General features: G+C 36.1%; 2 protein-coding genes and 2 non-coding genes across 4 annotated transcripts; 1 reads left to right on the forward strand and 3 right to left on the reverse strand.

The window, feature by feature from the left end:
- The first annotated feature begins 21,530 nt into the window (after positions 1-21,530).
- Positions 21,531-22,511, forward strand: LOC145590803 (uncharacterized). Its single transcript, XM_081647199.1, has one exon. It carries the CDS (start codon positions 21,617-21,619, stop codon positions 22,337-22,339), a length of 723 nt encoding a protein of 240 aa, XP_081503325.1. The 5' UTR covers positions 21,531-21,616; the 3' UTR covers positions 22,340-22,511.
- Positions 22,512-26,515: 4,004 nt separating this feature from the next.
- Positions 26,516-39,070, reverse strand: LOC145590804 (GPN-loop GTPase QQT1-like). Its single transcript, XM_081647201.1, has 11 exons — positions 38,833-39,070; positions 37,695-37,739; positions 37,507-37,586; positions 34,717-34,791; positions 34,540-34,603; positions 34,170-34,215; positions 33,919-34,075; positions 33,745-33,832; positions 28,434-28,506; positions 28,190-28,343; positions 26,516-26,862 (listed from the first exon to the last, which is right to left on the reverse strand). Exons 1-11 carry the CDS (start codon positions 38,922-38,924, stop codon positions 26,801-26,803), a joined length of 936 nt encoding a protein of 311 aa, XP_081503327.1. The 5' UTR covers positions 38,925-39,070; the 3' UTR covers positions 26,516-26,800.
- Positions 39,071-39,139: 69 nt separating this feature from the next.
- TRNAP-UGG (transfer RNA proline (anticodon UGG)) lies at positions 39,140-39,211 on the reverse strand. Its single transcript has one exon. It is a non-coding gene; the product is annotated as a tRNA-Pro (tRNA).
- A 23,189-nt stretch (positions 39,212-62,400) lies between these two features.
- Positions 62,401-62,506, reverse strand: LOC145593303 (small nucleolar RNA R71). Its single transcript, XR_014102654.1, has one exon. It is a non-coding gene; the product is annotated as a small nucleolar RNA R71 (small nucleolar RNA).
- Between the last annotated feature and the right edge of the window lie 9,583 nt (positions 62,507-72,089).

Raw genomic sequence — 72,089 nt, forward strand, 5'->3', positions numbered from 1 at the left:
ATGCAATTCCTGGGCCCCATAAATAGCTTATGTGGACTTTAATCAGCATTTTGGGTTCCTTGGTATGCCAGTTAGCCCCTATAAGCAGATTAACATGAGTAGTAGTCAGCTAGATTATAATTGCAATAAGTGATCGGCCTGATAACTGTCATCTCACCTTACATAAGCGCCTAAATATTGGCTCATCACAAGCACCGAAGTATTGTTCACAAGCAACGCAAGCGCCAAAGTACCGGCTCATTACGTCTACAAATGCGGCGAGGTACCGATACAGCAAAAGCATAAGTAGAGCAAAATCACAGCAAGCATTCAAGCAAAGCATTAGCAAATTGAGGATCATTACAAACAGTGGTCTTCGACGACTTTCACTTAGGTGTAAAAGTTGTCAATCAAAATGATCAAGTCAAGGTATAGACGAGATTTTGGAGACAGCTACAAGTAGTGGTCTTCTACAGCGGTGAGGCAATGCCGTGGCGAGGTAATGCCAAAAAATTGGAGATAGCTACAAGCAGCGACCTTCAGCGATATCCCGTGGTACAGATGAGATTGTCTACAGCGGTGAGGTACTGTTGTGGCAAGGTGTTGCCACAACAATTGAAGATAGCAACAAGCGGCAATCTTCGACGATGTTCCCTGGCTAGAGGAGGATTGTCACAAACAAACTAAAGATGGCTACAAGCAATCACCTTCGACGGTGTTCCCTAGCTTGAGGAAGATTGTCACAGCAAAAATTAAAGATGGCTACAAGCAGTCACCTTTGACGGCGATATTCCCTAGCTTGTGCAAGGTCGTCACTACAAAATGCAGCAAACAAAATTGGTTACTTCAGAAACATGTACTTGACAGTGCAAGATATACGTTTCTAACTTCTTTATTTATTTAAACTAATGCTAGTTTGCAGGTATCGGCGTTGCAAGAATGAATTAGGATCGCAGAATGATCTGAATCGTTCTCCGTCCCTATCGCTACTTAGACTTTTGTTTTCGAAACTTATGTTTCTCCAAACTCAGTCAAAGTGGGGGCTTCTGTAGACACCAAATTGTGTCTCCCCAAAACCAAACCCAGTGATAAGTACCTTTTCACGTCATTTGATTATCGAACGAAGTGAAATGTGAAAGAGTCTCGTGATTCCCTTATTTTTAATCAAAGTACTTCTTTCTGTTTTCGAAAATAAATAGTTATTTTCGTACCTTATTTTATGAAAAAATGTCCAATCCAATTTAATTTGGTCCATGATATGGGTCCGATAATAGTACAGATGGATAGGGCTTGAAAAGAGCTTTCCAACGATATATTATAAGCCCAATTCTGATGAATAACGAGGAAGTTATGGCCCAAATATTAAATTGGATATTAAAAGAGTATTATGGGCGACCCAATGATCAAGTGGAGGGTCCATTCATTATCATTCCTAAAGTCATTAGGAATTACTTTAATTTTCTAGAATAATCTAGAAGGTTATTTAAAGTTCTAAAGAGATTAGGATTAATAATTATATTTTTAGAAAAGATAAAGAATTTTAGTTGAAATAAAACAAGTGTTTTAAAGAGATTTTAATCTGATTTTTAATGATAAAGTACGGACTCTAATTATTCAATTATATTATAAAAAGGATTCCGTAGAGCAAACATTATCCAACAGCACCATCGCGCTGCGACGGATCCATCGCACCGCGATAGGCCTGTCGCGCCACAAAAGAGCCATCACGTCGCGATGGCCTTGTTGCGTCGCGATGGGAGCAGTTTTACTTCGATTGGAATTCGATCTTCTCTGATTGTTTCCGGATACTTTTCTCTATAAATAAGGTCGTATTTTCCCGTTTTCAAATCATAAACAATAATCTATTCTATTCTCTTCTCTCTCAAAGCTAGAAGCTTATTCTTTCCCCCTCTTTCTAAGCCTTCCCTTTTCAAAATAAAGCATTCTTCCATCACGAGACTTAGACACACATAGCCAAGCTTGAAGTTGCCTTAGACCTCGACGTGAAATTTTGATATTTAAGAGAGTTTTGTCCCAAATCTTATTTCAATTCCTTGATTAGATTTACTGTTTAATACTTTTATTGATGTTACTAATGTGTGTATTGTTTTGATAGAAAGAGATACGAGGCAACAAAGTAAGTAGTTTTATTGCTCTATTTCTTTAGGAATCATGCTTAGATTATTTTAATTCCTAGTATCATGTTAGTATGTCTTTATGATTCCTAATATCATGTTTAGGGTAACTAATATTTCTAATATCATGTATGTTTCTAGTATCATGCTTTGGTTGCTTCCTATTTTTTATATCATGTTAATGTCATGTTAGGGTTAAAGCGTTGATCTTTATTGTTTAGTGACATGCTAGGATTTGTTATTAATCATGTTAATATCATGCCTAGGATCTTGCTAATATTATGCTTTGAGATTGAGAATATCGTTATGATGATGATTTGTTGTATCAATATTTATATGTTGCTTGATGTATTATTGTTATTGCTTGATCACGCCCTCTCTTGCAGGTTTAAAGGGAATTTGTACCTGAATTACGCTTAATAAGATAATTAATAATTTTATTTAGGCTAATATGATTTTAATTCAAGTGATCATTAATAACATATTATTTCTATATTAATATTCAACCAACATAAGTCAAACAGGTTTAGGATTAATATATATTGATTGTATGTTAGTCAGAAAGCGCACATGAATATCATAATATGAGAAGAATAAATTAAAAGCCTATTTTTAGGGCAGGTTCAATCTCTTTTAGGTTGGATTTGTACCTTCATCCCCGAATATACAGTCATGGTTTAGGACCACTATGGAGTTAGCGATCTCATGGATCGTGAAGGGGTGTAACCTTCACCCTGTGAACGGTTTACAAGTTCCTAAAACTTGTAAGTGACTCTTTTGCTCTAGCTTCCTTCCCTTTGGACACCACCATGCTTAAGTGTATGATCACAGTGGGGCTCAAATATAAGATGCTTGAAATATTCCCTACAGCGGCCATATTAATTCACATTCATATTTACATTTATAAATGATCATATTAAGAGATCTCCAATGCTCATCCCTATCCATTTAGAGCTAGACTTGGGGGCTTGATCCCTACATCATTAGCTTACCCAGCCTAAGAGTCACCATCATTTGACTCTTCTCAAAATATTTTCCACAGCTTTAGCCATTGCAGCCTAACCGTAGTTTCACTTTCACACACGTCACAGATACATAGCTAAATAATCCTTCCCTTAGGAACCTTTTGTCATGAATTCTTAATACAACTTTGAAGTATGCTTTTTCCTCTTAGAGTCATTCATTACTCATAATTATCACTGCATCACAAAGTATAAAGTACTTATCCTCCGTGCCTAAGTTACCCAAATAATTTCATTATTGAGTCATCAACTGAGATAATCTAAGATGCTACAATCCTTGCACCATGAGGTACAACGCCAATGCATACACTTGATTAAGCTCATTCAACATGCGCCATCACTTGATTCATTCTTTTCATCTTTTCCTTTTTGAGGAAGTTCGAAAATTTCACTTTTCACCAACACTTTACTTCTTCATTTTCACGTCTTTCTTTTTCAGGAGAAAGTCGATACACTCCACAAAAATGACGGAAAATTTTTGTTTTTTCTGCATTTTCGAGTCGCACAAGCAAAATTACAATACAATGCACACACGAGTCATGTACGTTGAGTCATGTTATATCACATCGAGTGGAGTTTGCACCTTGAGTCATGTCGAGTCACACGTGTCAAAACACATTGAGTTGAGTTGGTAAGGTAACATAATAAGTTGAGTAACACCAAGCCTTGGGTTAACCTCAAGATAATTACAATTATGAGCAAAGTCCTATATTATGAGAATATAGATGCAAGTACACTAAGTCCTTAGCAGACAAGCAACTTTTACGAAGGATTAGAGGCAATTTCATTAAGCGCAAGTGAACGAAAAGACATAAAACAACAAAGATAAACGAGAAGAAAAAGTTTAAAAACCTCTGACTTGGATTCAAGCACAATGCGACATAACCAACGCAGCACGATGCGCCCTTACGCGGCGCGATACACTGTGACGCAGCGCGATAAACTTGTCGCTGCGCGATGGCTCTGATTTCGCCTGCGTCAGCCTTTGATGGTCTCATAACTTGGTTGGTTGGTCCGTGACTAATCCATTTGAGCCTCTTGCTAAGAATTTGATTCTTTTGAGCAATTAATAGATATTTGATTGGTAATTGGCCCGATTACAATTTTGATTAATGATCGGCCTGATGACGATCAAATTATCGATTGAAAATTGATTAAGCAGATTAGAAAATTGATTAAGAACATTTGAGTAGTGATTGACTATGATCACAAAGAATTCCTAGGATGGAAGATTTCTAAGAAAATCAATTTGAAGACTTTAAGAATCTTAGATATGGTTTTTAAGATGAATTTTCCAAAGCGTGAAGGTCAATTACTTCTATGAGTAAAGACAAGAAAATTTGAAGACTCGAGATGAAGAAGTCTTCGACAAGAGGCACTAAGATTAAAGGGTCTCTCGCTTTGATTTGAGAAGGGCGGTTCGAGATAAAGCGGTCTTCGGCAGCTTTCGGTATGATTGGGGAGGCCATCATTTGATTCGAGAAAATGGCACGACATGGGCGATCTTCGACGGCTTTTGCTATGATATGGAGGCTATCATTTGATTCGAGAAGATGGCACGATGGGCGATCTTCGACGGCTTTTGCTAAGATTGTGGGGGTTGTCATTTGATAAGATAGCACGAGATGGGCGATCTTTGACGGCTTTCGCTAAGATTGAGGGGTTGTCACTTGATTTGGGAAGATGGTATGAGATGGGCGGTCTTCGACGACATTCACTATGATTATGGAGGTTGTCGCCCAGATTTGAGAAGAGCGGTTCATGATGAGGTGGTCTTCGACGATGTTCTCTAAGATTGTGGAGGTTGTCACCCTAATTTGAGAAAATGACTCGTGATGTAGTAGTCTTCGACAATTTTCACTAGGGTGTGAAGGTTTTCAATCAATTAATTGAATCGAGGTAAAGACGAGATTGTGAAGATGGAGACATGTAGCGGTCTTCGACGATTTCTCGAGGTATAATAGAGATTGCCTATAGCGACGAGGTACTGTTGGGCGAGGTACAGCCACAAAACTGAAGATGACAAGGTACGGTCACCTTCGACGATGTTCCCTAGGATGTGGAAAATTGTCACAGTAAATGAAGATAGCGAGGCACTGTTACCTTTAGGAAGCATTCAAGAGGTACTGTGGAGGTTGTCACAACAAAATGTAGCAAAATTGGTTACTCCAGAGACGTGTGTTCGACGGTGCAAGATGCGCGTTCCTAACTCCTTTATTTGAAAAACTAACGCTAGTTTGCAAGTATTAATGTTACAAGAATGATTTAGGATTGCAGAACGTTCTGAATCATTCTCCGTCCCTATCTGCTACTCTGACTTTTGTTTTCGAAACTTATGTTTCTCCAAACTCAGTCAAAGTGGGGGCTTTTGTAGACACCTGATTGTGTCTCCCCAAAAACCAAACCTAGTGATGAGTATTCTTCACGTCATTGATTATCGAGTGAGGTGAAATGTGGAAGAGTCTCGTGAATTTTCCTTTTTCTAAAATGTTTTAAACCAAAATCAGTCATTTCGTGTCTTTGAAAATCATTCATTTCGTGTCCTATTTATGAAAACGTCCAATTCAATTTAGTGGTCCAATCATTGTGTAGTTGGATAGGGCTTGAAAAGAGATTTTCAACGATATATATACTATAAGTCCAATTCCGAGTTATAACGACGAAGTTATGGCCAAAACACTAAACTAGGCCTAAATCGGGTTTTATGTACGGATCTGTAGACATCTACTTTTGGCCTCCTATCTCGACTGGAAGTGCAATAACAATAAATAGAACCATGTTTGTGTTGGATCAACGTGAGGAATACTTATGGACTGCTGATTAAGTCACAAGAATACAAAACGACTAGCCTAACCCGAGACAAAATGAACTAAAGTCCAATTAACTAAGCCCGATCAATAATTAGGCCTAAACCCGGAGTTAAAACCTAATTTTGACGGATTTAGGGGCCCCTAGGTTAAAAACCAAAGCTGCGGCAGGAAAATCCGTGCAAGGTTGCGCGTGGCACCCAGTGCAGCCTCCAGTGATGCGCTCACGGGAGATTCAGAATTTTACGAAAATACTGAATCGAATCTTACCATAATACTGCACGGATGAAAGTTGCGCTGCCCCTGGCAGCGCATCAAATTTACTTGCGCGCGACCCTCTGAGATGCGCGAGCCACCTGCTGCGGTAAAATGCTGAAAACCCTAAACGCACCCATTCCCTATAAATATGGGCATAATAGGAAGCTTAAACACACAGAAATTAACCCAAAAATCTAGCAAGAACTTTGTGAACTTGTGTACTATCAACCCTCTTGTCCTAAACACTCACCCCTTTTATTACTTGTCCTTACGGTGGAGGTTCCCAAACAAGAAGGAGTCCATAAGTGTTCTAAACGAAGATCTAGCAAAGAAAAGTGATTAGTTTCTCGAGTACTTAGATAAATCACCTTTCTTTTTATTATTTAAATAACTTTAAATCAATTAATTAGTGTTTTTTATCACTTTAAATAAACTTTTAATGAATTGATTTTCACATAGTTTCTTGCGTGAATCAAAGATTAGAATTGGAATAATTAGTTGTTGTTTTATCACCTAGGCCAAGGCGAATCTTGTTTATTTATTATTCCTTTTCACGAATTTGAATTAAATAAATAATAACGACTTTGCAATGTAATTCCTACTTGATTAATGCTTGTAAATAAAATCAACTAACTTAGTTTTAGGTACCACGTTGCACATATTATTTGGTGATGAATTTGTGAGAAAGGAAGAGCTAGTAGAGGCCGCACTAGGGCTAGAATAGTGATTCCCCCTAAAAGGAACGTTATTTTAGTACACTAGTAGAAAAAAGCAAATTGGCATCGGTTCAAAATCCCCATAACCCACCGGTTTTAAACCGTTGAGTATTTGAGGGATGCCAATTCATCCCACAAATGCCACCGGTTTTGAACCGGTGGGAAAAAAGGCTATTGGCATCGGTTAACCGGTGGCATAAATACTTTTTGCCACCGGTTAACCAGTGGCCAAAATATTCCCGGGGTTTTTTTTTGGTATTATTACTTATTGGCACCGGTTAACCGGTGCCATTTCATGTAATTATTTTTTTTTCTTGTTTTTCCTGCAATAATAATAAAATAAAATAAAAAAATAAAAAAACCTGTTTTTCACTGCAATAATAACCTGCTTTTCACTGCCATTATAATTGATATTAACAAAAATAATTATAATTATTATTATTATTATTATTATTATTATAATTATCATTAATAATTATCAATAATAATTATTATTATTATTATTATTATAATTTTCAATAATAATATTATTATTATAATTAATAATAATTATAATAAGAATAATTTCTAAATTGAAATGAGAACAATAATACATATATAGATATAAATATTCCCAAATGCAATACAATAAAGAAAAAAGTGTCAGATATATATACAAAAAATACTAATCAATTAATGAATAATGTAGTTAAAAAGTTAACAAAACATAAATAGAAATAGAAGTGACATTTACAAGTTAAAGGTGATAAAAGACGCCAACATGTCTCGAACTTCATTAAATTCCTCGCTTGTCAACAGACCATCCTTTTGTACCTTGCAAAACTTGAAATACAGAAAAATTATATTAGAATTAATTAACTAGGTTAAACATTATGTATTTTCTATTTTTTTCTCATAACATGTCTATATTACCTAGTCTAAGGCTTGAAATTGCATCAAAAGAGCATTTTACTAATTTTTAAGACGCATTTTATCAAAAATGGCCCAAATATGGCCTATATGACTTCTACTTTGCCCGTTTTCTAAATTTCTTACCAAATGAAATATTTCTTTCTCATAAAATGTCAATATTACCTATTCTTAGGTGTCTAAGGATTGACATCACATCAAAATAGCATTTTACGAAGTTTTAAGACGCATTTTATCAAAAATGACCCAAATAAGGCCTGTATGACTTCTATTTAGCCCATTTTCTACATTTCTTATCAAATGATCTATTTGTTTCTCATAAAATGTCTATATTACCTAGTCTTAGGTTTCTAAGGCTTGAAATCACATCAAAAGAGCATTTTACTAAGTTTTAAGACGCATTTTATCAAAAATTGCCCAAATATGGCCTATATGACTTCTAATTTGCCCATTTTCTACATGTCTTACCAAATGAACTTTTTCTTTCTCATAACATGTCAATATTACCAATTATTAGGTGTATAAGGCTTGAAATCACATCAAAAGAGCATTTTACTAAGTTTTAAGACGCATTTTATCAAAAATGGCCCAAATATGGCCTATATGACTTCTATTTAGCCCATTTTCTAAATTTCTTATCAAATGATCTATTTCTTTCTCATAACATGGAAATATTACCTAGTCTTAGGTGTCTAAGGATTGAAATCACATCAAAAGAGCATTTTACTAAGTTTTAAGACGCATTTTAACAAAAATGGCCTAAATATGGCCTATATGACTTCTATTTAGCCCATTTTCTACATTTCTTATCAAATGATCTATTTCTTTCTCATAACATGTCAATATTACCTAATATTAGGTGTCTTAGGATTGAAATCACATCAAAAGGGCATTTTACTAAGTTTTAAGATGCATTTTATCAAAAATGGCCCAAATATGGCCTATGTGACTTCTATGTACCCCATTTTCTACAATTCTTATCAAATGAACTATTTCTTTCTCATAACATGTCAGTGTTACCTATTTTTAGGTGTCTAAGGCTTGAAATCACATTAAAAGAGCATTTCACTAAGTTTTAAGTCGCATTTTAAAAAAAATGGTCCAAATATGGCCTATATGACTTCTGCGTACCCCATTTTCTTCATTTCTTATCAAATGAACTATTTCTTTCTCGTAACATGTCAATGTTACCTAGTTTTAGGAGTCTAAGGCTTGAAATCACATCAAAAGAGCATTTCATTAAGTTTTAGGACTTACCTCATCAAGCTGTTGACTATCTATACAATGAGTCACTATGTCAAGCATGAATCTCATCACATACAAGCCACAATCAACTCCATTATCTTGTTGTGCGCACTAGTATATGACGACAAATCACATGAGTCAAACATGCATAACTAATTTTTCAATAATTTACACAATGTTTATTAAGATAATCCCAATATAGTGTAAATTACCATCGTTGATTTCCATGTAGGACCCTGAGGAGCACGACAATGTAGCTTCTTCATAACACTGTAGTAAAGTACATTCAAATTTGATTAGTCGTCTGACAACTAAATGAGTTAGGTAATGATAATCATCACTAGGTAGCTATATATATTTACTTTTACAATATAGCCTTCACGAGGAACTTCTTTGTTGATCGAGCTGAATCAAGGTGAAAGATTATGTTATTGGAAAAACAAATCACCGTGAGGGTCCAATACAACCTACATAAATTCACAATACACAAACAAATCAATAATTAGGAGTCAACATATAATGAGGGGAAACGATTGAATTTGACATGGTTAGACATACTCATCATAACATAGGGCAAATATGAACTTCGCACTGATTCCTTGATACTCTGTTCAACATAATACATCACGTCAAGGTGGTTGCTTAAGATTCTAGTAGTGGATATCTGCTTGGGGCATAACCACTGCACCCAATTTGACATGGTTCCACCTTCATTATCCTTTCCCTTGCAAGCTTTCTTCTTCTTTGGTTTCTTCTTCTTATAGATCCATCCATTAGTTAAGGTGGTCTTGAAGCCTCTGAATCTTTCCACTACTAAAGATTCAAACACCCTTCTATTGTCGGCATCATTAGGAATATTAAACAGCTTCTGCAAGCACAACTAATAGCGATTATTAGTTTCTATTTACAAACAACCGTAAGGTGAAGGTATTTATAATTGTGTAAATGCGCCAACAAAACACTTACTCTTGTATCATCCCAAAAGGTTTGAATCAAGTCTGGAGGTACTTGCCGCCATTTAAGTGTAATGGGGATTTTGGGCACACACATGCCATCTTGGTTGGCATATTGTCGATGCCATTTGCCCGCGAGTTGGCCTCTGTTGTCATACTCCAAGACCATGGGACCGGTAGATTTCTTAAAACTTGTCGTCGGACCCCTACTCTTTCTCTTAGCTGGTGCCTATACCCCCCCTCCACCACCTGTGTTCTTTTGACCTTGTCCTTGGCTTTGAGTTTCAGGAGTCGGGTTCTCACCTACAATCTCACAAACTGTAATTTCAATAGGAGACGCACCTTCAGCTGAAATTTTAAATTCTTCAAGCCTACACTCAAACTCACCTTGAGCCTGATCCTCTAGCTCAACCAAATCAACCTCCTTGTTCACATCATAAGGCTCGTCCTCGTCCTCATAGCCATTATCATCATCATCCTCCATATCCTCTACACAATGAAGGTCATAATCGTCCTCCATAAGATATAAACACCTATCATTACAAACATAAAACGTTATTAGTTTATAGTAAAGTAGAAGCTCATTTATGCCATTTTCGCCTACTTATGCTCCTATAACCTTGTATTTGCATGAAAATGAATACTCTTAGGCAATTTCAAACAACAAACATGTTAAATATAATGAATATGAGATGTTAGAATGATTAAATGTTAGTTTATACACAAAACAAAGGATTTGGGTAAAGTAGAAGCTCATTTATGTCATTTTCACCTACTTATGCTCCTATAACCTTGTATTTGCATGAAAAAACATGATAATTATACTAAATATACTCTTAAACCATTACTAACATTCAATTATAGTACCTCAATCAAAAATTCCTTCGTTGTGGTCTGATCGCATATAACCTGCTTGGTCGTCTATGTCATTTGGAACAACAAGTCTAGGAACAGTGAAAGGTGCAGAATCATCAAACGCATCATATTCTTCCTCATCCTCAACATCTCCAATGCCTAGTATTCTTCTTTTGCCGGCTAGCACAATAGACCATTTTGAATCAACTGGGTCAGTTACGTAGAACACTTGCTTAGCTTGAGATGCAAGGATGAATGGTGATTTATCCTTAGCACTTGCAAACTCCCTTGACGATGCCACGAGCGTTATGCCACTGTTTTGGGTGGAGGAAGATTTTAAATCCCGACCCTCAGCCTAAAAAGTTTACCCATTGATGTTATATCCCTCAAAACAGCGAACATCATCCCTAGGACCATAAGCAAGCCACCTTACTGTATCTGTGACATCACTATCATCCAATCGACCCATTACTCAATCACAAAACCAATTGACAAACCTCTTATTATCCAACTGCATCAGTGCCCTTTCACCTTTCGATGGAAATTCATCACGCAAACTAGCCATGTGCTCGTCTAAATATGGGTGAATATTTGCAACATGGTGCAACACATAAAGGTGTGCTTGTAAGAACTGATCTCGGTCAGGTGACATTCGTTTCGACCCAATTGTGCCATGACCATCAAGTCTCCCTTCATGTCGAGAAGTAGGAAGACCAATAGGTTCAGCAACGGCTATATTGTCGGCCACAAAGTTACCAATCTCCTCACCCACGGTCCCTTGCATTATACTTCCTTCCGGGTGAGCCCGGTTCCTTACTTTATTTTGCAATGTACCCATGTGTCTTTTAAAAGGATAGCACCACCTCATGAACACTGGACCGCACAACTTAATCTCACGCACCAAATGAAGAATCAGATGAACCATTATGTTAAAAAATGAGGGTGGGAAATACATCTCAAATTTGCACAAAGTCACAACCACATCCGCTTGCAAAGCATCAAGTGTACAAGGATCAAGCACTTTACTGCATATTGTATTGAAAAACGAACAAAGGCTTGTAATAGCTTCCCTCACGTGCTTTGGTAAAATAACACAAATTGCAATTGGTAGGAATACTTGCATCATAATGTGACAATCATGGGATTTCATACTTGTCAGCTTTAATTCTCCATTCATGGATACAAATCTTTTCATGATAGATGCGTACCCTGATGGAACCTTAATGTCGTACAGACATGCACAAAACATGCGTTTCTCTACCCTTGACAATGTATAGCAAGCCGGAGGTAAATAAGTCTTTTCATCCTTGCCTTTACCCTCAACTTTCTTCTTTGACGCATCTGTGGCCTTTCCCTTTCCCTTTCCCTTGCTCTTCTCCTTCCTTTTTTTCGAAACATTTTCATTTTTATTTCCCTGTTCCTTTCCCTTTCTAACCTTTTCCTGAGCCTACAATTCTGGACGAATTCCCATCTCTTGCAAATCTAACCGTGCACCCTTTCCATCCTTTGTTTTGCCTTGAATATTCATCAGCGTTCCCAAAAGAGCATAACACACATTCTTCTCTATATGCATCACATCAAGACAGTTCCTAACGTCATGTTCTATCCAGTACGGAAGCTTCCAAAAGATTGATTCTTTCTTAAACAGAGCAGTTGAGACTACAGCTTTTTCAGATTTTTCAAACACCGTTCGTATAACCTTTAACTCGAGCATAAACCTCATCACCAGTCAATGGTCTAGGCGCAGTCTCCTCTTCTACTGTCCCGTCAAAAGCCTTTTTCTACCTACGGGTGATCACGCAAGTACACATCTTTGCGAACATTCTTAAGGTATATGCTTGATGTGTCATCAATACATATGGGGCATGATTTTTTTTCCTTGACCTTGTACCCACACAAGTTGTCATATGCAGGGAAGTCATTCATGGTCCACATAAGGGCTGCACGCAATGTGAACATCTCGTTCTTATGAGCATCAAAAACAAAAACCCCTTCGTCCCACATCTTTCTTAAATCGTTAATAAGTGGTGAAAGGTAAACATCTATGTCGTTTTCAGGTTGCCTAGGCCCCGTTATTAGCAGTGAAAGCATTACATACTTACGTTTCATGTACAATCAAGGCAAATTATAGATCACTAAAAGTACCGGCCATGTGCTGTGTTGGGTACTAAGAGTGTCAAATGGATTCATCCCGTTCGTGCACAACCTAAGCCTTAAACTTCTGACTTCATCACCAAATTTCCCAAACTTCAAATCAATGTTCTTCCACTGCGGGAAGTCAGCTGGATGCTTCAGCATTCTGTTTTTCTTTCTTCCCTCCCTCTGCATGCCACCTCAAGTTTTTAGCGTCATTCGGTATTGAGAATAGACGCTTAAACCTTGGAATAATAGGAAGATACCACAACACCTTAGCAGGAGGTCCCTCCGTACCAGGATTGCAACTCATGCGCTTGTAGCGCGACTGCTTGCTTCGTGGACACTCCTCCAATTGTTCACACTCATTTCGATAAAGAACACAATCATTAGGATATGCATGTATCTTCTTATACTCCAAACCAAAGGGACACATGAGTTTCTTTGCATAATAGTAAGACTTAGGAATTTCATTCCCATCAGGCAACATCTCACTTAATGCGGTCAACAAAGAAGTAAAACTAATGTCCGTGCACCCATGCTTCGACTTAATGTTGAAAAGTGTTAACACGGCTGATAGTTTGGAGTATTTTTTGCACCTAGGATACAAAGGCTTTTTGGAAGCCTCCGATAATAATTCAAACACGCCACCTTCAACACCATGCAACATTTCATCCATGTCTTCATCCTCGACCTCATCCGCCTGATCATCCTTGGCTCCATCCTCACCATTATCAATAATATATTCATCATTCTTGTATTCCTTGTCCACATGAATCTCATTGCTTTTATCATGCACATCATTCGATCAAGATCCCCACCGTACTCTCCATCTTCACCGTGTCAAATCCACACATGGTATTTAAGCCTAAACCCACGACAAAATACATGATCTCTAATGATTTCAACACTGTTAACCACCTTCACATTATTACAATCAACACAAGAACAATAAAGGCCTTTTCACCCATTTTGCGTTGATAAGATAAATCCCTCTCACAAAACTCTTGAACCTCATTCCAAAATTCCAATGTATCACGTCTACCATACATCCAACCACGATCCTTCTCCATTTAGTAAATTGTCTCTAAACATATATAGCAACATATTATGAATAATGTGTAATTGCTACATATTTTATGTAAATCAAATTCAAGTACACATCATGAATATACCACTCATATAGTAAAAAAATGCATGTTTCCAAAGGGTCCTTATCACTCCAACCTAACCCATCCTTGAATGTCTACTCTCACTAGTGAATGTAAGTCAACTTTCCAATTTTAAGGAAAATCCGGCAGCATTTCCCCCTAGTTCTCCAAGTACACGATGTAGATAATTACTTACCCACATATGTACCCAAAGAACATGGTGAGGAAATGGTAAGCCAAGATGTTCCTTAAAATCAAAAAGAAGACATACATTCACCACCTAAGTGAGAGTACACATTCAAGAACAGTCCCAACCGAGGACTATTCAAGACTTTCTCCTTATGAGAAAGCCTTGAACAGGTATCTAGGCATATGATGATGCAAGAATTCTATATATTATTGTATTTATTTGTAATTAAACAATACTCAAGTTGTAATATCATGAAAAAACTTTTATTAAATAGATAAATAGAAAGAAATATAGCTTAGTAAAGTTTATAATTCATACCAATATAGCAAGTACAATGGATGTACACTTTTGAACTTCCCACTTGAGCAAAATATGTAGTCTTCAAGCTAAACTCGTGCTTCACATATGAATCTATAAAAAAAAAAACAAAAATTAGGTTAAATATTATGTATGTACTATTTCTTTCTCATAACATGTCAATATTACCTATTCTTAGGTGTCTAAGGATTGAAATCACATCAAAAAAAGCATTTTACTAAGTTTTAGGATGCATTTTATACAAAATGGCCCAAATATGGCCTATATGACTTCTACTTTGCCCATTTCCTACATTTCTTATCAAATGATCTATTTCTTTCTCATAACATGTCAATATAACCTAGTTATAGGTGTCTAACGCTTAACATGACATCAAAAGAGCATTTTACTAAGTTTTAAGACGCATTTTATCAAAAATGGCCTAAATATGGCCTATATGACTTCTACTTTGCCCATTTCCTACATTTCTTATCAAATGACCTATTTCTTTCTCATAACATGTCAATGTTACCTAATTTTAGATGTCTAAGGCTTGAAATCACATCAAAAGAGCATTTTATTAAGTTTTAAGACGCATTTTACTCAACATGACCCAAATATGGCCTATATGACTTCTACTTTGCCCATTTCCTACATTTCTTATCAAATGAACTATTTCATTCTCATAAAATGTCAATAATACCTAGTGTTAGGTGTCTAAGACTTGAAATCACATCAAAAGAGCATTTTATTAAGTTCGGAGTATATTTCATCCAAAAGGACCCAAATAAGGCCTATATGACTTCTACTTTACCCATTTTCTATATTTCTCATCAAATGAACTATTTGTTTTTCATAACATGTCAATGTTACCTAGTTTTATGTGTCTAAGGCTTGAAATCACATCAAAAGAGCATTTTACTAAGTTTTAAGATGCATTTTATCCAAAATGGCCCAAATATGGCCAATATGAATTCTACTTTGCCTATTTCCTACATTTCTTATCAAATGATTTATTTATAAGCTAAAACACATCATTCATCAAAGTAACAATTGCTAAACTATTTTTTCACTAATTTGTTCAAAATTACCCATTAAAACATACCAAAATTCAATTAAGTAACAAGGTCACTAATTCTCTAATTTATTCAAAATTACCCATTAAAACAACCTAAAATTACACATTAAAACATACCAAAATTCAACTAATTAAGTAACAAGGTTACTAATCTCTTAATTTATTCAAAATTACCCATTAAAACAACCTAAAATTACCCATTAAAACATACCAAAATTCAACTAAGTAACAAGATTACTAACTAATCTCTAATTTATTCAAAATTTCCCAATAAAACAACTAAAAATTCAGAAATATTAGGGTAAAATTATATTCAAACCTTAACTTTAATTTGCCTAAAAATTGATCAAAATGCAAGAGAAAATAATATAATTACATATTTCAAAATAATTGTTCAAATTACCACCAAAAAAATTAAAACTAACCCTAGGTGGAGGTGGAAGGGGAGGAGAGATTGAGGGCAGAGGACGGCTGTGCAGGTGGAGGAGTGGTGGAGGCGGATCGACGCGTCTTTTCAGGTGGCGGAGTGGTGGAGGCGGCTGTTCAGGCGGCTGTTGGTGTTTTCGAACACCAAATGAAGAGAAGGGATCCGAAAGTGAAAGAGAAGGCGGCTGTGGTGGAGGGTTTTTGAACCTCCGGCGATGCAGGTGGCCGGCGTTGCAGGTGGCGGCAGTGGTGGAGGGTTTTCGAAAGAGGAGAGAACGAGAAGGGGAAAGGGGAATGCAACAGTGAGAGTGCGTGAAATGAAAAAGCTAAGGAAAGGGGAAAAAGAAGGAAGAACAAAAGGGCGGGTTTTTTTTTTTTTTGAATTGCCACTGGTTCGAACCGGTGGCCTTTAATACCTATGGCACCGGTTTGGGTTGAATCAGTGCCAATTAGCTACACCCCAAACCCGCCCATTTTTATCCCTACCGATTTTTAAAAACCGGTGGCCATTACTCGGTGCCAATTTCACTTTTTCTACTAGTGGTACCCTCGCTCCCGAACTCATTTCTGGTACAAGTAGACCAATTTGGGCATGGATAAACTTATGATTCGTGCTAAATATCCCTTGAACACTACTTGGGAGAAGGCATGAACAAGGTTTATGAGTTTTCCTAAAACTCATTGGCGACTCCTTACTAGTTTCTTACAAAAAAAAGTGTAATGATATGATCAACTCTAATTCAAGGTCCGTCGAACAGTCAAGAATTCAAATCCTAATACACCCTAACAAGTGTAAAGTCCTAGGCTTTTGAAGGGCCATGGGCATAAAGGAGAAGGATCCCCTACGATGGGCACACCCTCCTTACAGGATCCAATGATCATGTGGAGGGTCCATTAATTATAATTGTATTCCTAAAGTCATTAGGATTTATCTCAATCATCTAGAATTCTCTAGAAGGTTATTTTGAATTCTAAAGGGATTAGGATTGATATATATAATTATTATTTATTTTGAAAAGAAAAAGAATTCTACATCGGATAATACAAGTGTTTTAAAAAGATTAAAATCGGTTTTAATAAAGATAACTACGGACTTTGGCTAACCCAATTTGATTGGAAGTCCAAATCCGTACATTATCATACGGTGTCTATCACGTCGCAATAGGCTTATTACTGTGCGATGGCGCTATCGCGTTGCGATGACCCTGTCGCGTGGCGATGGAACCAGTTTTACTCCAAGTCAAATTCCGACTCTTTCCTTATCTTTTTCGGTCATTTTTCTATACAAATAGTGACAATTTTCCCCATTTTCAATTCACTAAAAATCACCCACAATCATCTCTTCTTTCTCTAAGGTAAAGCTTATTCTTTCCCTCTCTCTTGATTTTCTAAGCCTTTTTTTACACCTTTTATAAATATATTCCATACGTTCTTCACGTGACTTAGACACACCTAACCAAGCTCGAAGTTGCTTTAAATCTCGACGTGAAAGGTTGATAGTTCTAAGGGTTTGGTCCCAAATCTCTGTTTCAATTCTTTGATTATATTTATTGTTTAATATTTTCCTTGAAGTTACTACACACGTATTGTTTTAATAGAAAGAGGTATGAGGCATCAAAGTAAGTAATTTGATTACTTAATTATTTCTTTTGATATAGAAATCATGTTTAGATTATTTTATTAATTCCTAGTATCATGTTAGGATGTCTTTATTGAATCCTATTATCATGTTAGGGATAAAGTTTTGATTTTTAATGTTTAGTGACATGTTAGGGTTTTTATTAATCATGTTAGTATCATGCCTAGGATCTTGCTAATAATATTATGCTTTGATGAGATTGTTATGATGATGATGACTTGTGGAGTTAATATTATTATGTTGCTTGATATTATTGTTATTGTTTGATCATGCCCTCTCTTGCAGGTTTAAAGGGAATTTGTACTTGAAATCACGCTTAATAAGATAATTAATAATTTGAATTAGGCTAATATGATTTTAATTCAAGTGATCGCCAATAATAGATTTATTTGTGCATTAATAATCAACCAACATAGATTAAACAGGTTTAGGAGTAATATGTTGATTGTATGTTGATCGAAAAGCGCACATGAATATGAGAAGAACAAAGTAAAGGCCTATTTTGGGCAAATACAATCTCTTTTAGGTTGGATTCGTACCATCATCCTCGAATATCCAGTCATTGTTCAGGACCACTATAGAATTAGCGATCTCTGTGATCGCGAAGGGACGCCTCCATACTTGAATGCATGATTACAGTGGGGCTCAAAGTTGGATGACTTGAAATATTCCCTACAGATTCAAAAGCGTTTTTCTCTTTGTGGTTTTAATAGGTTTTCTTGTGTTTACTCTTGACAAGTTATAAGGAAGATACCACTCTAGTTTCATTCTAGTGGATCTATTGTTGTTTGGGCTGGTGATGATGTTAAAAGTTGCAATTAATGCTAATCCCAACATTGAACAACAGAATTACTTTGTTTTGGGAATGAAATTGTATGTAATATTACAATAATTTTTAATTAAAATATTCAAGTTTATAATATATATGTGTTTCATTAACTTTTTTTGTTTTTGAAAAACATAAATCATTTTTTGCAACGACTTTTATTGTAGCTAAATCTATATCTTTTTTGCAGCAATAAGTATCATTGCAAAACAAAGCTTTGACAACGACAATGGACGTTGCAAATAATATATTCCATGTGAGGTATAACACAATTTATGGCAACGTACGACAAAGTTATAGCAACGACAAAAAGTCGTTGTTTTGATTTTTTGTGACACCAATACCCGCAACGACCTTGCAATGACAATTGTCGTTGAAAAGATATGTTTTGCAATGACAATCTTTATTTAGCAACGACTTTTGCCATCACCAAAAACCAGTTTTCTTGTAGTGAATATTTACTTGGATGCATCTGACCTTGACCACGTACTAGGGGAGGTTATTCACGTTCAACATGATCCCACAACTACTTGGTAACCGTCAAGCCCCACTATGCCATGCTCTTGGATTTTAGGGACATGCATCGGTGTGTTTATGTGGTGCTCAACCGCCTGATCAATGAAACCGCTCACACTCACTTAGGGTTCCTATGTATTGCATGTTTATTTTTAAAAAAATAAAATAAAAAAAAATGTGAAAACTCAAATGGAAAACAATTGCAGCCATTTAAAAATTTGTATTTTGCAAATTGCAACCATTTAAAAAATAAAAAAAAAATTGTAAATTGCAGTCCGATTTAACTTTTTCATTGGTTTACATGTCGAAAAAAATTCGGTTAAGGATTTAGGGGCCATTTTATTCCTTAAGTTTCCGAATTGAGCTCAGAATGAGCAAAAAAATAACGTAAGTGCCTCGTTTGTACAACAAAATATAGTTGCCCACAAATCGATACATTTTTATTATGCAAAACGAGGCACTTATGTAATTTTTTTCTAATTTTGAGCTCAATTCGGTTCCTTAAGACCTAAAATGGCCCCTAAAACCTTAACCGAATATTTTTCGACACGTGAACCGATGAAAAAGTTAAATCAGGTTGCAATTTACAATTTATAAGAACTTTTTGGCTGCAAATTGCAATTTTTTTTTTTTTTTTTTTTTTTGTTTTTTGAAATGGCTACAAATTTGCAAAATACAAACTTTAAATTGTTGCAATTGGCAAATTTTCCAACTCAAATAGATGAACTAAGTACAGTAATATACTTTTTTTTTTTTTGAGAAAGGAGTAATATACTTTTAATTTAGTCATTAATGATTTTGTAAAAAAAAAAAAAAAAAAATCAAGTCATGGATGTACTTTTTTATTTTACTTTTTTAAAATTAATTATTTATTTAAAATTCATCAAGTGGCATACTGCATTTAAAATTTAGAAATGATACTGAGGTTGACAAAATAATGCGGATAGCGTCGCCTGACTTCCTAGTTTAAATAATTGGAATTTCATGAAGTTCTTGACTCTTGACCAAGTTAATCATGCATCATCGCATATTTTATAGCCCAATCTTTATACCTTTGATTAGATGTTGAAATTTGAAACAGCGTAATCCTGCAGTCATTACCTCTCTCTTCCTAGGGCAAGAACCTGAAGATTTGAATTATACAACCAACTTTGTATTTTGTTAAAAACCTTGTCTTAATATGTGACATCAATTTCATTAGATATATTTGTCAACATATAACTTCGATAATTACATAACTTCGATCATAATAATTTTAAGTGTCTATTAGTTATAATCATAAAAGTTGATAAAATGATACAATTATATCTATTATTATTGTAACTACCTAATACACCATCCATTTTTAAGTGACACATTTTCTTTGTACATTTGTTTTTTGCGTGACACTTCTTTTTTTGAAATTGTGTACAGATAGTACAGTTTTTTATGCAATATTGTAATTACAGATTCTTTAGGTACGCATTATTGTTAAATTGTAAGTTAATTATAAATGAGTAAAAACTAAATAACAAAGACGAGTTTAATAAGATCTCACATGAGTCATGGTCATGTTTTAATGTACTCCGCATTAGTTTATATTTAAATCATTCCTTTTCCATTTAAGTAGGGCATTCACTTGTTATAAAAACTACTGTATAATTATGTATTTTCCTCCATTTCCCACTCCATTTGCTTACTAAAGTTAATTTATTTACCAATATGTCATGTTATAGTTGTACATTTATACGACAAATAAACATGTGCTCTTATTACATACATTAATCATGTCTCATTTTTGCTCATTTTGAAAAGCTCTCAATGAACAGCTTGTTACATATGCAGATATGCTGTACACACTATAACCACCTTGACATAATTTGATATACAATAAAATAATCCCTAACTAGAGGTGTCAATTCAAATGTTCGGATCGAGTCTGATGTGATCGAATCGGGTCGAGTCAATTTTTAAAGTTGAGTCATACTAAATTATTATATTCACACGAGTTTAAATCTGAATTGGATATTTTTCGAGTCGGTTTCGAATTGAGTCGGATCGGATATGCTTTTGAAACCTCTATCCCTAACAAATGATATGTACTTATATTTCATAAAAGTCTCTCCTTCTAAGAATTGCAGTGAGAATAAGATCACAAACAATGTATTAAGTATGTCACATGCATGATGATATAATTTTCTAGACTTGTTCCTCAAGAAAGTCAATGAACATGCAATCTCAATCAATATTATTAATAATATATTATTTATTAGAGTAGAAGTTTCTATTTGGAGTTTCATCCATTTCAAAGTTCATGTTATTTGACTATTTCCTTCCAATCCTCATCCAACCACACTTAATTAATTTAATACCCTCGTTTTCTTGTTTAAATACCAAAAAGTTTATTTTCTTTTTTGCCTTTGTCATAAAACCAACCAAAATTCTCTGTTTTATTATTGTAATTATTACTTCATCAAACTTAAAACTCATTTCCTCAAAAAAATGGTGAGTGGCTTCATTTGTGGTACTCATAGTTTCCCGCGTGAAGAAGATGAATATGAACGACAAACTCGAAGTGCGGATTCTTCACCTAGGCGATCAAGATCCAAGAGCAGCAGCAACAAGAACCCGTATTCGAGCCGAGGGCTAGACAAGTTTACAGCTCTTCTAGCAGAAATTGAAGAAAAAAGACAGCAAATCTACTCACAGGTTGACCCTGATGAAATCTCCCTCGTTCGTTTCTCCTATTCGGGCGATCATGATTTCAAGCCCATTGTTGTCAAGGCTAAGCACAAGGCTTCTCCTGATCGAGTAGTCGAACAACCAAAATCTGATACTGATTTAAAGACATCTCATCTAAGGAAGCTGCAATCTTCAAAATCATTGAATGTCAGAGAAGAAAATAAAGCTGAAAATGAGATTAAGAAGAAGAAAAAGAAAATGGGATGTATCAAAAAAATAAGGATTGAACCATGGAAAGAACCCAAATTGATATTATTAATGGTTGTTATATTAATCTTGGTGTTCTTGGTATTATTTGGGAGATCATTTGCAATTATGTGCACTTCAATTGGATGGTATGTTATTCCTACCATGTCAAAAACTTCTGTTTCTCCAACCAAAGTTTCGAAGAAAGACTACCCGATTCGAAGGCTAAGTCATAAGACACTTATGACAAATGAAGGCACAAAATCCTTTAACAAGACATCTAATGGAAGAACTTAACATCAAAACCGGCATTTGAAGAGTTATTACATTTGACTAATTCTAGTCTAATTCTAATCATGGCTGCTTTAAGTTGTACATTTTGTTAGTGCTGTTCATATTGTTTGAAAATCTTGATTTTGTTTCTTAATTTAATTTATGTTGAGTTTAGGAAGCTGAACTCTATTTGGGATATGAATCTCTGTATTTTTCTGTAAATTACTTAGAAAAGATAAGGATAGAGGATGAACTGAGGGTTGAAAAGGACTCTGTTTGATGTTCTCCTGTACTTCGTATTTTGATAACACTGATTCTTGTTTACGTATTGTATATAGTTATACCTTTCAAATATGGAGGCTTATGTAAATTACTTGTATAATAAGCCTAATCCAATTCCAAAGTTTTAAACCTTGGACTTTTGTATATTCTAGTGAGGAGATCTCGGCATTTTAGGAGCTCTTCTCTCAGGTTAATTGTAAGTAGAGTAGCTTTTTATCCTTTTATTAAGTAATAGATTAAACCCCGTGCAATGCACGATTTTCAAATAATTATAATTACAATAAATTTTATCAAAAAAATTATAACTCAGTATTAAAAAGTATAAAATATATTTCTTCAAAAAAAAAAAAAAGTATGATATATATGTGAAAGAAAATAATTAAATTGTACGTAATAATTATAATGGGCAAAGTGCTATTTAAAGAAGTTTATTTTAGATTTTGTACAAATCAAAAGTCAAAATTCAAATACAAACATAAAAATAAGGTTTTTTAGTAAGTTATTTTGGAGGAAAAACTCTTTATATTATATTGTCAAGTGTCCCTTTGGATTCGCCTTTAGTATAATGTTATTGATTAATTAAACTATACCCCATAACATATAGTACTAAATTTAAGCATGTGAGATCCACAATACTAATTCTTAATTTCAAATAATATAATATAGTACTCTAGCTGGACAATAATACATGAACTTTTTATTTTTAACACAAAGTATTGGGCGTGGCAAGCTGCACCCAATATTTTGTCAGTCAGAGAAAATAATAGCAACATATCATCGTCATCTTGTTGCGATGAACAAGTTTCCACCCGATGTTGGTGGTGATTACGACAAAGGAGAGAAGCGAAATCATCCATGGTGGAAGAGAGAGAAAGTTTAATTGCTTGAAATTCTCGAATTTTCTGAAAAATGCCCAAAAATCGAATTGGGGCTTTCTTATGTAATGTATAATTGTTGAAATTGATTGTCCCATATGATTGTATATTTGTATGTTGAATTGTGAGCATTTTGATAACAAATACATGTATTTTGGTTGAGGAATGAGCAAGTTATGTTATACCAATGACCTTAGTACGAGATATTCAATGGAGATTCTGCCATTGTTATACATATTATCAAACAAATTATAAATATCATCAAACAAGTTATACATATCCTCCATTGGCTAAATGATATCCTCTATTAGCTATATGATATTATTGTTGGATGATATCCTCTATTGGCTATATGATATCATTTATGATTGTGCCTATGATATCCTTTATTGGATGGATGATATCCTCTATTGCCTTTATGATATCATGACTGGATGATATCCTCTATTGGCTATATGATATCATCCAGCTTTGATATCATATAGCTAATAGAAGATATCATCATATAGCCAATAAAGGATATCATCTAGCCAATAGAGGATATCATCCAGCTAATAGAGGATATCATCTAGCCAGTAGAAATATCATCTAGCAAATAAAGGATATTATATAGCCAATAAAGGATATATCATCCGGTTAGTAGAGAATGTCAATCAGCCAATAGAGGATATCATCCACCTAATAGAGGATATCATCCGGCCAGTAGAAATATCATCCAGCCAATAAAGGATATCATCCAATTAGTAGAGGACATCATTCAACTAATAGAAGATATCATCCAGCCAATATAGAATATCATCCCGCCAATTGAGGATATAAAAAATCTGCATTTTTTCAGTCCTTATGTGTGGCCAACCATCATACGTGACACGTCATTTGACAAAAACTTACAATAGTGTTGATGTTTCATGATCTCTCTAATCGCAAAAAATATATTTGACTTAGGGTCTGTTCACATTTATTGAACTGATTGGATCTAACCTGAATTGAACTGAACTGAATAGAGCTGAAATGAATATTTTATGAGAGAAGGAAATTAAGAGCTGAACTAATTTAAACTTATTGGAGCTGAATTGAACTGAACTAATTAGAGCTGAACTGATAGGAGCTTAATTGAATTGAAATTAAGCTGAAGTAAACAGACCCTTAATATCATACATATCATACTAATTTTTGTATTTGTTGTCTACGCGACCCTGTCACTTGATAAAAAATTACAATAACATTGATATTTCGTGATCTATCTAATCGCACAACTTTATATCCCGTATATAATTAAGAAAAAATATCTTGAATTTAGTCAAGGGTCTTTTTACTTATGACATTTAATATGCAGAAAGAAGTGTTCATTCCTTCAAAAAAAAAAAAAAAAAAAAAAAAAAAAAAAAAAAAAAAAAAAAAAAAAAAAAAGTGTTCATCATCTAGAACTACAGAAATTAAGAGTTGACTCGCAGTCGAGTAAACCAACATTGGGGTTCTTATCTCACAGATGATGAGATAATCCATTAATCTACATCAACCTGTCAAGGTCCCCGTACATTTTAATTCCACTTGGTACATCCTTCCACCTCATAATATAATGCTACTTTTCTTTCCACATTCTTCAGGATATACTTTGACAATTAATATCTTTAATTTCACAATAATAAAAAATTAGAAATGTTAATATTATGAAACTACACCTTGAGTCGAATCTAACAAGATCACACGAGTGTATTTAGTATATACAGGGTGAACACCGGTCCAAACCCGGACCGGACCTGAATCGGATTGGACTTGTTTACACAGGCCGGTAATGGATCTGAATTTGCCGATCCAGTTTCGAGTCCAACCCGGGTTAGTTCAAGTCCAGTTTCCGTTTCGAGGTATTTTATGTACGCCCAAGGGTGAACACCGGTCCAGACCCAAGACCGGAACCAGATTGGATCTGGACCGGTTCATGAAGACCAGTAATAGACCTGAATCTGTTGGTCCGATCCATTTTATGTACACCTCTTCATATAAAGAAGAATTGTTTATCTAACCCTTAAACATTTGAAAGAAAATGAAAATGACCACTATAATACTCCCTTCGTTTTTAAATACTTACTCCATTTCTTCATACGTAGAGTTTTAGGAGAAATTGGAGAAAGTAATAAAATATGGAAGTAGTGGGGTTGGTGCAAGAATAAAAGATTATAAATAACCAAAAGTAGTTGAGAGAATTGAAGAAGAGATAATATGGAATTAATATTGTTGGGTCCACTTGGTGAGAGAAATTAAATAAATATTGTAAAAGCTCTCAAATAAGGAAATGGATCAAGTATTTAAAAACGGTCGGAAAAGAAAAGTAGAGCAAGTATTTAAAAATGGAGGGAGTATGAAACAAAAAGAGTACTCCCTCCGTCCCATAATATAGTTCCTGTTTTCCTGTTTTAGAGTTTCAAAATGTTGTTCCTATTTCTATTATTAGATAGTATGTAAAGACCATTATACCCTCACTTTTTTAACTTTATTCATTGTACTTCGTAATTTACCCTTGAATTTTGCACATGTCTTGTACTTTTTTCCATTTTCTCTTTCTAACTTTTGTGTATGATTGTACTTTTTACTTTTATTAATGTATTTCATCTACTTTCTCCTATTCTTTCTTAAATACCGTGAAAAAAACACAAACAAAAACTATATTATGAGACGGAGGGAGTAATAAATTTTTACAGAGTACTTCGTACATTCAAGTAATCATTTTCATATGCTTATGTCAAATTTCATAGTCAATTTCTGTATTGCCCACCATTCTAGCAATTGATGCAGCCTATGCATTAACCATCTCAGATAGATATTAAGTTATTAACAGCCAAATTTGATGTGCTGCTGAAATTTTAGGTTTCAGTTGAAACTCCTACATACCAATACTGACTGTCTGATACCGCAAACAGGAACAACTTCTAATTTCTTGTTGTACTCCGTATTACCTTAAATTATCATCAAACACTAGTTTCAGTTGAAGTCCTGCATACCAATACTGATTGTCTGAGATCGCAAACAAGAACACCTTGTAATTTCATTTTGTACTCTGTATTACCTTACATTATCGTCAAACACTAGCGAACCTAAGTGTACAAGAATTCTCTGCTGAACCAAATGTACCAACTAAAGGCAAAATGCCTCTACTCTTAACACACACAAAACTTACGGTGCATCACAAACATATAAAATTGGTACATCATGTTCATTGCCTAGCAAAATATATTTCTCTACCGTCTGGTTCAAGCAATAAAGAACCAATTTGCCACTCACAGTACACTCAGTAATTTCCGCAGCTGATGTGTAGAAACGGCAAAGCTCCCTACACATTGGAGTCATTATCAGGCTCATCATCCTTCATGTATTTCTCTTGTACTGCTGCCACTGTGGAATACTATGTTAAGCAAAACAAAACAGCATGAAAAGTATTATATGACTTGGAGACACCTTGGAGGCATCACCGCCACATGTTTGTGATGCATCAACAAAAGGGGATAACGCATATATAGATGATGATGATGCAAAGATTGCAAACAGCAATGACCAAGACAAACACAATAATGTTTACTGCGATGATGACAAAATATAAAAGAGCCCTTCCTTAAAAACAACTGCCTCATTTAGTCACCAGAGACATTCTCAGCATTACATATCTAATTCCTAGGAGTATCAAAAAAGTTTGACAAATATACAACCATATTTATTAATAGGAATAGGATCGTGTGAAAACAAGTGTTATGCAGAAAACTGATTATGTAGTCTATACAGGGACATTGTATACAATTAAGACATAGTGGTAGTTTTAGAAGTGGTACCGTATAGAAGTATTGATAGTCTTAAACGGATAATGTTGATAATTATATGCGTATATTATATGCGTAGATTATTGTCGACCACATCTGTTAGTGTTTGTGTTCTTTTGCCTTTTTACTACCTAGACCATACTCGTATATGCCACTATACCTTGTTAAATTCCTAGTGTTATCATATATAATTACAACATTGGGTTGCAAGAATTGTTTAAAATTATTTAGTTTCTAGCATTGTATGTTGTTTCATCAGCCTCTCAATCAAGACCACAATTTTCCTCAATGATTCTGGGTAATCTAAGTCGAATAATATAACTCAGAATTGCTCGAATTCCAAAAACAAGAGCTCAAGCAATTACAAATATACTAGTTTGATGACATTTTAAAGAAGTCTGAATCGATGCTTATCAGGAGTGCAGGTGACCAAATATGGGGGGATTTGAGGATGAATTGGAGAGAGAATGAGACATGAGTTATAAATTGAGGAATGTGGGAAGCTAGTTTGCGTAACAGCTATGTGATTTTGGAGGAGAAGATAGAGAATTGAGGGGAGAGGTGAGAGAGCCAGAGAGCTGACACTAGACTAAAGGGAGCAAACTCGAAGAAGACAAGTTATTAATTTAAAGGTGATAAATAACAGAGGAGCAATGAAAGAGAAAGTAGTTGGCATGATAGGGGAACAAATGAAATGTAAAAGGGCAACAATAACGAGGGATCAGACGGTGTAGATCTTCTATTTTCAGTTTTCACCAAATACCTTGTTTTCAGCAGATCCCTTCCATGTGTATATATATATATAGACAATAAACAGGAAACAATGAAATAAAAAGGCTCAATTTCAAGGGATCAGACTTGATGAACGGTAATTTCCACAAATAATTAGTAATTTAGAAGAAACACACCAGGAAGGGGTAAAAAAGGATATCTGTAATAATCCCAATCAACTTGGCGAACTGCAAGTTTGCTGAACTCCACTGCACTTCCATCTATGTCAGCAAAGATGTACCCATTGGTCTTGTCGATCAATTTCACAAGGTTTCCAACACTTTCCTTGTCCTAAAGAAGTCAGAAGCAGTGAAAAACATATCAAATACTGAAGCAAAACACAGCAATGAATCCAAGAAGCATTTGGAAATGACAGCATGCCTGGATGTCCAAAGTTGTGAAATTCACAAGGCTAAATTCTTCAACAACCTCACATAGTTCCTTTGTGAGCTTCCTGCAGTATGTTTGCGTATAGGTAGTTAGGAACTTAAGGAAAAAATATCTGCTTTGCCAGACAAACAAAGTTCTAGCTATTCTTTGTTCCTTCAATATTAAACAAGGATCTTATATTTTTCATTACATAAGAGAAAGAATATAATAACAGCTGAAAATGGGATAAAAAAGCACCAGGAGAAACAGTCCAATCAGAAAACAAAAAATTACAGATTGACCCAATTTCTTTGATTCTCCTCTAACATGTAACTCTTAAATGCCCCCCGCCACCTTCCTCCATAATGAAACTAGATAAGTGATATTGTCCCACAGCAGCTCATGAATGAAACATGAGGATTTGTTTCAACTACACAGCATATAATTGCCATAAAAGCATTGTGCCACATCGCCTTTTCCTTTCCTTTACCAAACCCCATAAAATGACAGCCATTCTAGACCTTTTAAGGGAAAACCCAAGATTCTTCATGCAAACCAATCAACTTCCTCCAAAGGTAATTTTTCACTTCACAACAAAGAAGATGTGAACAAGCTCTATTAGCTAGGAAAAGCATACAGATGTGAAATAACCCCACCCTACCCCTTTGGCACATGTCATTAGCGTAAATCACTAAATCCTACCCAATGTCATTGTCAACACAAAAGCCATCTTGCAAGTAAAGTTTACTAAAATTTCTGAAATTGAGTAGGTTGACTCAAGCAACAAAGACCCAAATAATCCCTGTCCACGCTCTAGAATCCCCCAAGTGCAGTTGAAGATTCCAAAACTTAGCCGAAGAAGAATCCTCTAACTTCGTAATGATTTCCAAACATGTAAATCCCTGGCATTATCGCATAAACCCCAAACACAGGTGCATTACGAGGTGAAGACAAATAGAATATTTGAGGAAATTGAACAAACAAAAAAAGTTCTTTCAAATATCCATCCCCCCACCCCCCCACCCTCTTATCGTGTACCTACTAAAGGGGAGAAAAAGTAATGACAAGAAATTGCACTATGTCCTCTAACTTAGTAATGATTTCCAAACATGTAAATCCCAGGCATTATCGCATAAACCCCAAACACAGGTGCATTACGAGGTGAAGACAAATAGAATATTTGAGGAAATTGAACAAACAAAAAAAGTTGCACTATGTCTTCCAAAGATCTTTGAGCTTGAAAGCAAATTACATAACTTATTGACTGTTAATTTCAGGAGGAATGATTCTAAAAGGGATCAGATGGTATGAAACAATGCAAAATCCTCTTTGAGCAAAGAATCCCTGGCTCCCTACTTACAGATTGAGAAATACAGAAATGTGAGATACTGATTTGTTAAGTTTAAGTAAACATCTTTGTTTCCTTTCCAGTCTTTAAATTATGCTACTAATACCCAACTCTCACAACCAAAGTAAAACTGAACACAAAGGAAGATCCTACATGCTCTAGTGACTTATTGGCCAGAAAAGAAAAGACTTATTATAGTTCAATTTGGCCGGGGCTGAGGTGCAAAGACAAAGCAATATGGCATTCTATGACCTTAAGTAAGCAGATGCAAATGTGTAAGACAAAGATACCAACATTTCTTAACATGCATGGTTAGGTAGAATCATCGTTGAAAATAAGAAATGTAGTTATGCCTAGTCACACATATTTTTTTAGCCATCATAAATTTATAAGCCTTTCTCAGCCTCTCATGTAATGGACATCATTGCAGTCTGGATCCATATGAAACGCCTGAAACAAAAGTTCAATCAAAAATTGGTATATCTTCAGAAATGCTCGAAAAGGGAGTATGAGCCACTTCATGACTGTTTAGTGTTACTTCTAATCACTATGTCATGTGGCCTATCACCCCTCACATGCATAGCTACAGGAAGAGCTTGAGAGGTTAGATAGCAGAAAAACCTGCCTGGATACGATGGTGCATTGAAGGACTTATGATATAAATAGAAGGGTCTATTCTCAATAATTTAGGAGCTATATATATATATATATATATATATATATATATATATATATATATATATATGTTAAAAAGGAGTATTCTGAATTTGATTCGATGTCTCAGATAAACAACTTAATTTTGACTTGAGCTTTGGTGACAAATACAAAGAATCAAAGTTCTAGAAGCACTTCCCAAATTTTTATTTATTTCTTTTCTTTTTCGTGGTGGGGGGGGGGGGGGGGGGGGTGGAGACCTTGACTTGTTTAACATATGGGATCTCTCGCAAGAAAGCATAACTGCATAGATGTCCACATATAAATGTGATTACAAGGAGAAGGATGGACGGGGATATTACTTTTAAGGGAATACTTAGAATCTAGGAGGAGATACTTGCCTATATTAGTAACATTAGCGATATGCAAAAGGTTACATGGAGAGGGATGGATGGGGATAGCATTTCACTACTGAAAGGGTTGTATCATACCTTTAAGAACCTAACAATACACAAGTGTCGTCACATAAGAGCCTTATATTATTCAGGTGGGTAACCAATAACATTCCTCTCAATGACAATGTGAGAGAGATCAATGAAAAACTAAACTTGAGTAATACAAATAGTTAAATCTAAAAAGCCTGAGCACCAAAAAACATCAAGGGAACAAGGATGCCTCAATCTCAAGAACAAGGATTACAGACATTGCCTGTTAGTAGGTACTATTGTGGCTTGTTGGTAGATAGTATCGTGGCCTATTAAACTGTTGGTAGGTGGTACTGTGGCCTGTTGGTTAGTAATATCATGGTAAAAAAATGACAGTAATGAAATGAATATATATGTAATTTGAGGGCAAGCCTCTTGCTAATGTCCATGGTAATTAAACTTCATCCCTAAACATGTGCTTCTTCAAAATTTGCCATTATTAGTTCATATGTGGTATTGAGTGATGATGAAAATCTTTGAAGAAACACACATGGTTGTGGGTGGACAAGTGTAGACACCTAAAAATGTCTCCCCAAAACCAAACCCTCAGTCAATTCTACCTTTCACGCCTTGGTTTAAGTACAGAACTTTGGGTCAAGTATGGACTCCTTGGAGTGCTTAGGGATGAATGGTGTAATTAGAAGAATAGGTTTAAGGCTTAGAATATGAGAGAGAAGAGAGAATGGTTTTTTTGGTGTATAAGAGAGGAAGAGAGAATGATTTTTAGTGATCAAGCTTGTTCATGATTGAAAACGAGGTGATATGACCTCTATTTATGAAGAAAAAAGAAGGGTTGAAGAATCAAGAAAAGATCCAAATTTGAATAGGAATAAAACTCTTGCGATAAGCAGCAGTTTTTGTGTCTTTTGTTTTTATTGTATCTTTTGATCCAGAAATTGGAATAAGATAAATAATATGTCGTTGGAAAGCTCTTAAAGTCTACTTTCTAACCTAATTGGAATCAGATTAAAATCGTTTGTAGAATAAAAGATATGGCCGAAATAGCGGGACGGTGTCAGTTTTGGATAGAGTTTCGTATTTCTTTTATATCTTTTTTGTTATATCTCGAAATTAATATTATAATCTATCATTGAAATGATAATTTCAAGTGCTATCCAACCATCTAAGATTTGGATAAAAACTATGAGGCACGAAAATTATATCTGACTATCTTTGAACGTCTTTCAATTCGAATAGAATTAGGACTTTCAAAAAGAGGAGTTTTATTCAATTTCAAACTCTTTAATCTTATCTTTTCAAAAAGGATAATTAAGATCTTTTAGAAACTTATAGAAGCTTCTAATTAATCCTAATTGGTTTAGGAATGGGATTAAAGATTTTGGACCCTCCATGTGATTATTGGGTCGTAGCTAAGGTGGGCTTAGGTTCGATTTGGGCTCAGTTTAGTATTTTGGCCATAACTTATTCGTTATAACTCGGATTTGGGCTTATAATATATCGTTGAAAAGCTCTTTTCAAACCCCATCCAATATTTCAATCATTGGACCTAGATTATGGACCAAAATAAATTGGTCTAAACGTTTTTATAAAAATGACACGAAATGAATGATTTTAAGGGTTTAAAGGCACGAAAAGAGGAAAATAAGTTATGGTTTGGGGAAATGGGCCAGAAATTGGGTTGGTTTATGAAATGTATTAGGATTGAATAAGGATTTAAGCACTCCAAAGATTAAATACTCAACTCGACCAATAATGGCGGTGAAAGGTTGTTCATCATCGGGTTTTGTTTTGGGGAGACATTTTTAGGTGTCTACAACAAGCAATGATCACTTAGCTGTCAAGGTTAGCCTGCCCGAATTTGGGTGGATTTTGGGCAAATTTTTCCAGGTCGGACCTGTCTGGCCCGATTTTATGCGTTTTAATGCAATTTTAATTGATTTTTTTAGCCCGACCCGGTCATTTGGGGCGGGTTTGGGCACATAAATTTCCAGCCAGCCCAAACCTCACTAAAGGTTGTAATTTAGTCATTTGGTTGGGTTTGGGTTGGGTTAATTCAGTCAGGTCATTATTTTATGTAAGACTCGTTCGGGTAGATTTTGGGTCAAAAGGTTCAAGTTGGCCAGGCCATTTTTTGGTGCATTGCCAACATGCTTATTTTAAACATTTAAGCATTATTAGAATCATTGATTATCAAGTAAGATCGGCTATAAGCTAGGGAGAAATGATAACTTGGTCACTAACATGGGTTTAATGGTCACTTGATCACTAACATGAGACTTCTCTTACAAATCTACATAAGTTACTTAAAATTTTAGAAAAGCATGTCGGATTGGAGTGAAATTGATCAACACTTAAAATAAATTGAGTAAAAGTAAAAAGCACATTCTAGCAATCCAGGTGTGTAGCAAAAAGAAATAAAAATTCTAGACCTCACTAATAATTTGGTGATTGCACATGGGTCTCAATTTGATGCGCTTGCATTAATAAATTTTATAAACAAACTAAATATAATCAAAATTAAAATTAAAATTTTTTTTTTTTATTTAAAAAAAAAAAAAAAAAAAGGGTTAAAAAACTACAGACTTTCTAAGCACAAAAAAATAATTCTTCTAAATCTCAATCGATGCATCCATTGTATATGGCACATAAAGTTTGGTCCCACATAAAGTTGAGGATAAATTAGTAATTTTGCACATAAAATTTCACTAAAAATAGAATGGATGCAGCTATTGTGAAACATCCCAAAAAGGAATAAAATGCATCAATTGAGAAACGGAGAAAGTATAAAATAAAAGACAAAAGGCAACTTAATCTCATTTCTGAAGTGCATGGTCACTTTAACAATGATAATTCACAAAGGATAGCTTTGGTGCACCTATATTTGGCAGCACGCGGATCTTGATCAAGGCAATGTTGCAAATACGATAAATCTTGTGCATCAGTGTAGAAATCCAGGTTAAAAGCTGCAATAAGGCAAAACGCAAGTAAGAAAGAAGGAATATCCTACCAGTAAGCTAGCCAATTATAAGAGTGGAGTTCCAATCAATACCTAATTTCCCGTAGCTTTCAATAAGATCAATTTTAGAGAAAACATTTACATGAGGAAGTTCCATATGAAGAATTGTTGATAAAGATAGCAGTAGTGCACTGATATACTTCCCTGCATCACTGCAGAGATGGGAATCAACCAAATGCACAGCAGTCAGCTGCATAAGATTTACGAAATGTAAGTTTCTTATAGTTGACCAAAAAGAAAAGAACGGCAAGAAAATTTAAGTATGCTAGTTTAATTAAGTGTACCCTAAGATTCAATTTTTTCACTAATTTCATTATAACATTCTTTGCACTTGAATGCTAGGAATTAGCATGGTTTCTGACAAGATTTCAGCTCTAATTATGGCAGAAATTAGGGAAGAATAATGCTGATTATATTGATAATATGTGAATAACACTAATCAAACGATAATTCCACTTTAGAGAGGTGGATGCTCTCCTAACATGAGCTTTCGAGAGGCTCACTCTCTCCCAATAAGAATCCTCACAATATTCAACATGATCCTTACTCCTCCTAATGAGGTCTATTTATAGAAAAAGTCTCATAACTAACTCTTAACTTATTCCTCAAGACACTACTAATAGGCTATGACTAATGTGCCCCTCCCTCAAATACTGATTCCTTGCATGCAGGAAAAATAGCTCAACTTGGCCAGGAAAATCAAAGAGCAGATAGTGATCTGCAAGGTAACAGTAAACATTATAAGCACTAAAGCAAATGCTAATGTCAATATACAGATAGATATGGAAAAAAGAAAAAGCTTGACAACGCAAATAGAAAAAAGTATACAACCTTTAAGAAGTGGCTTCAATTTGGACTCCAGCCAATCAACATTCTTCTCCAAGTAATCCATACAATACACTAGACCTACAAAATAAATGAAACTGCTGATGAAGACAACTTTAAAAAAAAAAAGTAAGAACTTCATAATATTTGTACAGATCAATGACTTTACAGATTAGAGACTAAGCACATTCAGAAAGTTTAGAAAGAATAGCTGCATCCATACTACCTTCTTAGTCTTTGTTTGGTTTACAAAGGAATTGAAATCCTATATTTTATGCGAGGTTATCTCTCTCGTGCAAATTTTAGAAAAAAATCTTAACATGTTTGGTTCACACCATGTTTTGTGGGAAAATCTATTTTCCTTAATTTTCCACTTTTTCCATTTTTGCTTTTCTCAACAAACTATCCAGACTAACAATTATCATGAAACACCACTTCCTACATTAAAATGTTGTCATTTGTCGAACCAACAAGCACTAAGATGCAACAGTTATAATAAAAAGGAATAAAGGGAGGGCGAGAGGGAGCATATGTAAAATGGCAGTATCAATGTATAAAAAAGCACAAAGGCACACTAACGCGATAGGGTTCCTGCTGAGTTTAAGCAGTATGCCTCACTGCAGTGTGCCTCTGGTGCACCTCAGGTGTGTTTTGTGTGCCTTAACAGCACCACAAGTGTGCCCCAAGTGCTGAAGTGCATCTCGGGTGTGCCTCAAGTGCACCGGGAGCGCCTCTTAGAATGCACTTTGCCTAGCTCAAAAAAGCAGCTTCTAATGCACTTTGTCTAGCTCAAAAAAGAAATGTACCCCTTTGACCTAGTGCCTCTGAGCCTATGTGTGCTTTTTTATACACTCAGTAGTCAGTAGTATACTGAATATCCATCCACAAGGAAAGTCCTTGAGTTCAACTTATAACATCTTGTGATGGTTTTCCTTCTCTCACATACAAGAAAAGACCCTGTTGTAAACCTTCATAGCTCTAGACACAAGACCTCAAATTGTCAATATCCTTGACTTCCTTCTTTAAGAAAGCTTGGATCCTGGAAGGTAGAGTGGCTTATGAATATTTAAACGAAAATTTTCAACCACAAACATAAACACAGGAGGAGCTCAGAGAATTATGGCCTTAACTTTGGAGCTTAATTTTAAAAACGCTCAAGGCATAAGGAGACTGCATAACCAAGAAGCAAAACGCAATGTGGAGCTGTGAGCAACAAGCACATGAGCTGCACCACTTTAAAATTTAAACTAACAATTCTTCCTATATACTTCAATGCCGCAAGATCTCAGTTATAGCCTTAAAATACAGGTATATTTGATACAGATAATACAAAAGTTATGCAAAAGAAAACGGAAAAAAGATAACAACCAAGAATAGAGAGAAAATAACAGCATGCAAAAGAATAAAGATATGGCACCCAAGACCCCACCTATAGAGAGAATGATGAGCACTTCAGCAAGTCAAACCGGATATCAGCAAAAAAAAAAAAAAAAAAAATAAAAAATAAAAAATGATTCCTCAGACAAATATTCTCCCACAGAAATGACAGAGAGGATATTTCCTCTAAACAGAAAATATAGAGGTTAAGAGACCACGGGAAAAATTAAAAAAATGGCAGACAAAGAAAAAGATGTCTCACAATGGCCACCAGAGGTGAAGGACAACTAGAATCACCTGTTGCTGAAACTCTTTCTCTCAAACCAAATGTTGAGGAACCACCCATATCAGTACAAGATATGATTCATGAATTAGGGTCCATATTGTTGGTAATTACGGCAAAACCTACTCCCTTCATCCCTAAAAGATTGCCCCACATACCAAAAAAGGATGTCCAAATAAGATTGCCCCATACCTAATTTGAAATACATTTTATTTTCTCACAAGACATCTCCATGTTAGGATCACTACCAAGTTTTTAAGCCAAATACTTATTCTCTCACAAGAAACAACTTTCTTAAGACTGGTCTCCCACTTCTTAGGCTTAATCCGTATCCCCTTATGTATGTGCTTGCCAAGTTTATTACCCTTGGCATTACAACACCTTCCCCTGAAGACCAAATACAATTTCCTGTTTATAAAACGATGACCCATTTTCTCTCTGTGGACATTCCTAGTTCTACAAGGACTAGGAGGATATTGCAATTAAGAAAACACTATTTTCTAATGCTACTCCAACAGTCTGACACTCATTCCTAAATACAAACCATAAAAGTAAGGAATTTCTGTTAGTTACTAATATGTTATCCAGTGTACATAGGAAACTGTCAACGAAGTAACCGAAAGTTGTAAAATGTGTTTCTTGCGGAATACTTTACTAGCCTTGCACATAGCTCACAAAAGACTGCACTCTTATATGGCCTTGTACATGTGCCACCAGCATGCTACAAAACATGTTGCTTGTAAGCATATGCATGGTGATATGCTCCAAGTGCTAATGCCCAGCAGATCCACAAGGCCTATCTTAGCTGCTGCCTCAACTCTGCATTGTTAAATGTCTACAGAGCCGAACCTTCCTTCTTCAATCAAGATTATTTTTCTTTCTCCCCTCCCGGCCTTGCCCCTTTATTAAAAAAAATCCAAGGTGCAAGGTGACTAATGCTTAATAAATCAACAAGCAACATGGTAAGAAAAGCAGTGACTAGATCACCCTGCTTTAAGTCCAATCATTACCCTAATCCGCAGAAATTAAAAATGATATCCATGTAGCTAGAACATTCCTAGCTCATTCAATACAAAATTTTCAACATAGACCTCATAAAATAAACCAAAAATAGATCAAATAAGAAGGAAGCTGACCTCCATTGGGCCCTAGTGAATGTTCATTCATCACATCACTAAGTTTGACCAATTCCTCAATATTAACAGCACAGTCATAACTTAACCTCATGTTAAGAAAATCAACGATAACCAAAAGAATACAGCAAAAATTACTTCCATTAAAAAAAATATATAAATATTGAATGGTCATGCATCAAAATGGATACGGCAATGCATCATTTGCAGGGTCCAAATTGATTATAGCAACCTTCCTGCATTTGCAAATAGTAAAATGTCACTCTTATAGGCATCTTAGAGCCAGAATGGCAATAACCAAGCAATAGTTTTGTCCAAAGCTCGTTAATATTAGGCAAATACCTCCAAAGAACAGAAGGGAAAGCAAACTTGAAAAAAATGCAAATGATGGTAAAATATTAGGGCTAACCCGATTGTCATACTAAAAGTTTTTAGGCACTAGACATGGAATAACATTTGATTGGGTAATATCAAATTGATCTATTATATGAGTGAAAATCGTCATTAAATTACGTAGATAGGAATAATGTTAGATTTGATCATGAGGCTTCCAAATGTGTCCCAACAACAAAGTAATGCAAAGATGGTCACATGATGCAACAGAAGTAGATATTGTCAAGAACCAATTGCTTGTGGAAGTTGCAGTCCACATTATAACCTCAAGATGAAAAGTTCAAATCTCACTGATTAAATAATGAGGTAATGTACCTCTTCAAATTAATAATACAAGTCATACATAAATAAAATTGTGAAGGATGATTGCCGATGTCAAGCTCCATCATTTCAATATTAACACAAAAGAAGTATCAAATAGCTTAATAAGTATCCATAAACGGGCATAACCTTTCAAATTCATATGCCAGTACAACCTGAACCTGCCTCATCCTCATCCCGCCCAAGAGCCTAACTTAATTGACTAGTAGATTGAGTATTATAAGTACAAGATACTATAGCATTACAATATAGACAACAAAACTAGTAAATTACAAGTACATATATAATCCTAGCTAAAAATATTCATTAAACAAATAATCCTCAAAATAAGGTTTAATTCTTCAAGTAACATTAGGCAAATTTCGACATACTTGGCATCATCATTCATGCAACATTTCTCAGTAATATGATATCAATTATTCTTTAAAAAAAAAAATTGCTACATAACAAAGTTACAGAAGCAAAAAGAAAATATAATATTCATAATACATAAGATAATCGGGAAAAAAAAAGTTACATTTTTGAATGATTATAAATATGTTTACCCAATAAATGAAATTAACACAATAACAAATAAAATAAAATATAAATAAAAAGAAGAGAAAATGGGAATACCGTCCAATTTGAGGAAGAAATTGAGACATGCCATTGCAATAGGTAGTTTTTCCGGATCCTGGAGGTCCGATAACAACTTTCCCGAATACCATGCTTATTGGTTATTGAATTATACCAACTACTTTTTTCTAAAAATAAAAAAAGGAGAATTGAAAGTGGTTACTATGAGAGTATGATAGAAGAGAAGAAAAGCAAAAGCAGCAACAAAACCCTTTCAATGGAAGCCCCCCTACACTTGGTGAAATATGACTCAGAGAGGAATTGAATTGAATTTGAGAAAGAGGCTGTGTAGAAAAGGGCAAAAAGTGGGGCATTCCGAGAATCGAACTCGGGACCTCTCGCACCCAAAGCGAGAATCATACCACTAGACCAAATGCCCATTGGTTAGCATTAAATACTATTAGAACATAGAACTACAACTCCCTCCCTTTTTAAATATTTTCTTTATACGCGGAGTTTTATGAGAACTTGGAAAAAATAATAAAATATGAAGGAATTGAGGTAGGAGGAAGAATAAAAAATTATAAAAAGCAAAAGTTGTTTAGAAAATTTAAGGAGAGAGAATATAAAATTAATAAAATATGATTTATATTGGATTCACTAGGTGAAAAAAATAAATTAAATATTATTAAAAATTTTCAAATAAGGAAATGGAGCAAGTATTAAAAAAACGGCCAAAAAACAAAAGTGGAGCAAGTATTTTAAAACGAATGGAGTATTAGTATATTTTTTATTTTTTTTAACTTATGGGCTCTATCTACTACAATTTTAGGTACATAGTAGCAGCAAATATAAGATAAACTATTACCTAAGTTAACAATCTCTAAGACTAGGCTCTTCACTTCCTTGAGAGCTAGCGTTGGGTTTTGCAAAGTTTAAATACTCAACTTACTATCTGATCTAATCTCAAGTGTGTTGACAACCTTCCTCCCTCCTACAATCCTCTTCGCAAAGTACTAAACCCTCCATTTACTTGATGAGTGTCATAAATGGCACTCATTTGATGAGCTTTAGGTTGTTTTTACCTTCTTTTCATAGATTTATTTCTTAATAAATGCTTAATTTTATGCATTTTCTCTTTAATTTCCTTTTTCTCTCTTATTTTGTGTTTTTATGGTTTTTCTAGTGTTTCTCCTTTATTTGTCCTCTTTTCGTGGTTGTAGGTATTGTACGAGATTCGGGTCTTGATATTGGTGGCTTACTAAGTTGGAAGATGCCTTTGGAGCAATCTTATAGCATTGAGGAAGCTTAGGATGTGAGGAAGTGGCATGCTCCAAGTTCTAGCTCTTGCGCTCTCAAGCCGCGCTCTCACGAGATCATGGTGTCGAAACCACCGTCAACTCCACTTGAATCTGTCATGCTTAGGAACTATCATGAAGACCTTGCGAGCGCACACGAAGACTCATTAGCGAGCGCACGAAGCTACGAGGACTTGAAGAAACCAGATGAGCGCGGGCTCGCGGGCCCCATGCACGGACGCGCATCCCTACTCCGCGCGGGTGTGCGGTGTAGGGAATATTTCAAGCATCCCACACTTGAGTCGCCAACAAGTTTTAAAAACTTGTAAACCGTTCACAGGGTGAAGGTTACACCCCTTGACGATCCATGAGATCGCTAACTCCATAGTGGTCTGGAACCATGACTGGATATTCGGGGATGACGGTACAAATGCAACCTAAAAGAGATTGAACCTGCCCTAAAAAATAGGCCTCTACTTTATTCTTTTCATATTCATGTGCGCTTTCTGACTAACATACCATCAATAGGTTAACCCTAAACCTGTTTAATCTATGTTGGTTGAATATTAATGCACAAACAAAACTATTATTGGCGATCACTTGAATTATAATCATATTAACCTAAACAAGATTATTAATTATCTTATTAAGTGTGATTACAAGTACAGATTCCCTTTAATCCTGCAAGAGAGGGCGTGATCAAGCAATAACAATAATAATATCAAGCAACATAACAACAATCATCATCATAATAATATTCTCAATCTCATCAAAGCATAACAATAATAGCAAGATCCTAGGCATGATACTAACAAGATTAATAACAAATCCTAGCATGTCACTAAGCAATAAAGATCAAATCTTTATCCCTAACATGATACTAACATGATAGAAGAAATAGGAAGCAAACATGATATTAGAAATCTTAGTTATTACCCTAAACATGATACTAGGAAGCAATAAAACATCCTAACATGATACTAGGAATCAAAATAATCAAAGCATGATTTCTATATCAAAATAATAACAATTAAATTACTTACTTGGATGCCTTGTATCTGTTTCTAATAACAAAATACACACGTTAGTAACTTCAAGGAAAATAATAAATCAAACAATTAAATTAAATAATTGAAATAGGGATTTGGAACCAAACCCTCAGAAATTATCAACCTTTCACGTCTAGGGCGAAGGCAACTTCGAACTTGGCTAGGTGTGTCTAGAACTAATGCATGCGGTATGGTGTTTGTGAAAAAGCTAGTTTAGAAAGCTAGAGAGAGAAAGAATGAGCTATTGCTTAAGAGAGAGAAGAGAGAGAATTAGAGAATTCTGGGTTGTTTGAAAACGGAGGTCTAGGACCCTATTTATAAGAAAACAGTCCGAAAACCGATAGAAAGAGTAAGAATTCGAATCGGAATAAAATTGGTTCTGTCGTCTGGCGACAGACTCTGTCGTCTAGCGACTATTAAAAGATAAAACAGTAATTAAGTAATATAATTAAGTAATTAGAATCCGCGTTAAACAGTTTTAAGATCAGATTTATCATAAAACACTTATTTTATTCCAGATAAAACTCTTTAAAATAATAATTATAAATCCTAATTCTATTAGAATTTAAAAGAACCTTCTAGATATTCTTGAAGATTAAAATCAATCCTACTAACTTTAGGAATAATAATTAATAGGCCCTTCTCTAAATCATCGGGCCGCATATAAAATTCATTTCGAGCCCAATTTAGCATTTAGGCCATAACTTCCACATTATTCATCGGAATTGGGCTTATAATATATCGTTGGAAAATTCTTTTCGAGCCCGATCCAATTACACTATTATTGGACCCTTATCATGGATCAAATTAAATTGGACTGGCTATTTTCATAAATAGAGTATATAAAAAAGAAATATTTTCAAAAACAAAAAGAGAGATATTTTAATAAAAACAACCACATCACTAGACTTTTTACACTTTCACTTAGTTCGATAAATCAAGTGACGTGAAAGGTATTCATCACTGGGTTTGGTTTTGGGGAGTCACATTTGGGTGTCTACACGCGGCTGCGTCTCCCTTGTTTCTAGATTTTCTTGACTTCGATTTCTTGCCTCCTATAAATACCCTTTTTGTAACCAGTTTTTGTATGAAGTTTATAGACATGATTTTCATCATAATTTTAGCTTAGTTGAGAGTTTCTCTCTCTATCTTTAGGGTTAGTTTAGGAGTAGATTTGGAGAGAGAAAGTGAGGGATTTCACTGATGATTTGAGATATTGAAGATTCAAGGTGACAATTTGTATTATAGATCTCCATAATCAATCAATGATGAGGATTTCCAACTCTATCTCATTTTATTGCTTTGTTTAATTTCATGTTTGTTTGATTTGATTTTGATGTTTGATTCTTGATTAGTGGAATTGTTCTTCATATTTTGTTGATTCTTGATTTCCTTAGTTGCTTGTTAATTAGATTATGATTCTTGAGTAGTTGTTTTGCTAGGGATTGGGTGAAACTTCTATAATTGATTGATTGTGATTAATTTGGGAATTATGTTGATTGATTGTTGAGATTTAAGTGATTAATGTAAGTTTGCATGTGTGTAGTTTGATTAGGCCTTGAGAATTATGCTAGATTGCATTGTGATTTCTAATGACACGACCCATTGATTTAGGAATTGCAATTGTTGATTGGTTTGGATTGTGATTCTCAAAGACCACTAGCTTAACGATTAGGAGATACCTCTTCGATTCCAATTGATAGCTCTTATCATTAGTCTTCACATCCTTTGATTGGCATGTTCTTCCCAAGTTGTTGCAATTGTCATGACTAGTTGTTGATCCCTATTCCCTAGTGTTTTATATGTTTGATTTTTTTGTTTTGGTAGTTTATTAGTGTTACATTCTTCACCTTTGACTTCGACTTAGCTTTGCCATTAATTGGAAACACTTGAACATAACCGTTCCTAGTAGTTCGACCCTTGACTTACCTCTATACTTGTATTTAGGTTTGTTAAGTGATTATAAATTTTATTTGTTTGGCTTAGGGAGGATTAGTCAATGACCTAGTTTTCCCCCTGTCATTACTCTATCATTTCCCTGTTGAATAATAGTGTCTTGCTTAAAAATCACCCACCTAATTCAATCCCTGTTGTGTCCATGTAATACCCCGTATTTTTGTAAATAATATTATTTCACAAAAGGGTATTTTAGTAAATTAACTTACTATTTGAATTTTGGAGCCAAAATGATATTTGAATTTTGGAGCCAAAATGATATTTGAATTTTGGCGCCAAAAATATTTTAAAATCTAATTATTATTTTTAGATTTTGGATAAGATTTATTATCCATTGATTTTATTTTAAAAATCGGATTATTTATATATTTCGGATATTTTAATTAAAGCAAAAACTATATTTTATTAATTAATTAAAGAGGTTCGAAAATTCCCAAACTGTAGCTAAGAATTTCGGATTTTCTAGGTATAGAAAATCTGATTTTCTTAGTTATTTTATTGGTCAATAATTGGTATTTATTTAATTAATTAATTTATACAATAAATATCATTTACACAATTATTTTTAAAGCCTAAAATCTAGCAAAAACTTTCCCTAAATACAATTGGGGGGTCCGAAAATTTGGAGCTATGGAATTTCAAAATTTTCGGCCATCTTGGTTGGATTTTTGGGGATTTATTTTGGAAAATTGTATTTTTAATTATCTCCTTAAAATCTCTTACTTTCCTTAATTCTATTTTTCCATCTGCTTAATATTTGATCATCTTATTTTCCTACCATTTATTTCCTTTGATCATTCCCTAAGTAATCTCCCTTACCATATTATTTTTCATGACAACACACCTTCCATATTTTTATTATACATGATCATCTTAATATCAAAACTTTTCATATTTATTTATTCACTTCTCCAAGTATTTCCTTAACTCTTCTTGCCATAATTATTCCTACATTTTCCTACCATAAATCACGCCCATACTAGCCTATAAATACCCCTTTATTTCATGACCAAATACTCACACAAATTCTCTTAATTCTCTCTTATTCTCTTCTCTTATTTTTCTCTTCTTTTTCTTTCTCCTCCTTGCGCACCACCACCTCCGGCATCCCCTACCACCGCTAGCCACCACCGCCAGCCACCCTTGCCACCACTTTCCTCCTCTTTTCCTTTGGTTTTCTACCTTTTCTTCTTCTCTTATCTTATTTAATTAATTATTATTATTATTATGGGGGATTTATAAAAATTACTATGACTAGTTTTAATTAAATAAAATCAGATTTTTAATGATGTTTATGAAAAAATAATTTAAAAGGTTCATGTACATATAGTTAGTGGTTTTTAATTTAATTATTGTGACTATTTGTTAACCTTGTGTTAATTAAGGTTATATTTATTTGTAAATTGTGTTCAATCAAAGTTCTTGAGGTTCTTTTTGTGTGATTTTGCTAAGAAAGGATCGAGGTACGTTTAAGTGGCTAGATACCTTTAAAAGTGATTGGTTTGATTAACATGTTTTATATGATTTGTATTGGTGATTGAATTAAATTGATTTGAATAATGATTTATGGAATAAAGTATGATTTTACTGTGTGTTTTGATAAATTGATCTTGATATTATGATTTTATTGAGTTATGGTTTATGAAATAAAAGTATGTTTAAAGGATTGGTTTTAATAAATAAATTAAGGGTTGATTTTATATCATGTCTTGGCTAATTAAATTATTAATCATGTTTTAAGGTTTGATTTTTGAAAGCATGTGGAATTTAATAGAAAGGAGTTGAATTATATTGGAATTATTAAAAAGGATTTATTGAATTATTGAATAATTATTATTAAAACTTTATAAGCATGTTATTAATCCCACTATACGGATTTGGTTCGATAAGACTTTGGACTTTGTATGATCGAGTCTTTCCTCAAGAATAGCCTTGTAATATAAGGAGACTAGCTTAGGGGGTGTGCACAGTACATTTGGGTGAGGAATTCGGATATTTAAAGGAATTGGTTTTGTTAATTATAATTGGATTATTGAAATGGTTGAAATATTGGAATTGGTTTTGAATCATGGATTGGACTTATTGGTTTAATTATTGGAATTGATTTTCAAAAGTATGTTTGCTAATAATTGAATTTAATTATCTAGTCTTGCGCTTATCGTACTTAGCATATTTTGCTAATTCGTATTTCCTATTTGTTTTGGTTCACCCTGTTTACCTTAATGGTAAGCAGTGTTGACTAATTTCAGGTGAAGTCAATATGTGAGCATTTGGAGTCCCAGGAATGTCTTCATCTATATTAGGAATGTCGGTTCTTGTTTTAATTATGAGTACTCATGACAATGGTTACTATTTATGGTTTTATTTAATAAAAGAGTATTGAAGTTTCCGCTGCAAAGTATTGGTTTTATTTAGTAAGTTTGGTAGCCTTGCGTCATCGAGCGGTAATACGCCTAAGTCTATCTTTACGGTATAATTATACATATTATACTAGTATTTCCGTAGAGGGAGATTTGAGGGTGTTACAGTCCATCCCTTGTTTAGCTTATTTCCAAGCTCCATCCACTGTCATTATTAGGATATGATCTTCATCATGAACACCCTTTGAACCAAAAGGTATTTTTATCTGTCTTAGAGTTGTTCATAGCTTTGCCTAACCTTTCTAAATTCTGAGTTACAATCATTTATCCTCTTGATCCTTATGAATGGCTTGTTGATCATGTGCATTAGGAATGTCAAGAAAAGATTAATCCCTTTGAAGATAAAATCATTTCTATGGATCCAAATGCACTAGATAATTGCCAATAATTTCTTTACTACTTGAGCTTCTCGAGGTATGTTATTAAGCGTGTAGGCAATCATGTTTCTAAGCCATTTCTCAATGTTTATGTTATCATTACTAACCTATAATCCCAGTTAAATGCATGCCCATATTCTTCTTGTGAAAGCGTAGTCCTTAAAAAGGCCGGTAAGCTTCTTCCATCTTGTAGAAGAAGCATTCCATTTGGACATGCATGGACCCCTCTCTTTTTTAGCTCTGATTTGCAACTCATCGATTGGTTAATTATCTTCCACATCCTAGCATTAGCTAACATGGTATGATCTTGATCTTCTACGTAAATACTATATTTATACGTATACAAATACCGTAGAGATAGACTTGGGCGTATTACCGCCACGTGAAAAACGAAAGGCTTATTTAGTTACTCAAATTGCAGCGGAAAAATAACGAACTTTTATTAATAAAAATATGAATAACGATAATAACTGTTTCAAAATAGTAAAAACTCGTCCACACATAAATAAAATTAACTCCTAACTATGTGATCCCAATCCCGACTCTAGTATGCGCACGAACAACTCCACACCTGAAATCAAGACTACTTACCAAAAATGGTAAACAGGGCAAACCAAAGCAAAAAGGAAAACAAATTAGCAAAAACGCTAAGTACCTACAAGTGCAAGGCATGTAAATAGTTTTATTAGGCAAACATGTTTTCGAATAACCATTTAAATTTAAACTTGCTACAAGTCACTTTCCAAAATTAGACTTTCCAAAAATTAAATCTTCAAGGGTAGTAATATTCATAAACCAATAGATTTCCAATTTATAAACTTTCCAATTTTAAGATATATTTCCCAAAACCAATTTTTCCTCACCTAAGTGTGCACACCCCCCAAGCAAGTTAAACTATACTTGAGGAAAGACCAGATCATACAAAGCTCATGGTCTTACTTAACCAGTCCCAGGTAGAGGGACTATTAAAATATCAGATACTCGGGCTCATAATGAGCTGCAAATTTCAAATTAACTCAATCAAGTGATTTATAAATATATAAAACAACCTTTATTAAATCAATCAACACTTTTCAAGATCAAACCTTAAAATCGTAAAATTATATAAATCATGAAAATCATTAAACATTCATATGCAACATTTATTCAAACAACATTAAAACAAACATTTACCAAAACATGCATTTAAAAATTGTATCAAGGACCTAGCCACCTATACGTACCTTGATCACGCGAAAATAAAGGTACTGATATGCATGTTTTATATGTTATCTTATCCCCCATCCCATGGTCATTTACATGCATATTTGAGCTCTTCGGAGCTATTTTTGGTACTAATGTGTGGTTTCTAGTGTTTTGTAGAGTTGGCATTTGTTTTGTAGAATTTTCCCGGATTTACCGGTATTTTCTATGATTTTTCGGCCACTACGAGATATTGGAGCTTGAAGCACATCATGACCGTTGATCGTAGCCTAAGACCGATCATATCGATGATTAAGGGCTCGGTTCGTGAAATTTGTCCGAGCAATGGACCAAGAAGAAGTGTTGGACCTTGATTTTGGAGCCCAAGTAAATGTTGAAGAGAAGATCAAGTCACGGCCAAAGCAAGCCGGGCCCGATTGGGCGGCAGCCCAGAAACAAGCATCCATGAAAAAAGGCGGGCCCGATCGGGCGGCCCTTCGCCCGATCGGGCACGTGTGTTTGCAGTCGGTTTAGGAAGCTCGATTTGGCTAATTTGTGGAGCTTAGTTTTAATAATTTTTTGTAATCTCTCTTAACTATGTTTTTACTCATTATTATTTCTCTCGTACTCAAACTCTACAAAGCTTTTTAGTTGGTGTTTACTCTCATACTCAAGATCTTACCTTTTTAGTGCAATTCTAATTTTCCTTCTTTCGGTATTCCTACTTCTCTCTTTATTGTTTATTGCCTTGCTTTAATCTTAATCATGTCTTCTTTTATTACTTTGTTTAGTTTAGATTTAATTATGTGTGAGTAGTTTAATTCTAGGGTTTTGGGGATCCATAATTAATATGAAGGGATAATTTGTTATTGTTGATTATTAATATTGCATGATAATTTCTTATTGAATTGTTTTAATTCTTTACAATTAGATTATGAATCGAGCAGATGTGATTTGATTGTAAAAGTATAGCAATATTGAATTGATGAATCGAGCAGATGTTAATTTGATACTAAAGGCTGTTTTCAATAGGAACTTAGATCTAGTAAATTGCGAGAGCCTGTTAGATCTACGTTGATTAATAAATTGCAAGAGCCTGTTAATCTTGTTATATGTGCAATGTTAATTATTGATTTTTATGTTTTATCCCTGAATATTAATTACTGGTGAACCTGTGACCCTAGGCCTTTTATTAATTGATTTCTCCCTAATCTTAATCTCCGTAGTATAATTCTTTTTAATAACAATGTAAACATCTACTTTTGGCCTCCTGTCCCGACAGGAAGTGTAATGACGATAAATAAAACCATCTTCGTGTTGGATCAAAGTGAAGAATACTTATGGAGAACTGGTTAAGCAACAAAACACAAAAAACTAGCCCAAATTAAAGATAAAAGCCAAAACAAAGGTCCAATTAACTAAACCCGATCATAATTAGGCTTAAGCCCGTGCTTAAAACCCAATAATGACGGATTTAGGAGCACCTAGGTTAAATTTTAGTGCTGCCGCAGAAAAAGCCGCGCGCAGCTAATTCAGTTGCGCGCGACACCCAGCGCAACCTCCAAAGTTGCGCTGCGGAAGATTCAAAATTATACAGAAAATATAAAATCGAATCTTAACATAAAGCCGCGCGCAAGACAATTAGTTGCGCTGCCCATAGCAGCGCAACCTAATCACTTGCGCTGGGATGCCGCGCGCAACTCATCCTGTTGCGCGCGACACCTGCTACGGCAGAATGCTCATAACCCTAAACCTAATCATTCCCTATAAGTAAGAGCTTAAACCGAGGCTTAAAGGGACATAAATAACCAAAAAAAAAAACTCTGGCGAAATACTTGTGAACTTGTGCAACCTAGCCCATCTTGTCCTAAACACTCACCCCTTTTGATATTTTGTTACTACGGTGGAGATTCCCCAACAAGAAGGTGTCCATAAGTATTCTAAACGGAGATCTAGCAAAGAGAAGTGGTAAATTCCCGAGCACTTAGTTAAATCACATTTATTTTCTTGTTTAAAAGAACCTTAATTAATTAATTAGTGTTGTTTGATCACCATTAAAATAATTAATTAATCAATTCCACATAGTATCTTGCGTTAAATAAAGATTAGAATTGAATTAAATAATTTTTGATTGATCACTTAAGCCAATGCGAATATTGTTTATTTTCTTGTCCTTTTCACGAATTTGATTAAATAAAGAATAACGACATTACGATGTAATTCCTACGTGAATTGGTACGTGTAAATAAAATCAACTAACATAGTTTTAGGTATCGCGTTGCATATATTGTTTGGTGATGAAATTGTAAAAAAGGAAGAGCTAGTAGAGGCCGCACTAGGGCTAGGATAACGATTCCCCTCTAAAGGGAACGTTATTTTAGTACCCTCGCTCCCGAACTCAATTCTGGTTTATAGACCAATTTGGGCATGGGTAAACTTATGATTCGTGCTAATTATTCCATGAACTCCACATGGAAGAAAGGCATGAACGAGGTTTATGAGTTTTTCCTAAAACTCATTGGCGACTCCCTACTTGTTTCTTACAAAAAAGCGTAATGATAGAATCAATTCTAATTCAAGATCCCCCAAACAGTCAGGAATTCAAATCCTACTGCACCCTAACAAGTGTAAAGTCCTAGGCTTTTAAAGGGCCATGGGCATTTAAGGAGAGGCCCCCTTACGATGGGAACCCCCTCCTTACAGTGGCGACTCCACTGGGGACTTAGAGGTTACATGATTAATTCGTAGTTATGGTCCAAGGTTTCCAACACTGCCTATGGGTTGTAACGAGAATTAACTTGGATAATCTCTAGTTAGAGAGCGAGACTTGAACGCATAATATCTTCCTTTTGCACTAGAGTAAAAACCAAACAAGCAACATTGCATCATGCATAAGCATAGCACACTTAAACCATTGGGGATTGGCTCATTGGCTAGGGGTCGCCAACACTAGGCTTCTATCCCGAAATCAATAACAATCATCCCACCCATATCGCCAACAAAATGTTGGGAGGGCGATGCCATGAGTCAACACGTTGAGTGATTGATTTGTGCGTCGTTTCTTAAGATACGGTACCTTTGGACACCCAAGCCTTTTTTTGACCTTAGAACAGCATTGCGTGAATCTTGACTTATGGTATGCTTATGTGATTATGTGACTATATGCAACGTGTTAGGATAGTCTTCTATTTTTTTTCTTTTTAGTTTGGTCTAAGTTCCCAATTACGAAGTTGTCTCTTCGTGATTTAGAGTCATATTCAAAGGATAGCAAAAAAAAAATCAAATAAAAAAAAAACGATGACAAAAAAAACATGCCCGAATTAAAAAAAATCCTACGAGCAGGTGGTGCGCGCAACTCAGTGAGTTGCAGGACCCCCCCCAACGCAAGAGATTCCGTTGCGCGCGACAGCCGCGCGTAACTGAGTCACTTGCGCGCGCCCACTAAACGAGTCAATTTTGATTTCTCAAAAAACAAATTGACTCGTCCGAACAATATCTTCATTGAAGAATTGTTAAGGGTGATGTTATCCGTTTGAATATATTTTGCGTCTTTTTTTTCTCCCTTTTTAATCAAGCGTATCGATTTACTTATCCTTTCGTACTCCTTTAGGGTCGGTTTCAAAGCTTGGGAAAGAGGAATCCCGGGCACTCGCATTCTACGTTTACCACCCAAAGATCAACCCCTTTCAAACCACTTTTCTTCGACAACAAATCCTAGTCCAACAACAATGCCAACCATCGAAGAACTTCAACAAGATATTCTTCGTTTGAGAGAGGAAAAGGCTCAAGAGGCCGAGGAGAGAAGAATTAAGAAAATGGAAAAGGCTAAAAAGAAAAATGCTGAAACCTTAGCCTTGCAAGAAAAGATGGAACAATTATCCATCAAAGAAAAGTCGTTGGAGAAGCTAGTTCTTCGTTCTACAATGGGGAACAAGTACTTTGACGCAGAAAAGTTTGCTCCTCCCCCAGGACTTGCTTTATCGGAAAAGTTCGTAGCTACGGACTTGCCAATATTTACGGTGACCAATAATCCACAAAATCATTTAATGTGTTTTACTGGAATTATGGCATTAAAGGGAGTTGATCCCAAGCTTTATGCTTTGAATTTCCCTTTATCCCTAGACCCAACCGCGAGAGAGTGGTACTATGGGCTAGATCCAAAATTCAAGGCAACATGGGAAGATGTAGTTTCAGTTTTCATTACCCAGTATGAGAGTAACGTAGAGTTTAAGTCAACTTTACGTGAACTCGAGATGCTTAAGCAAGGCGACGATGAAGGTTTCCTTGCTTTCTATGGTAGATGGCGAGAAAAGGCGGCCCACCTTGCCCAAAGGCCGCCTGAACTCGAGTTAGTACAAAAATTTATTGACAATTGTCATGAAAAGTACAACAAACATCTACGTTACCTTGGTTTAGACACTTTTCAAAAGGTCTATTATGTGGCTACTAGGATTGAAGATGATCTTGCTAAAGAAAAAGCAAACAAACATCATCATCATCATCAACCTAAGAATAACTACAAGAAGGGGAATGATAATGCATCATCCTTTATTGACGTATTTGCGACTTCCACGCAATACAATAACACAAATCGATATAATGATCCTAGAAAAAGATGGACAAAAGAAAGAAAATTTACTTCATTTTCTGTAAGCTATAAAGAATTGTTAGAAAAATTAAATGAAAAAGGCCTACTTGCGCTAACAGGGCCAACACCACCCACTCCACCAGAAAGAAGATTTCCTCAATGGGATGGTAATGCTTATTGTGCTTATCATAGAGGCGTTGGACATGATACTGAACGTTGCTATGTCTTAAAGCACAAAATACAAGATTTAGTAGACGATGGGAGAATTCCCACGCCTAAACCTAACAATAATGCATCCCCCTTAGGGGTGTTTCACATCAATGAAGACCATATGGGAAGTGATATGTTCAATCCTTTAGACTATATCACACCTATAGGAGAACCTCTATCCACAATACTCATAGGGGCAACTAATGAAGTATGTGGACTATGGGACAACGACTTTCAAGACTTATATGTCTCTAAGTATGCCGCCGTCCCACCTCCATCTTGTTTACAAAATGAAACAAATGGAGCGCTTGATTGGGATCATTTCTTGGGGAAGTCGCAAGATTTAATGAATCTCTCCTTGGATGAACAATGGCATCAAGCACAACTCATGGAACATCTTGAAATGGAGGCACATCCAAAGCCTCTAGAAGAAAGTTGGTTTGTGAGTCCTACAACTAACCTAAATGAAATAGATCATTTAACTCGTTCTGGGCGAGTCTACCAAGCACCACCACCAAATGGATCTTCGACCACACAAAATCAAACTCAAGGTCAAGTACAAAATCCAATACCACCTTCACTTGAGGTGGAAGATCCATTGGTCAAACAACTTCGCCAATCCAAGGCGAATGTTAGCATTTGGGAACTCCTAAGTGCTTTTAAAGAACATATGAATTCTCTCATGAACGCTCTAACGGCTTTGTCTGTAAGCACAGACACAACCCCTCAGGATCTCGTTAGCTTGCTTACTAGCGAGAAATCCGACAAATCAATCATTTTCACTAATGATGATTTGCCTTCAAAAGACACTATCCACAACAATGCATTATACTTAACTGTGGGATGCAAGGGATACAATATCCCTCTAACTTTGGTAGACAATGGGTCAGCTGTAAACGTATGCCCATTACGAACGACAAAATACTTAGGCCTAAATCCAGAAAAAGATTTTCAATCAACAACACAAAGCATTAGGGCCTATGACAATTCGAAAAGGTCGGTGTGTGGAACTGTTAAGCTACCAATTACCATAGGCCCAATTCAAAAGATGGTTGAATTCCATGTTATGGACATAAAACCTACATTCAACCTTTTACTTGGACGTCCTTGGATACATGAGCTTGGTGCAATACCATCCTCACTAAATCAAATGATTAAGTTGAACTATCAAGGGCTTCCTATGACTATACATGCTTCTCCACTCAAAATGGCAATAAATGATCAATCACTCTTAGAAATAAACCATGATAATGATGAAGAGGACATGTGGGGATTCGCCGCGGAGCCTATCTACACAATTGAAATGGAAGAAGACTTTGAAGAACCATTCAAGCTTGATCCATATTCCACTCGGATAGTAAACAACATCTTACTCAAGAGTAGTTACTTTCCTGGGATGCCTTTGGGAATAGGAATGAAGAAATCTCTCTTACTTCCTATCCCAAAGAAAAGCTTCTCCTTTGGATTGGGATATAAACCAACCAAAGAAGAATTGGAGTCTCACGATGCAAAAAACAAAGCACGTAGAGACAATAATAAGAAAGGGATAATCACTTTATTCCCATCCTATCAACAAACCCTTAATGGGAAATTCATTAGGGAGGGAGAAGATTACCCATGTTACAACTTTCCAGAACCCTTAGTTCTGGAAGGAATCAAGAAGCCTGGATTTGAAATATTTCATGATTGCTACTTCTTGGATGACGATCTAAGTATCGTTAAATCAAAACACCCAACTCTAGGGTGCTATGATGGGCAAGCATTTAACTTGCTATTTGGACTAGAGCAAAATCATGTCGCTACATGACCAATCAAAACGCCATTCAAGATGAAGCTTTTGACCCAACCTCATTGATCACCCTTTCAAATGAAACTTTTGAGCATGGATGGAGGAAATCTTTCAAATGGACCAATCACAAAGGCGATAAGCTGAAAATCGTCACAGGCAAAAGGAAGATGTTTGAAGAATCGGACGATGAATCTATTATAGACTCTAGGGAAGCTGGAAATCTAGGCCTCGTGGCCATTACTGAGTCTTTATTTTCTACTTCTAAGGACGAAGATCCCAAAAAGGATTCTCTCTTGATGTACTCTCCTTTGATTTTAATAATATGAGCTCTATTTCTGAGTATATGCCTTCTCTTGAATCTTTCGAATGCTATAACAATCAATCTAATAAAGATAACATTAATAAATTGGTTGAACTAATGAATGAACGAGAACAAAAGAACCCTATCGTTGAAGAAACTGAAATAGTTAATATAGGAAGTAATGAAAATAAAAGAGAAGTCAAAATTGGCTTAACTTTAAGTCCGGAAGAGCGATCGACCCTCATATCGACGCTCAAAGAATTCGAAGACGTGTTTGCTTGGTCATACAAGGACATGCCTGGAATAGATAGGGAAATTGCGGAACATACCATTCCCTTGAACCCTACCTCTAAACCAGTAAAACAAAAACTTCGATGAATGAAACCTGATGTCGCATTAAAAATAAAGGAAGAAGTACAAAAACAGTTGGACGCAGGTTTTATTCGCGTATGTAATTACCCAGAATGGGTAGCGAACATCGTCCCAGTCCTTAAAAAGGATGGACGAGTTCACATGTGTGTCGACTTTAGGGACCTTAATAAAGCTATCCCTAAAGACGATTTTCCTCTACCACAAATTGATATATTGGTAGATAACACGGCTGAACATGTGAGTTATCCTTTATGGATGGATACGCAGGTTACAAACCAAATTTTAATAGCAAAAGAAGACGAAGAAAAGACATGCTTTATTACCCCTTGGGGTACGTATTGCTAAACAGTCATGCCATTTGGTTTAAAAAATGCAGGAGCTACGTACCAAAGAACGGCTACGACTCTCTTGCATGATATGATGCACAAAGAAATAGGAGTGTATGTGGATGATATGATCGTAAAGTCCAAAGATAGAATGGGACAAATAAAAGCTTTACGCAAATTTTTCACTCGCATAAAAGAATACAAAATGCGATTGAATCCACAAAAATGCGCCTTCGGAGTAACTTCTGGCAAGTTACTCGGATACGTAGGAAGCACACGTGGCATCGAGATCGATCCCTCTAAAATAAAGGCAATTGTTGACATGCCTCCCCCTCAAACAGAAAAAGAAATCAGGGGATTCCTTGGCAAACTACAATACATTAGTCGATTTATCAACAAATTGACTATGACTTGTGAGCCAGTATCTAAAAAATTGAAAAAAGAGGAGAAACATGAATGGGACGATCAATGCCAAAAGGCCTTTGAGAAAATCAATGATTATCTCAAAAGTCCACCAATTTTAGCACCACCAGTACCCAAACTACCTCTTAGGCTATACATTACAGTTACAGACACAGCTACAGGCGCCATGTTAGCACAAGAGGTAGAAAAAGTCGAGCGTGCAATATATTGCATAAGTAAAAAATTCATCCAATATGAAACAAAATATAGCACCTTGGAAAAGACAAGCCTAACATTAGTGTGGGCAACTAAAAAATTACGACATTATATGCTACCACACACTACTCATGTGATTTCTCAACAAAACCTGATAAAGTATTTGTTTGAACAACCACCTATACAAGGAAGGATATCTAAGTGGTTGGTGATGTTGGCCGAATTTGAGTTAAAATATATTCCTGAAAAATCAATGAAAGGAAAAGTAATTTCCGACTTTCTGGCACAACATCCAATTCAAACAAGTCGTGCAGAAACTACTCATCTTCTGGATGAAGAGATTCTCATGACACAAGATGACAAATGGGTAATGTACTTCGACGGTGCGTCCAATCAAAAAGGATGTGGCGTAGGAGTGTTACTCATAAGTCCAGAGGGAGCACATACTCCAATCTCTGTTAAACTAGACTTTGAGGTTACCAATAATGCCGCAGAATGTGAAGCGTGCATTATTGGATTAGAAGCAGCAGCTAGCATAGGTGTGCAAAAATTAGAGGTATATGGAGATTCTACTTTGATTATAAATCAGATACTAAAAAAATGGAAAATAAAAAACTCCACAATGATATTATACCAAGCACACCTAGAGCAACTCATCGAGCATTTTGAACATATTGATGTTAAATATCTCCCAAGGGATGACAATCAATTTGCCAATGCGCTAGCAAAATTAGCCTCAATGATCAACATTCCAGATCACTTAAATATGATGCCATTATGCGTTGATAGAAGAGAAGAACCAGCGTATTGCAACGCAATAGAGGAAATAAATGACATGAAGGAGACAATCCCTGGTATGATCATATCCTCCAATATATTACCCATGACACATATCCCGAAAATACTTCATCGAAAGACCAACGAGCCTTACGAACACTTGCGGCCCAATATGGTTTATTAAATGGTCAATTCTGCAAAAAAGGACCTAATGGTCAAAGTTTATTATGTAAAGACCAACCGGAAGCCACACGCCTTATGGAAAATACTCACAAAGGTGTTTGTGGACCTCACATGAATGGTAAAATGCTTTCAAAAATAATTTCACGACAAGGGTACTATTGGTCCACTATGGAACATGATTGCATACAATATGTTAAAAAATGTCCAAAGTGCCAAATGTTCACTAATTTACAACACCTTTAACCATCCGAACTATACAATCTCACTTCCCCTTGGCCTTTTTCAACTTGGGGAATTGACATAATTGGAAAAATCTCTCCAACAGGAGCAGGAGGGCACGAGTACGTATTAGTAGCCATCGATTACTTCACTAAGTGGATTGAGGCTGCTTCTTACGTGAATATCACTTCTAAACATGTCGCAAAGTTTCTCGAACGAAACATATTTTGTAGATATGGAGTTCCACATGAACTAATTAGTGATCAGGGATCTCAATTCAAAGCTGAAGTCGAGACCCTCTTAACTCGTTATAAAGTAAAACATCATCACTCATCCCCATACAGACCTCAAATGAATGGAGCTGTAGAGTCGGCAAAAAAAAATATAACAGTCATCATTAAGAAAATGGCAGAAAATTATAAAGACTGGCCGAATAAACTACACTTCGCATTATGGGGTTATAGAACGTTTATACGAACTTCAATAGGAGTAACTCCATACTCCTTAGTTTTCGGAATGGACGCAGTTCAACCAGTCGAACTGGAAATACAGTCCCTACGCATCGTACTTGAAAGTAAGCTACCGGAAGCTGAATGGGTAAGAGCGAGGTATGAAGTGCTTTTATTCCTTGATGAACAACGATTAAGAGCTTTGCATCATGTACAAGTCTACCAAAGGCGCATTGCGCGTTATTTCAATAAAAGAATCAAACCCAGAAATATAAAAGAAGGTGACTTTGTACTAAAGTAGGTTAGGGGTCCACCAACCGATCCAAGAGGGAAATTCAAACCCAATTGGATAGGTCCCTACCGCGTAATTGAAATCCTATCAGGAGGAGCCGTCAGATTAATGGATATCGGAGGAGATGAAATTCGCCAATTAATAAACATTGATCGACTTAAGAAATATTACATATGAAATCCGGATAAACTCGTTCACTCATATAACCAATTTTAATTAGCATTCAATGGAAAGATTCTAAGTGTTATGCATTTTACCGAATAACACGGTAAAATACATAACACTTGGGAGGGTAATTTAGAAATAATAAACTGTTCTAACCGTTCTAAGTGTTCAAATTTTTTTTCGAACATCACGAAAAAATCTTCACACTTGGAGGGGTAATAATACATAATTTTTCGAGACATTCGTAGCACAGGTGTCGCGCGCAACTGAATTAGTTGTGCGCGGCAGGCTCGCGCAACTATAGATGTTGCGCGTGCCACCTGATGACGAACTGCGAACCCGATTTTTTTTACGTTTGAATGAAGTTGCGACTTCTACTTGTGGCATAAAGAGGGTGTTTCTTAAATATAACATATACTCGAAAAATAAAATTAAACTTTAATTTAATTCTTTTTAAACAAGGTTTGATCAATTTTTCATTTAATTTCTATCTAAGAGATTAAAGAAAAATAAAAAAAATACATAATTAAAAAAAACACTAGAACTACGCAAAGACCTGATTTCGTAATGCGAATACGTAGGCAATCTTTATGATTCGGTCATATCAAAATATAAAAATATAAAGCTCATTTTATTTCATTCAAATTTCAAAGAAAAGAGAGACATTGTTGAACTAGATTGTAAACGAAAAAAAAAACATAGTAGTGATTACACTTTATTCAATTTAAAACTAATGGCGAAACTTTGTAACACTCTAAGGTTTTACTATGTCCTCAATTGTCACGGACGATGGAGGAGTAGTTTCCACCACAGTATTTTCAGAAACCTTAGAGCTTTCTCCTACACTCTTCTTCTTGACCCATACATTGTTCTTCAATTTGGGAATTGGGTTCTTTTCAACCTTCTTTCCCTTTTCCAAAGATTTCTTTAGAGTCCTTTTTCGAGTTTGTTGCAAAGGTTCGTTGATTATTACACCTCGTTGTGCAGGTTTAGAGGGAGATTTCCTTTTTGTTTCCTTCGAACACGCCTTAGGAGATGAGAAGTCTAATTTTTTTCTCACCCCTTTGTTTTGGACACTAGGAGGAGTAGTGGTGGCTGAATGCATCAAGGGCTTGGGTTGATTGCGAGCCGTGACGGCTTGATATTGAGATCGAGCCTTGTTTAATTCGCCTTTATCCGCCGCATTCATCCAAGCTTTGTAAAAGGAAGATAATGCAATACTCGCAATAGGATTTTGTATTACCCATCTAGGAAGACTTGACCAATACACCATCCAACGAAAAATTCGCTCGGGTCTAAAAATCACATCTTTAGGGGCATCACAGTCTTGCGGGGGAATAATTTGTTTCATCCCGTATTGTCTCATTACCCTGCAAGGAAAAATATAAAGTAGTATTAGATAGGCCTAAAAGCCTAATGTAAGGGCAATTGAGACTATTCTCAACCATACTATTTATGTTCCACCAAGGAATCACAAAACGTATGTTAGGAACCCCATGACAAAAAAACGACGTCCATTCCTCTTCGTTCTTATGCTTATAAAGGATTCGACGTTCAGGGAATGTCTTTACTCCATTAGCCTCAAGGTTTGGTGGCTAATCAACAATTCGCAAACGCTCCATGAGCCAAATCTACAAAAAAATAAAATAAAATAAAATAAAAAATAAAAAAAATCAGTTTGCGATTTTTACACAAGCAGGTGGCGCGCGCATCAAAACCAGTTGCGCGCGCCATCCGCGTGCTGCACATAAGATTGCGTTGGTCATGCCAACGCAACTTCGTAACTTGCACTGATAAACGACGAAAAAAAAACGTACGTGTAATAGGACTGGACTTCCCGTGAAACCGTTTTCGTTAGGGTCTCCTCTAAGGCGATTCAAACATAGAACGATTTCCGCCAAAGGAGCGGGTGAATGACATCCCTTTATTTGCTCTACTATGGACACCATGGAATAATCTCCGTATTCTTTGCATGTCCTAAGTAAACAATTAACAACAAGACAATAACATAAAGCACGAATTTTAAAGCGTTGTTTAGTCATGTTGTCACGGGGGGGCGACAAAATGTTCAATAAATTGAATCAAGTTCACGCCTTCTTCAGTTCTAATGTTGGTCATATCATTGTCGGACAAGCCAAAAAATCTTTGGAATATAGGTTTGGGATCCGACAAGGTAGGCGAATAAGTCACAGGGAGAGTATCTGTAGGGAAACCTAGCAAGGCCTCAAACTCACCGGGTAGAGGGACAATTTCGTCCCCTTTAAACAAGAAAAGATGGTGGTTAGAGTCCCAATGGTTGACTGTGGCATGAAGAAAATCAAAGTTAACCACTAGTTGCATATAATTCAATAGAGGGTCTAGGTGGTAAATTTTGAAAGCTAGTTTGTCCTCGGTTGAAAGGGAAGTGACCCATTGTTTAAACGTTGTTCAAAGGTCTTCACCATTGTTCAAAAAAATAGAGAGAATGAGAATTTAGAGAGATTAATTCTTTTTAGTTTCTTATATTACTAAGCGAATGAATGCGAGATGATCAAAAGCCTATACGAAACCACGTTTAAATAGACCCAAGAGGAGCAAATTTTCGGCAAATTCGGCTTAAAGGAAAGTTCATCAACAGGTGGCGCGCGCAACTCATGAGTTGCGCACGACAGCCGCGCGCAACTCACGCAGTTGCGCGCGTCTCCCCTGTCGCAGCATATGAGTTGGGTTTATTTCCGTATTTTGGCTAACATAATGACGGAATCTTCACGAAATCTTAAGACAAATCATACGCTTGCCTTTTAACCCTCTGTGTCCCTTTTCTTGCCTACTTTCTTATTTTCTTTTTTTTTTTTTTTTATTATTTTCATACTTTCTTATTTTCTTTTTTTTTTATTATTTTCCTACTTTCTTATTTTCTTTTTATTTTCTTTTTTTATTATTATTTTTGATGAGTGACATTTTTGGCACTCATTTGGTTCCTTTTTGGATGATTTTTATTTCTTTTTATCTTTCTTTTCTTTAGTTTCCCTTAGTTTTATTCTTGTTTTCTTCATTTCGTGCTTTTTGTAGTTAGTTTCTCTATTTCGTGCTTTTTCTTGTTTACTTGCTATTTTTTCCCTTTTACTTGCTTTTTATCCTTTGATTGTAGGTTGTGATTGATTGTCCAAGGATTCCCGGGCTTCCTTTCTATAGTTTTCCATTGATTTTCATGCCTAAAGCTTGTGCAAGAAGTTTCAAGTCAATGAGAGGTTCAAGGAGCATGCTTCAAAGTCTTGTTTATGCCTTCCTCATGGCTCATTTTCTTCAAGAAATTCAAGGAAGTTGCTGCCTACCTTGTCCTCCATCATCATCATCTAGGATGCGTGCACCTCGTGAGCAAGGGAAAAGAAGAAAGGAGGAAGCTGCAGCTATGTGCGGGCGCACTTGAGGAGTGTGCGGCCGCACATCTGTCGTGTGCGGCCGCACATTCCTGGGTACACTCCTTCGAGCGCCCACACCAACGTGGGTCTATTTTTGGACGTCTTTCCCAACTTCCTCTTGGGATTGTTAGTTATTTCATTCCTTTTATAGAGAGAAGTTTGGATCTTCATAGGGGAAGAATTAGATTAGATTAGATTTTAGAGAGAGAAAACATTAGTTCTTAGCATTTTTAGAGAGAGAAAGTGTGGGTTTGATGATTGATGATTGAAGATTGCTTCATTTGATTTGATTTCTATCAAGTTTGTAAGGATTCTTTACTCTTTAATGCAATTCAAAGTTTGATTTCATTAGTATTGTTGTTTGATTTGATTAATTGATAGTTGATTGATTTTGTTGGTTTCAATTTGATTTCAATTGATGAATTTGGGAATGATGATTAGTTTAGCTTTGATTTTGTTGTTCTTTATGGATTGTGAGTAGTTTATTTGCTAAGGTAGTGGTGAAGCATGTATTGATGATGAATTGAGGTTAATTTAGGGGACATTGATTGAGTTGATGATGTGATTAAATTGGTTGATTGATTTTGTGCATGTGTGTGCTTGATTAGGCTTGATCACCCTTGTTATTCACACTAGATTGCATTGTAAGCTTGCTATGATACGGACCATTGATTAGTAAACTTGCAATTTCGCGATTGAGGTGCTTTGTGACGTTCCCTAGGTAGTGTTTAGCGTAGTTGGCGCTAGTTAGACCTCTAGGTGAACCATCTTAGTATGCTCTTTTGGATACATGATGATTTTCCTTCATATCGCTTGACTTAGTCGGTTTAACCTCCCAAATTACCGTTTCCATTATGATTGCATGTGGATCCATTGCCCTAGTGTCTTAAATTGATTTCATATAAGTTTTGCATTACCTAGTTTAGCCTAAGTTCTACCTCAACCCCTTCTTGACTCCGAAATAGCTTGATTTAGGCATCGTGCATTTGATATCCATTCCCTTGGGTTCGACCTTGACTTACCACTACGCTAAATAGGGGTTAGTTAAGTTACAAATTTTGTTTGATAGGGTGGGGTGGTAGCCCAACGACCTACCGTTCTCCTTCCCATCAAAATGGCGCCGTTGCCGGGGAATGGTGCTTTGAGTGCATGTTGTTGTTGAGTCTATTCCACTTTATTTGCAAAATACAAAAAGATTTTACACTTTAGGCTACACTTGTAGCCGTGCTACTAACATTTTCTTTGAGTTTTGTGTGCTTAGATCCCTAGCCATGGGAAGTAATTCAAGAGTTGCCTTGAAGGAACTTGGAGTGCCCGGTGCATATAGGTATGAGAGCGGCATAGCTCCACCTACAACACCGGCAAACGATTTTGAAATTAGGCCGGCAATGATCACCCTAATTGAGAGGAGACAATATAGTGGGGCAAAGAACGAGAGCCCATTGAACCATCTTAAGGAGTTTGAAAAATATTGCAACACTATCAATGTCAATGGAGTTTCTCAAGAGTTTATCCGCCTTAAGTTGTTCCTTTTCTCTCTCATAGGAAGATCTTTGGAATGGCTAGACAAAGAAGTGAAGCCCAATTCCTTGAAGACATGGGATGATGTCACAAAAGCTTTCTTGTCCCGTTTCTACCCACCAAAGAAGACGGCGGAGGCTAGAGCCTTAATCCAAAGTTTTAAGCAATTGCCTAGAGAGAATCTCTATGAAGCATGGGAGAGATACAAGGACTACCAAAGGGAATGCCCTCACCACGGAATTCCAACATATCAAGTGATCCAAATCTTCTATAGAGGTTTGAGCTTTCAAGGTAGATCGAGCCTAGATGCCGGAGCCGGAGGGCCAATTATGAACAAGACGGAAGAAGAGGTTGTGGATGTAATAGATGATGTGGTAAAAAATTACATGGATTGGCATGATGTAGAGAGGGAATCGGCAAGCACAAGTTGCTCAACCGATCAATCTTATGTCATCAACGAATTGTCCACAATGGTCTCGGAATTAGGAAAGGAGGTGAATTCTCTCAAGAACAAGTTCGAGAGTCCTTCACAAGCTTCTAGTCTTCCCTCCCAATTTAAGGGGAGAGGTACATCTTCCTACTCTAACCCTCCTTTTGCTTCTTGTTGCATGATTAGAGAATGCTTGGTTTGTGATATGTGTGGAAAGAATGATCATGATGCTTCTAATTGCTCCAATGTTCCTTGTGATAGATATGATGGATATGAGAATGTGCATGTGAATTGTGATGATAATAATGATTTTGGACCTAGATTTAATGCTCAAAAGATTGTTGGGAATAGGAATTATCACAATAATGGGAGCTATGATAATTACAACCAAAAGAGTGGTAATGGTAACCGTGTGACCCAAGAATTTTGTGGTAACCATAACAACTTTTGTTGTAATGATCAAAGCTATGACCAAGAATATGGGGATCATAACCAAGGTTATGGTAACCATAATCAAAATTTCGGCCAAAATCATGGTAAGGGTAATTGGAGTAATCAAGGTAGGGGAAATTTTCAAAATGATGTTCAAAGAGACACCCCACCCCAAATTACTCCAAAGACTCAAAGCCAAGGTGATGATTTCTTTACTCAACAATCCCAATTGAATAGGCTAGAAAATTTCATGATGGATCAATCTAAGATGTTGAATGAATTCACATTGTCTTGTAATAAAATGTTTGAGGTCCTATTTACTCATGGAAAGATGCTTGAGAACCAAATTGTTCAACTAGCCAACCCTTTGAAAGATTGTGCTAGTCCATCTCTTTTTCCCTCACAAGAAGTTGATTCTAAGGAACCGATGTGTGCTATGACCACTAGGAGTGGTAAGGTCCTTAAAGAGAGTGTTCCTAAGAAGAGTAAGGAGAGTGAAAAAGAGAATGATTTGAGTGAAGAGAATAAGAATGAAGAGCCTAGCAAGATGAGTGAGGATTCCAATGATAAGCCTAAGGAGAAAGAGCGGAAGCAAGATGAGGTTTACAAACCTAGACTTCCTTACCCCCAAAAGCATAATAGGCATAAATTGGATGAGCAATTTGGGAAATTCATCGACATGCTTAAGCAACTTCATCTTACTCTTCCTTTTACCGATGTTGTAGAACAAATGCCAAACTATGCTAAGTTTCTTAAGGAAATTTTGAGCGGTAAGAGAGATTGCAATTTGGTGGAACCGGTGAATCTAGGGGAGTGCTTTAGTGCCTTTATTCAAAACGACCTACCCCAAAAGTTGAAGGATCCCGGAAATTTCTCCGTACCTTGCAAAATCAAAGGAAAATTGTTCCAAAATGCTCTTTGTGATCTTGGTGCTAGTGTTAGTATCATGCCTTATTCCCTTTTTAAGAAACTTAAGCTAGGTGAACTCCTTCCATCCAATATGACCCTTCAATTGGCCGATCGGTCTATTAAGTTTCCTAAGGGGAGAGTTGAGGATGTTCCTCTCAAGATAGGAGAGTTCACCATTCCCGTTGATTTCATTGTGCTTGAGATTGCGGAAGATGACCATATCCCTATCATCTTAGGAAGGCCTTTCTTAGCCACCTCGGGAGCCTTGATAGATGTTAAGAGAGGTCGTATTACCTTGAGAATTGGTAAGAATGAGGAAAGTTTTGATTTGAAACCAACACATGAGTCTTTGTCCCTTGTAAAAGGAATTATGTGTGTTAATTCCCCTCGCCCTATTGATGATGTATGCACTATTGATTCTTCACATACCGATTTTCTTGAGAATTATGATGATGTGCTTTTGAGTTGTGATAGCAAGAAGGTTAGTGAAGATAAAGTGATGATTCCCAAGCTTATGGACGAGGAGGAAGTTGATATTCCTCATTGGTTTGAACTCCATCCTCAAGATGAAGGTGATCTTTCTATGAGTTTAGATGGTGAAGGACCATTTACGAAGAAAAACAAGGCAAAGAAAAGAGCACGAGCTTCTAAGAAAAAGAGAAAGAGAAAGAAGTTGAGGAAAGAAAAGCTTGCATTTAAAAGGTCTTTGTATGAAAGCCTATCAAGCAACAATGAGAAGTTGCTAGAAGTTGAAGAGGAATTTGCTCTTTCTACTACCTTGAAGAAGGTGGTGTTCTTTGACCCTCCATGATTTGGAGGAAGGGTCGAGCTTAGGACCTTAAGCAAGCGCTTCCCGGGAGGCAACCCGGAGATTCTAACTTTTCTTTTTGATTTTTGAGTTTTCTTGTTTTTGTTTCTTTTATTACTTTTTCTTTGCTTTCACTTTTCTACTTGTTTGGATTTTTAGGATGAACTTTGCGAGATTGGATTTCTTCATGAATGCATGGTGAATGGAAGGTGTTCGTGGCACATATCATATTTTATTCGATTCTAATCGAAATTTGAGGTAAAAGGGGTAAGAATTTTAGAGAGGTAAGATAGGAATTTCATGTTTTAAAGGTTGGAGGAAGTTGATACTTAGTGAGTTTTTGTGGTGAGCACATGAATCTTTAACTTTGAGCTCTTTAAAAATGTTTTTAGCTACTGCCTATGGTGTTCCTCATCACCATCATGATTCATGTGCGCACCCAAGTGGTCAGTGAGTATCAAAAATAAGAGGAAAAGAAAGAACGGAGAAGCACAGCAAGGTGCGGCCGCACATCAGGTGTGTGCGGCCGCACATCAGGTGTGTGCGGCCGCACACCTTGCGTTCCCTTTTATTTCTTCTTCCTTCTTCTTTCATTCATTCCCTCATTCCTCATCTCCTACCTCACGCTCTCTCTCTCAAACCCTCCTCACTTGTACACACTCCTCACTCACCATTCACCATTAAAATCCCTTGAATCCAAATCTTGTAGTTTAGTTTAGTTCTTTAGTTTGTTTAGTTACTTTCTTGCTTCTTTAGTTTCCTTTCTTTTATTCTTTTTACTCTTTGATTTAGTTTAGCTTTTATTTCCTTTAGTTGTATATACTTTTTGCTTAGTTTAGTTTCCTTTTATTTGTTGTTTTCTTTTCTTTGTTTTGAAGTTACTAACCATTTTCTTTGCTTATAGTTTCTTTTATTTTCCCTTTCTCACTTGGTTTCTTGAAGAAGCTTTTGGATATGGAATGCAACGAGGTGGTTTCTACTTGCTTCGTTAATTTTTGCTAAGCTTGGAGCCGGTGAGATCTTTCTTATTTTTCTCTTTATTTTTCTTGGTTGCATAGAATAGGATTAGTTTAGGGGAAGTTGAATGGTTCGAGGATGGATGCTTGTTAACACGTAATGTGTTTGGGATCGATGACGATGATGTCGATCGATCACCTGTTTGTCAATTGGGATTCTTATGTGTTTAACTTGCCTTCTAGTCCATTTCATATTATTTCTCCTATTTTCCTTTTCTATGTTCCATTACTTTGCTTTTATTTTTCTTTTATTTTCCCTTTCTTTTATTTCCTTTCATTTTTCTTTGTGGTATGATTTTGAGGCTTTATTTTTCATTTTTCTTTTGAATTGGACTTTGTACATTGGACTTTGTCTTTTGCATGATTTTCTTCCTAGGTTGTAAAGGTATGCACGGTTTGAGACTATGTTCGGTTGACTCTAGGATAGGTGTATGCTAGGGTAGTTGGTTTGAACTAGGGGGATCATGAAGCCGGATTCTACTTGTTTGTGGTACGTTGGTAGTTGCTTCTTATAGTTGATTTGACACCATTAGTGAGTTTTTACCACATCCTTGTGAGGTTACTTGTTTTTCTAGCCTTCAACATTCTTTGAATGAGCGGCGTGGATCCTTGACTATGCAAACCTAATCTAATAAAGCTTGATGTATGATTCTCAAACACGAGACCGAACTATCTAGGAAGGACAAAGGCACATTTTTCGGGGTGGTATGTTCATTTTTGTTATATTTTGTTATTTTCTCTATTTTTGGGTTTACATTTGCCTTCTTGCAACCATTTGAGCCTTATCCCTTCTTTTCAAGCCACATCTTTAGATCTTTGGCCTTTTGTTTCATTTTCTTTCTTTTCTTGGTTTTTGTGAAGCAATTGATCATTCTTGATGGAGTTTATGGTGAAGAAGTTGGGATGTTTGGTTCTTATGAAAGCAAGATTGTGTTATATTTTCTTTGTGAATAATGGCAAATGAGTATGAGTAAAAGCCGTCCTATATTATAAAAGGCATGGACAAATAAGTGCAAAAATCGAAACAGCCGTCCAAAGTTAAAAGAGGCGAGGACAAAGCACTAAAAAAAAGAGAAAAATGAAAAAATTCAAAAATATTTTGATGTGAGTTTTCTCCCTTTTTGAGCATTGAGGACAATGCTCCATTTAAGCTTGGGGGGAAGCGTTCTCACGCTTTTTGTGTATATGTTTGTGGTATATAGCTTTGAATAAGCTTGGGGGTGTGAGTATTTTTGTTTGGATTGGTGATTACTTGATTGTGATTCCAAGAATTGGCCATTCTTTGCTTCATTTTTAGGAAAACCACCAAATTTCAAATTTTTAGCCTACCTTCACCCTTTATGCCTTACGTTACAACCTTGGGGAAAGACCTTTTGACCTAGATAGTTGAGTCACTATTCGAGGGAGGGCATCATAGGTCATTGCCTAAGGAAAGGGGACGCATAGTCAAGATGTCGAGTAGCCTTAAAATATTTCTTTTCCGGTTCCGCATCAAAACCAGTTGCGCGCGCCATCCGCGTGCTGCACATAATATTGCGTTGGTCATGCCAACGCAACTTCGTAACTTGCACTGATAAACGACGAAAAAAAAACGTACGTGTAATAGGACTGGACTTCCCGTGAAACCGTTTTCGTTAGGGTCTCCTCTAAGGCGATTCAAACATAGAACGATTTCCGCCAAAGGAGCGGGTGAATGACATCCCTTTATTTGCTCTACTATGGACACCATGGAATAATCTCCGTATTCTTTGCATGTCCTAAGTAAACAATTAACAACAAGACAATAACATAAAGCACGAATTTTAAAGCGTTGTTTAGTCATGTTGTCACGGGGGGGCGACAAAATGTTCAATAAATTGAATCAAGTTCACGCCTTCTTCAGTTCTAATGTTGGTCATATCATTGTCGGACAAGCCAAAAAATCTTTGGAATATAGGTTTGGGATCCGACAAGGTAGGCGAATAAGTCACAGGGAGAGTATTTGTAGGGAAACCTAGCAAGGCCTCAAACTCACCGGGTAGAGGGACAATTTCGTCCCCTTTAAACAAGAAAAGATGGTGGTTAGAGTCCCAATGGTTGACTGTGGCATGAAGAAAATCAAAGTTAACCACTAGTTGCATATAATTCAATAGAGGGTCTAGGTGGTAAATTTTGAAAGCTAGTTTGTCCTCGGTTGAAAGGGAAGTGACCCATTGTTTAAACGTTGTTCAAAGGTCTTCACCATTGTTCAAAAAAATAGAGAGAATGAGAATTTAGAGAGATTAATTCTTTTTAGTTTCTTATATTACTAAGCGAATGAATGCGAGATGATCAAAAGCCTATACGAAACCACGTTTAAATAGACCCAAGAGGAGCAAATTTTCGGCAAATTCGGCTTAAAGGAAAGTTCATCAACAGGTGGCGCGCGCAACTCATGAGTTGCGCACGACAGCCGCGCGCAACTCACGCAGTTGCGCGCGTCTCCCCTGTCGCAGCATATGAGTTGGGTTTATTTCCGTATTTTGGCTAACATAATGACGGAATCTTCACGAAATCTTAAGACAAATCATACGCTTGCCTTTTAACCCTCTGTGTCCCTTTTCTTGCCTACTTTCTTATTTTCTTTTTTTTTTTTTTTTATTATTTTCATACTTTCTTATTTTCTTTTTTTTTTATTATTTTCCTACTTTCTTATTTTCTTTTTATTTTCTTTTTTTATTATTATTTTTGATGAGTGACATTTTTGGCACTCATTTGGTTCCTTTTTGGATGATTTTTATTTCTTTTTATCTTTCTTTTCTTTAGTTTCCCTTAGTTTTATTCTTGTTTTCTTCATTTCGTGCTTTTTGTAGTTAGTTTCTCTATTTCGTGCTTTTTCTTGTTTACTTGCTATTTTTTCCCTTTTACTTGCTTTTTATCCTTTGATTGTAGGTTGTGATTGATTGTCCAAGGATTCCCGGGCTTCCTTTCTATAGTTTTCCATTGATTTTCATGCCTAAAGCTTGTGCAAGAAGTTTCAAGTCAATGAGAGGTTCAAGGAGCATGCTTCAAAGTCTTGTTTATGCCTTCCTCATGGCTCATTTTCTTCAAGAAATTCAAGGAAGTTGCTGCCTACCTTGTCCTCCATCATCATCATCTAGGATGTGTGCACCTCGTGAGCAAGGGAAAAGAAGAAAGGAGGAAGCTGCAGCTATGTGCGGGCGCACTTGAGGAGTGTGCGGCCGCACATCTGTCGAAATTTTTTCGAGTTTTGGTTATTTTTTCGAGGGGAGTAAGTCGGGAACCCTTTCCCTCCCTCGAAATTTTTTTGCTTTTAATAATAAAAATGATAATAATGTACACATGGAAACAAAAAATATAATAATGATGACATATATACAAATGTGTCATATGTACAACAATGCAAAAAAAAAATATATATATATATACATTTGTTTCCTAAAATAAATAACAAATATGTGTACAAAAGGAATCAGGGTGCTCGGCGACTACTAGACGGTTGCTGCACATCCTGCAAAATCCAAAACGAAGATTAATACATGAAATGTAATAACTTCTTTGAAAAGAAAAGAAATAAAACTTACCGCGATCATCTGATGATCACGGCATGATAAAGTCACGAGGGCTCTCCGATAAGCAGCTCGGAAAGCACGTAAAATCCTCACCATGCCGTTCACGGTATCCCGCGGAACCTGTTCCGAGAATACAAGGACAGTTAGTAAACAAATGTATATGAAACAAAAAATAAATAGAAATGTTTAAGTACATATACACAAAAGACATACCGACTCAACCGTTTCAGGTACAAAACGGTATCCCCTCATCATCCTCCGCTGCTGGAAGGGTCTCACGAATTACCGATCCAACAGCATCGGTATACGTGATCTCCGTTGTAGGAGGCACCCAACCACCTAGCTCGACCCGCTAAAATATACATGACAAAAAACGATAAAAGCGTCAAAGTTCCGAAAAATAAATAGAAACAAGGAAAAGAGAAAGTTAGAGTGCTAAACAGAACAAAAGCCGGAAAAGGAGTCAGCCTGGATGCTATAAAAGCCGGATAAGAAACCTCCGGCAGCACCAGCTGCTCCGATGGATAACCAAGGATTGCCTGAGCTCGATCCTCTGTAGACAGCAAGTCCGGACGTAACATCCGGATCGGAGGATCCGCAGGAACCAAAGGCTCCTCGGACAAAAGCTGTCAGAGAACACGCTCGCCTAAAAACCAAGCGTCTGTCCTCCGGAGCACCGAGAGTCCCGGATAGAGGGCCCGGAAACGACAACGAACCATGCCAGACCGGATAACCTCAGGGACTCCGACGATCAAACTCCAAGGACGAAGATCGATCTATAAAACACAACCACATGAAAAATCGTCAGAAAATAAATAAAATCAAAGAATGCACATGTAGTTGGAATACTCACCGACGCACGAGTCACCGAAAGGATCCTCTGGCGAAAGTCGCGGCAGAAGTGGCTCGTCTCTTCTTAATCGCGTCCAATCGATGGCCGATAGGAAAACAAGCAGCCCCAAGCACCCTGGGGGCTAAGAAAGGCAGGTACGAGTATCCCCAAGCCTGAAACCGAGAAAAGATAAGCCTAAAGGAAAAAAGCGAAAGTAATAACCGAAAGAAGCTTAAAACACGTACCTCAAGGATACGACCATTCCACGTAAGGGAGATCCGAGGCACCTCAGTAGCTGCCGCGAAATCCATCACCCGGGTCGCCTTGCCCATAGCTGTAAGCATACGGGCATATGACACCTCCGCCCAACTCAGGTCACCTACTTGCCCCAAATTGCTGAGGCAAATAAGTAACCCAATAGCGAAACGCTCTCCTCGATCACTCAAGATGGTGACGGAAAGAACGTGAGCAATGTATATCCGAGCCAGCTGCTCAGGTGTACACTGCCGATCAAGCTCGTCAGCCGACAACTCGTCGGCAAGAACCGAGTACGGACAAGACTGCGCGTACACGTGAAGGGCCGACGCAAGACGGTCCCCCACAAGGTCGCGCAGTCTCTCGTCTGACCCCTTAACGAACTCTATGACTACGGGCTCGCCTCCGAAAGGAAAATCTGTAATCATAGAGAAATCGAAAGGGGTAACTGTCATCTCTCCCCATGGAAAATGAAAAGTGTTGGTGGAATCCCACCAAAACTCCAGCAATCCACGGAGGAAAGCTGACGATGCAGGCTGACTCGATAAATCCCGAAGAGCCGCCAGCTGGGAGTCAATCTCAGAAAGTGCTACAATCTCCTTTGCCACCTCGGGCAAACTCCCCAAACGGGCTCGCAGGTCACCAGAGCCGTATAAACGCATGCTAGGCTCACTCTAAATAAAATAATAAAGAAAAAAAAACGGTTATGGTTTAAAAAGGAGAAAGAAAGGAAAAGAGAAAGAAATAAAGGCACAAAAAACTCACAATGCCTCGCCACCCTCTAATCGAAACATGATGGTCTGGGTCCCACTTAAGGACCCTAGGGTCCCAGTTGGGAGGAGCCTCCCAAACCACATCCTCCTAGCGACGTCGATCGGCTGCGATGTGTCGCTCTTGAACCTCCTCTCGAGGACGGGTCACCCTCTTCCGAGGGCAAACCGCCTCGTCCAGACCACCTAGGATCTCCTCAGCATCAACAAATGGAGGCAAGTCCATGCTATGATGGATAAAGTTTCTTTAATTAGTTTACTTTATTTCCTAAACTAAACTAATATACGTATTATAGACCCATTTCGGCAGCATAACGGCTGCCGATAGGGCAAAACACGAAAATCGAATGCCACCCATACTTGGGGGCTACGATACCTGCAGTTAAACTCAGTAAATGGGGGCTTCTAACACCCACAAAGGCCATCCTATACCAGTTTCAACTAAGTATTCAAGGGATTGTATTCCAAAATCTCAAAGAATCAACTACTTCTAGACAAATAACAGTAATATAAACACAATTATCGTCTACCAAACAATCTTGAAGTTCGGATATGGCAAAAATAGGCTAAGTATACACTTCGCACCAATTTTTTTCGGATTCAAAATTTTCAAAATATTAATTATGGAAGCAAAACTAGTTCCAGTACCACAATTGCTACATAATTGACAAGTATAACCAAAATGAGCAAACAAAATAACAGAAAATCAAACCAAATTCGAGTAGAATTGCAAAAAACGCACTCACACGAAGAAATGCTCATACAAGGTTTAATACTTAACCATTTTTCATGAAATTTGTTGCAAAACACTCCTCAAACAT

This window comes from Chenopodium album, chromosome 18, assembly GCF_948465745.1.
Source record: "Chenopodium album chromosome 18, dcCheAlbu1.1, whole genome shotgun sequence".
Lineage (NCBI taxonomy): Eukaryota > Viridiplantae > Streptophyta > Magnoliopsida > Caryophyllales > Amaranthaceae > Chenopodium > Chenopodium album.

What these genes read in the sequence shown, in the direction of transcription:
- LOC145590804 (XM_081647201.1), bottom strand. Translation starts at nt 38,924, where the DNA reads ATGGTATTCGGGAAAGTTGTTATCGGACCTCCAGGATCCGGAAAAACT. An exon ending in TTTCTTCCTCAAATTGGACG is followed by an intron (nt 37,740 to 38,832) that starts GTATTCCCATTT and finishes TTGCAAATGCAG; the next exon opens with GAAGGTTGCTATAATCAATT. An exon ending in CCGCGTGCTGCCAAATATAG is followed by an intron (nt 28,507 to 33,744) that starts GTGCACCAAAGC and finishes AACATACTGCAG; the next exon opens with GAAGCTCACAAAGGAACTAT.
- LOC145590803 (XM_081647199.1), top strand. Translation starts at nt 21,617, where the DNA reads ATGGTGAGTGGCTTCATTTGTGGTACTCATAGTTTCCCGCGTGAAGAA.